The following is a 72,089-nucleotide window of genomic DNA, read 5'->3' on the forward strand; positions in this document are numbered from 1 at the left end:
CCAGTAATCATCTCTTCGAACCTAACAATTGAGTAGAAGAATGGGTTGGTGGATGTACTAAAGAGACACAAGAGAGCAATTTCTTGGAAGATTACTGACATAAGAGGGATAAATCCATCTGTTTGCACTCATAAAATTCTAATGAAGGACGATCACAGACCCAAAGCCTTGCCACAACGAAGACTTAATCCAAATATGAAAGAGGTGGTCCGGGCAGAAATCATCAAGCTTCTCGATGCGGGCATTATCTACCCGATATCAGACAGTGAGTGGGTTAGCCCTGTACAAGTGGTCCAAAGAAAGGGGGAATGACCGTAATTACCAATTAGAAAAATGAGTTAATCCCAACTCGTACAACAACTGGGTGGAGAGTATGCATTGACTATAGAAAATTGAATGCCGGAGCGATTAGCTGGGCATGCCTACTATTGTTTTTTGTATGGGTTCTCTGGTTATTTCCAAATTCCCATCGCCCTCGAAGATCAGGAGAAGACTACATTCACTTGTCCGTATGGCACATTTGCTTATCGCCGCATGCCTTTCGGGCTATGTAACGCCCCGGCCACCTTTCAGAGATGCATGACGGCCATTTTTGAAGACATGGTAGAAAATTTTATGGATATGTTTATGGACGATTTTTCCGTCTTTGGTGATTCATTCGATGTGTGCCTCAAGAACATTGAGCGGGTCCTCATTCGATGTGAGGAGACCAATCTTGTGCTAAGTTGGGAGAAATGTCATTTCATGGTCCAAGAGGGGATAGTCTTGGGGCACAAAATTTCAAAAGATGGAATTGAGGTTGACAAGGCAAAGATTTCCACCATCGAAAAATTGCCACCTCCAAATTCTGTGAGGGCCATAAGAAGTTTTTTGGGACATACCGGGTTCTATAGAAGATTCATCAAGGATTTTTCTAAAATTTCTAGACCCCTAACAAGGTTATTGGAAAAGGATGTCCCATTCGAGTTCGATAATGACTGCATGACATCCTTCATGGCACTCAAGGAGAAACTAATTCAAGCGCCGATTATGGTAGCTCCAGATTGGGACTCCCCATTCGAATTGATGTGTGATGCAAGTGACTTTACAGTTGGGGCAGTGCTTGGTCAGCGGAGGGACAAACATTTCCACCCCATTTACTACGCAAGTAAGACTCTAACGGGAGCCCAAGCGAATTACACTATGACTGAAAAGGAGCTACTTGCTGTGGTATTTGCCTTTGATAAGTTCCGGTCATATTTGGTTCTTTCTAAAGTGGTGGTGTACACCGATCATTCAGCTTTGAAGTACTTGCTTCACAAATCAGATGCCAAACCACGTTTGATTAGGTGGGTCTTGCTGCTTCAAGAATTTCACCTGGAGATTAAGGATAAGCGGGGAGCAGAGAATCTTGTAGCTGATCATTTATCCCATTTGGAGGGCTCTAGCACAGAAACTATGAGAGACAAGGACATTAATGACTCATTCCCTGAAGAACACTTGACAAGATCCCCTTGCGTATATCCTGCAAGTGCACGGGTTTGTCGAAGTAATAATCCAGGGTGAGCGGAGTCGAATCCACAGGAAGTAGGGAGTAAAGACACTTAATTCGATTCTTAGATATGTGGAGTATCAACAATAATAAGTGTGATAATGATTCAATTCTCAACAATTAAAAGCAACAAGTAAGAGAGCAAAAGTAAAGAGGAGGCAAGGCAATCGATAATGCTTTACCTAGGATAATCGCTTCAAGTGCAAGAACAGTCTATTATGCTTCGTAATCAATGCAATGATGAGTCGTGGAAATCCTTACATACATAGTCGCAAACCTAAGGTCAACTATGCCTAACTCTATTCATGTCCCGGAGGAGAGATTAAATAACCTCTCAACCTCGCACTCGAATAAAGTTGCAATGAGTTCTAGGGATTCCAAGTGATAAATCACTTCCTAATTATAGGCCTAACCCTTTGGTCCAGGCGGAAGGTCCCTAGCCACAATTAAGCCCTAGATACTAAGATTCCCTCAACGCTTCACTCCATTGCACGCGCAACTAGGCCCCAGAGGAGGTTCATCACTTAGACCATTAACTCTATTATAGCCTCAAAGAACTCAAGGAATGGAGGTAGAATCTATCATGTCGGAGGGGAAAGAGGACGCTCCTGTAGCTCTCGACTCACCCTCTCAACCCTCTCCAACCTAGCTTTGTCTAACGCTCGTGGTGTGTCACTCACTCACAAGGTTACCAACAAGAACTCTCAACCCTAGTGTCAGTCTAGGGGAAATGTTCATACAATCAAGCATTCAAGGTTGGAAATCATAATAAACATCAATTTATTGAAAGCATAATAAAGAAGTTCAATGAAATGAATACATCCTAGGGTTCACAATCACTCAAGCACTACATCTGGTCAGATCCATACCTATTCAGGGTTTGTTCCGATCAGGTAGCTCGAAGATGTGTTTCTAGGGTTGAGGGTCTAAGCATCTTGAGGCATTGCCACTCGGGACCCACTGGTGGCCATTATGATGTGAATAGAACAATGAAGAAAATTCTTGATGCAGGTTTCTATTGGCCATTGGTGTTCCATGACACCCAGAAATTCATTCAAGCTTGTGATAGATGTCAGCGGGTCAGTAACATATCTCGCCGGGACGAGATGCCCCAAATTTGGAACCAAGCCTCTGAAGTTTTTGATGTGTGGGGGATTGATTTTATGGGACCTTTTCCGAACTCCCATGGATACAAGTTCATACTTGTGGCAGTTGATTATGTATCTAAATGGGTGGAGGCTCAAGCATTGCAAACAAATGATGCAAGGGTGGTGGTGAAATTTTTGAAGAAATTATTCTCCAGGTTTGGCGCACCACGGGCTATCATTAGTGACGGAGGCACTCATTTCTGTAATGCCCAATTCGCAAAGATATTGAAGCGCTATGGAGTGTCCCATAAAATGGCAACAGTATACCACCCACAAACTAGCGGGCAAGTAGAAGTGTCTAACAGGGACTTAAAGCAAATCCTGGAGAAGACTGTATCTCAGAACCAAAGAGATTGGGCAGAACATCTCGATGACGCTCTCTGGGCATACATAACAGCCAACAAGACTCCTATTGGGATCACTCCATATAGACTAGTCTATGGAAAATCTTGTCATTTACCAGTTGAGCTCGAGCATAAAGCATATTGGGCTATTAAGTTTCTGAATCTTGATCCTACTCTTGCAGGGTGTAAGAGGAAGCTCCAACTATGAACTTGATGAGCGGCGCTCCACGGCCTATGAGAGTTCAAAGCTATATAAAGAAAAAAAGTCAAGGAGTACCATGACAGATGCATCAAGCACCCTAAGCAGTTTCACAAAGGAGATCAAGTCCTACTGTTCAACTCCATGCTGAAATTATTTTTGGGGAAGCTAAGATCACGTTGGTAAGGTCCATACACGGTTACTCAAGTCTTTCCACATGGAGCGGTTGAGGTAACCCACCCGGAAAATGACACTTTTAAGGTCTATGGGCAACGATTAAAATTTTACTTTAATAACAATGCTACAAAGGAAACCGGGGGTGGCATCAAACTCTCTGAACCCCCATCAGGTAAGGAATGAGGTACGTCAGGCTTGTGATGTTAAACAAGCGCTTCTTGGGAGGCAACCCTAGCGTTCGGGGGTGTGCTTGCATTTTTCATATTTTAGTTCCTAGTTCATTTCAAATTTTCGTATTTCTTAGTCTTGTTTGTTTTTGAATAAGTTCATGCTCATGCACTTGGCACTTTGCTCTCATCGTTTAAATTGTGGTATGTTTATGCAACTTCTTGAGAAACTCATATTTAGGTGTTAATTCATGCACTTGATCATCGTTTTATTCAATTCACTCATTTTTGGAGGAGTCTTTGAGCTTGCTATATCATTTTTTCATCATTTGGTGGCAGATTTTTGAAATTTTAATTGATTCTAATGGGTATACGACCTTACTGGACCGTATGGTGGCCGTCTAAGACGACACAGAGGCTCTGTGCCGTCACAGACGGCCCCCCATACGGCCCCGTAGGGGCCCATCTGTTACGGGATGCCCTCTCGGCTGAGAGAGCCATTTGACCCATACGGCCCCCATACTGGGCCGTATGGGGGCCGTATGGGGTCGGGTCCCCCCTTTTAATCCCTCTCTCTCTCCTTCTTCCATTCTCTTCTTTTCTCTCTTTCTCCACCGATTTTATCTCTTCATTCTCACTCAATTCTTGACCAAATCTCTTCATTTTTCTTCATAAATCCTCTCTTCATCCATTTGAGACGTCGATCTAGTGGTTTTCCTCAAGTTTAAAGCTTGTTTTCTCAAGATTTCATCGGTATACTTTTTCTATCCCTAGTTTTATTTTTCTCATTTCTTGGGCATTCTTGGAGATTTTTTGTGAGATTTATTTAGCATTTTGCTTGGTTTGAATGATGTGATTGTCATGGATGGATTTGCCTTCAATTTTATGTAAAAAATTTCGATGCTTTGAATATAGGGGAAACTCTTGCCGTATGAATAGTGACCATACGGCCCCTATACGGCCGTATGACCTTAAAACTTTGATTTTTCTTGAGTTTCCTCTATCTCTAGCATTTTCTTTTACTTTTCCTTGTACCCCTATGAGCTTGAACAACGTTATCTTCATTGTAGGGATGCCTAACACAAAACGGCTCGCCTCCAAGCCCCCAAGGACCACCGGGCCCTCCTCTACACCCGATGAGCCCGTCTTTAAGCTATCCCATCATCGAGAGAGATATGATCGGCTGAAAACCAAACCATTTTGAACATTGTGCTACCTTGAGTGGGGACTTGTGGAGAATCTTGGGATTGCAAGTCAAGTAAGGGAATGGCTATGAATAAATTGTTGGGACAAGCTTTTTGCCATAAATGAGCCAACCTTTCGTCAACTAACCTTGGAGGTTTTGAGTACATTTGAGGCACAACAAGAAGGAGATTCTGTGTGGAACAGGAAAATTCTCACCATTCGTTTTCAAGCTTTTGGAAGGAAGCGTACTATGCACCACTTGGATTTTGCAAAGTACTTGGGGATCTATGATGATGAGTTTATCAACTCCATGCCCGGTAAACGTCTTAAGCTTGATTTCCCAAGTGGAGTAGGTCGAAGAAACTATTGGGTGACTTTGGCGGGTGATGATCAAACATGAAAGGCTTCACGTATGATTGACCCGGCACACAGATTCATTCATGCTTTGATTGCTCTATCTATTTGGGGCCGGACCGATAGCAACGGGGTTATCACTCAAGCTGATATTTATATGATGTATGGCATCTTCGAGCGATGCCCTACTCACCATGGCCACCTTGTCGCCGATGCATTACTTCACCAGGGCCCGTATTCACGATTGGGAGCTATATTTATTGGGCCCTATGTGACTAGATTGATCCGTGGCATGGGTTTACTTGAGCAGACGCGAGGCATGGCCGTTGTAGGAGGTACAGTACCCCTCGGACCAACCCACATACGGGCAATCAGCTTGGTGATCACGCATGGCCGGCCCACACGCCACCAGGCCACTGGTGAGTCTAGTCAGCAACAGACTGAGCACACAGGGTTAGACCCTGAGTGCGCACCTGCTCCTACCCCCGGTGCTACATCTTTACCTGACTTCGACATGAGACTGAGGGGGATTGAGGGCGAGGTTCAGGCTGTGCGTGAGGAGCAGTGTGAGATTCATGGTCAGCTTTACCAGATCATTGAGGGACAGTGCCGGCTCAAGGCAGATCTTCACTGTTTCATCACCTCCTACTGTGGTTCATCCCCGCACACTGTAGCTACCTCTTCTACCGCTATGCCACCACCACCACCATCAGATTGTGATGAGTAGCAACTTGTTGGAGTTTGGACAAATATTGTTTACTTTTGCTTGCTTTGTTTTGTATTTTGTTAAGTTGGCATGGTTCTACCCTACCGACTTGTGTTGTCGAACTGTAGTTTATTTTCATCTTTGTCTTTTTGTTGACTACTCTCAAGTTTTCCCCTTGTGCTTGTATTTTTAAATCTTTGTGGAATGATGATGTCCCCTTTTTGCCTCGCAGGGCATTAAGGGAATTTGGTGAGCTTTCCTGGTTTTAATGTAGGTCGGACGGGACATGTATTACTCACCACACACTTTCTCACGTCCTACCTCACGACGAGCACAAGTTGAACCAGGGAGTTCATTTTCATCCTCCTTTATTATTTGCATTGCTTCATCTTGCATGTTTTTCATGATTAGTGTACATTGAGGGCAATGTACAACACTAAGTGTGGGGGTGGGTGTATTTCATGTATTAGGACTATTTACTACATGCTAGTGTTACCTATGATGGCTTTGTTCATTCTTATAAGATTCTTTTAGCTTGGATTAATGATTGATGTGAGTTATTTGTTTATATGCTTTATTGAATCCTGTTTTACCCTTAGTATTGTCTTGTCCACTGAATTTTTTTATCGATGCCCTAGGAATAGCCAATGTGACTACTCTAACTCTCTTGGATGCATAACACACTACTTTGAGTACTTGGCCTTAGAACACTAAGTTCTATCCTTCAATGTTATCTTAAGAACTTCTAAATCTTTTTGAGCTAATCCTAGTTTTGGGGCATGTAGACTACTCTGAAGATGTGATCTAGGGTGAATGTGAAAAAAAAAAAAAATTAGTCTTTGTCAGTATTCCTCTGCTGTTGAAGCATGAATGCGTCTATATAGACTGTAATCGAGTAGTTGGGTGGCTCTTGTGCCTAATCAGCATGTGCACCCTCCAGAAAGATTTCAAAATGATGTTGATGCAGTCTACGTTAGTCAGACTCGAAAAAAAAACAAAAAGAAATGAATGATTGACACGTCCGAATATGCGTGTATGTACCGCAAGTGCACGGGTGTCGAAGTAATAATTACCCAGGTGAGTGGGTAGTCGAATCCACAGGGAACGAAAGTATTAGTATTAACCAATTCTTAATTATCTAGTCAAAATCAATGGATATGATGAAATGAACTAATTGCAAGAGAATTAATAAGCAAGCAAGCGAGCAAGAAAACGAGTAAAGGAGATCTCAATCAATAAAGAAGAGGTATCCGGGCAATGCTCCCCCTAGGATCTAACATGAAGCTCAAGATTTACTAAATGCTTCTAAACCCAGTCTAATGAGTCGAGGTAATCCAAGAACAACCGGTTCTTGCCTCCAAGCCACCGGTACTAGTCCCCTACAAGGTCCCGGCGGAGAAATCACTCAGTCTCAACACCTCACACCCCATATGACCACAATACGCTCAAGGGACACCTAAGAGTGAAACCGATTCCTAAGGATAGATCCAACCCTAATTCCCGATGAAGGATCTCTAACCCCCTACAAGGTCCCAGTGGAGAAATCTCTCAATCTCACGCCTAACACCAAATATGGTTGCATAGAGTTTAGGGAATACGGAGATAGGAAACACTCAATCGGAAGGGAGAGGCGACACTCCACTATCTCATGACTCACCCTCTCAACCCTCTTTAACCTTGACATTCTAACTCTAATGGAGACCTCTCTCACATCAAAGTAACAAATCATGCAAATCCAATCAACCTCGAGGATTAATTGAACAAGCAAGCAATAGGAATACAAGGTTAAAACTCAAATCAACTCGAATTAATAGAAACATAAAGCAAATCATTACGAAAACATAAATCCTAGGGTTCACATGCCCAAATACCTACAATGGTTTAGCCCTCCATGGAGCAAGTTACAAAACAATGATTATTACAATGAAAAGCAATGAAAGCCATGAAGTAAAACCCCCTTAAATTCGTGATGATGGCCTTGATGGGTCGCCCAACGTCTTCAAGAATCCTTCTCCGAAGCTAGGTCGCCGAAGGCTCCCTCTTTGCTATGACGGAGAGAAGATCGATCAAAGTTGGTGATGGACGCCCACCAATATCGCCAAAGACCTCCTACAAAACCCTAGCCGCCTTGCCTTCAAAGTGCTCGCGAAAACCCTCGCCAAAGTCTCCTCTAAAATAGGGCAAACGGCCTATTTAAAGCCCAAAATCGCGCCTGTCACGTGCCCTCACGCGCCTGTGTGGATTTTCCACGCGCCGCGTGGGCTGCAGAAATTTCCACGCGGGTGCGTGAACAGTAACTTTACTACAGTACTGCTACAGCAAGATTACTACAGTACTTTTTGCAAACCGAGATCCAAATACTCTTCTCTTGAGGCCACATGTCTGGGCACACGTCCATGTGGTAGGCTATAAAATTTTTCTTCATCGACGTATCTTTGAGAGGTCTTGCAATCTTCACAAAAAAGGAACATGAAAATGTGGCTGCCTTTGTGCCCTTCCAACTAGTGAATTGACTTGAATCTTCTTGGAAGTCGGCACACATCTCCACGTTTATGAACTCCTCTCGTATCTTGGTCCTTGAATTGAACAAGAACTCCCAACATTGTGTCTTTATAGCCTATCTTTGCTTCCTTTTTACACTTCAAGGCATTCACAACCTATATGCATAAAAGAACACCAAATACACAATATGAGACATAAACCACAGTAAAAATGATGCTCAATGCATGTAAAACATATATAAAAATATGTCTACTCAAGCACTTATCAATGATGAAATGAAAATAAAAAACCCTAGTGATCTTTTTGAGTACCTACCAAAGGTTTTGAGATGAAAGTGGATCTAGTTTCGAACTATAGAATTAGAAGGATCTTACTTGGCCATTGAAGTAGTACTTAGTAGTTTAAGACTTAGTATTCTTTGTAAGTGGATTGATTAGCATCTGGAGCTGTACTGATTGAAGTCCTTAGGCTAGACCAGATCATGGCATATGGGATATAAGATTCACTTACACGCCACAGACATATAAGGGGTGAGACAGGATATTTTTATTATGCTTATTGACTATGACTCAACATCTATGTATCATTGTCCATTACTTTTGGAGTCTTATATTTACTTGATGCCAGAGGTAATGCATTTAACCACTTCTCAGTCTCTTTATTTTTCATGAGTTGTTTGCTTGGGGACAAGCAACGCTTAAGTGTGGTGATATTTGATAAGTGTCTAAATATAGATGTTTTCATGTATATATCGTATTCACTTTGCATGTATTTTGTGAGGTTTGATGCCCGTTTTGCGCTTAATCGTCTATTATTTGCTTTGTAGGGCATAAGGAAGCTATAGAGAACAAGAAGATATCATTTGGGCGAAAAGAGAAAAAAACAGGAATTTCATACTACCCCCATACTACCCAGTATGGGGGCCATATGCACTGTAGCAGCAGATTGATTTGAAGTGTCTACCCAGATTTCCATACTACCCAGTATGGGGGCCGTATGCACCCCGTATGGATCGCGAATCTTGGGTTTTTGGGTGCTATATGACCCCCATACGACCCCCATACGACTCGTATGCTTCAGGGGCTATAAATACCAACTTTGTGGGCAGAAAAGAGGACTTTTGGCTGGACCTTTTCTTGGTCGACTTTGGAGACATCACTTGTGATTTTTTGGGCGACCTTGTGGAGGAGAAGAAGGGCAAGGAAGCTAGAAGATCATCCACGCCCAAGGTCCAAGATTCTCAAGGCAAGAAGGAATCATCATTCAAGGGGAGATCTACCACGATTTGAAGGAAGGAGACCCGTGGCTAGAGGAAGCGTCATTTGGAACTCCTTTGGCGGGGAAAGCATCATTCGGCACATTCTTCACCTCCTCCTTAACCATTTCATCTAGGGAGTGTCATTTATGCTTTTGTTTCATGTTTTGCTTGGTTGTATTGCTTGTTGTGGGATGATGACACACTAGACCCCCAAGGCCACCGGGTGTTGGTGAACCTTGGGGGGTTTTATCATGTATGTTGGATGATAACTTGTTAATTCCATACTTGGGTAATTTTGAGATTTAATCCATTGTGTTCATGCTAAGTGCTACACTAAGGAGAAATCCGTAGCTCTTTTATGAGTGATGCATGTAGATGTGACTTGCTCTCATGTATTAGATCATGAATGGATTAGAAGGGGATACTTGTATCATCACGCCGAGAAATTGGGTGTTTGGTAGCCCTCCATGTAGGTTTAATCCGAAGAAGAGTAGGTTTATTCCTAAGTGAGATTTTCTCGTACTTAATGCAATAGTAGGAATGTAGATTTGGAAGAAATTCCTATCTATGTTTGTATGGGATTAGGGTTCAATCGCCGAGAAATTGGGGTTGTTCTAATCTTGGAATCTCATGGTCCATTTTTACCCTTGCATCTTTAGATCATCATCCATGTTGCATGATAACCCCTCAAGGGGATCCACATCCATAGGCCTTTGCATTATATTGAATTTCTTGCTTGCTCATTGCTTGTGCTCTCTAATTTGATCATAACCTTGTTTTAGTTTTAATTGCTTTTAGTAGAGTAAAAATCCATCATTTGAGATATTAGGCTTGATAATAGCTCGAGAAGGGGTAATAGGAGATCCTTAGCCCCGTGGAATATGATCCTCGTGTCTTTACACGAGGTATTACTTGGTGATCCCGTACACTTGCGGGGAAGCAATCACGCACGGGGTCGTCAAGTAATAAACCACTCGCGCACGCGCGAATGGGTCGTATTCCCAAGGGGCCTGAGAAGCTACTGACACGCGTCCGAATATGTGTGTAAACCGCAAGTGCACGGGTGTCGAAGTAATAATTACCCCGGTGAGTGGGTAGTCGAATCCACAGGGAACAGGGCTACTAGTACTAACTTCTTCTCTGCTTTCTAACCTAATGATAAATGGAAAGGTGTGGTGATCTAATGTGCGAAGAAATGAATACCGGAGACAAATATGCAAGGGTAAAATGGATGGAGATCTCAATCAGTAAAAGTGGGGTATTCGGGCAATGCTCCCCCTAGGATTCATGTATTAGGTACCAAATAAGCAAAGTGTTTCTATGATGAGTAAGTTAAGTCGTGGAAATCCAAATATAATCGGATCCGGCCTCCCAATAACCGATACTAGTCCCCTACGAGGTCCCGGTGGAGAAATCGCTCAATCTCAACACCTCACACCACATATAACTGCAAAGCACTCTAGGGATTCCAAGAGTTATATCCGATTCCTAAAGATTGATCTAACCCTAATTCCCGGTGAAGGATCCTAACCCCCTACAAGGTCCCGGTAGAGAAATCTCTCAATCTCATGCCTCACACCAAATATGGTTGCATAGAGCTTAAGGAACAGAGATAGAATACACTCAATCGGAAGGGAGAGGGGACACTCCACTATCTCATGACTCACCCTCTCAACCCTCTTTAACCTTGAAGTTCTAACTCTAATGGAGACCTCTCTCACATCAAAGTAACAAATCATGCAAATCCAATCAACCACAAGGATTAAGTAAACAAGCAAGCAATGAGAATACAAAATTAAAACTTAATCAAACTTGGATTAAAATGAAACACTAAGCAAATCCACAAAAGATGAGAATCCTAGGGTTCACAAGCCCAAATACCCTCTAGAGTTTTAGCTCTCCATGGAGCAACATACAAAACACACCATCAATGAATGAAAGTACATTAAAACCATAGAAATAAACCCCTCTTATATATGAACTGATGGCCTTGATGGAGAGCTTCGACGTCTTGATAGACCCACTCCAAAGCTAGGTTCACCGGTGGCTTCCTTGATGCTATGACGGAGGAGGAATCGATCAAAGTTGGTGACAAAGCACCTCCAAAGCCGCAAAGACATCCTCTCCAAACCCTAGCCGTATCACCCCTCAAGAGCCGCAAAAAAGATGAGAAAGAATAGGGCAAAACGGCTATTTATAGGCCTTAGATCGCGTCTGTCACGTGCCCTCACGCGCCCGTGTGGATTTTCCACGCGGCCGCGTGGGCTGCAGAAAATTCCACTCAGGCGCGTGGAATTTCTGCACGGGCGCGTGAACAGTAATTTTGCTATAGCAAAATTGCTACAGTACTTTTCACAGAACACGATCCGAACACTCTTCTCTTAAGGCCACATGTCCGGGCACACGTCCATGTGGTAGGCTATAAAACTTTTCTTCATCGACGTATCTTTGAGAGGTCTTGCAATCTTCACAAAGAGAAGAGATATGAAGATGTGGCTGCCTTTGTGCGCTTCCAAATAGTGAATTAACTTGAATCTTCTTGGAAGTTGGCACACATCTCCACGTTTATGAACTGCTCTCATGTCTTGGTCCTTGAATTAAACAAGAACTCCCAACATTGTGTCTTTATAGCCTATCTTTGCTTCCTATTTACTCTTCAAGGCATTCACAACTTATATGCATAAAAGAACACCAAATACACAATATGAGACATAAACCACAGAAAAAATGATGCTCACTGCATGCAAAACATATATAAAAATATGTCTACTCAAGCACTTATCAGCTACCCTACTCACTTCTTACCTGTTGTTTAGCTCACCAATTCCAAGATAAGAGAAAAGAAGAAAAGAAAGCTAAACGAAAAGCGAAATGAAATCTTAAGAAGTACGAAACAAGTAAAATACGGGAGATGCCCAATTTTGGAAAATGGTCACAAATGCGGATTCCCAAGGGGGATACTATAGTGAGTAGGAAATTGAGTAATAAAACACATGGCTAGTTGGACCGAGAAAACCAATGCCTAGGTCAACCCGATGGTCACGGCAATTGAACCCTAACCCGGTGCAAGTGTTGAGCGTGGAATCTCTTTCGCCCAACTTCCCACACGGTTGCAAGGAGAATGTCGGTTTTCACAAGTTAGGGTGGAAACACAAGTAGTTTTCAACCATAGGATTGGAGGGGTACAAATACCAGATGGTCACGGCATATTTATACAATGAACCCTTCCTAGTTTGGTGGAGTCTAGCACTAAGGCAATGGTCATGCTACAAAGTGCTACCAAGAATTTGATACATCACTCAATCAAATATACCAAAACAAGCAAGAACACCAAACAAGGATCACAACAAGCCAAACATGCATAAACTACTCAAACAATCCAAAACATCACAAGTTCACCCCCTAGGTTCACCTACATCCGGTGACCTAGGGGTTTAGTTGTTCATGTTCAACAAGAAAACCAAATAATCCATAAAAACAACTAAAGTAAACATGAGGAACACTCCCTCAAATGATGAAGGTCAAATGACGCAAGAATCCCCGGAGAAAGCCTTCCGAAGATGCCACTCGAAGGGGTGGCTTCCCGTTGTATTCAACCTCCAAGCAATGATGCCCTGGAAGTAGATCCTCCTCGTTCTTGCTCTCCCCGCCGAGAAAATGCTCGGATTTCCTTCCTTTTTGCCCTCCTAAAGCTTGGGTTCAAGTGATGTGGAAGTGTTCTTCAAAGCTTAGCCGGCCTTTTTTCCCCAAAGAAGAAGAAGAATCAAGCAGAAGATGCCCAAAAAATGCCCTTCAAGACCTTATAATTGCCCAGATCCAGACCGGTAAACGGGTCAGTATACCGGCCGTATACAGACCCCTCGGGAATTTCAGTTTTCTGCCGAGAAGCCCATGATGAGCTACAGTGGCTGCTGTAGTGGAAACTGCTACAGTAACATCACTACAGTGCTGTGCTGCAGTAATCCCGCCCCCCGGAAATGCCGTTTTGATGCCGAATTCATCCCCAATCGCGTCGCCGAGCTACCAGGGCTTCTAAAGGGCCTGAAATGCAAAAATACTACAATTTAGACCAAAAAGGCATCAATTCAACAAATAAATATAAAGAATAATACAGAACAAATACATGCAAAATACATACTTTTAGACATCTATCAATAGTTGACCTTAGATTCGGGACTATGTAATTAAGGATTTGTACGACTCACCATTGCATCGATTAGGCAGCATAATAGAGGGTTCTTGCACTTGAAACAATTATCCAAGGCGGAGCATTATGCGAGTACCCCATCTTTATCAATTGCCTTACCTCCTCCTTTACTGGTGCTCTCTTACTTGTTGCTTTTACTTTTGAGAATTGAATCATTGTCACAATTATCACTATTGATCTTTCACATAGCTAAGAAGTCGATTAAGTGTTTTTATTCACTACTCCCTGTGGATTCGATACCCGCTCATTCGGGATTATTACTTTGACAAACCCGTGCACTTACAGGATATACGCAAGGGGACCTTGCCCAGTATTTGGCGCCGTTGCCGGGGAGTAGGCGTTTAGAGATACTTTGCACTTTGTTTTCTTAGCTATTTCACCATACATTTTATTTAATATCTTCTTATTCTATCATTTTTCTGACTTTTCCTTATTTATTTTTTATTGTAGAAAATGATTAACATGTTTGAGTCATTTGACACTATCATGAGAATGGTCAAAAACGTGGAGCAGAAAGTTCAAACAGTTACATTGCACGACATACCGTTTTATTCTCATCATGAGTAGTATACAACTTAATAGCCACTAGAAGAATCAGTTAAAGAGTACATAGCCAGGATTCGAGGGCAAAACTGTGAATTAGATAATGTGATAAAGTAGTTTGAGAGATCCACGTCGGTGTTAATGAATGATCAGTTAGAAGAAAGTGTAGAAAGAATCCTTGCTCAGTTTGATTCTTCCTATCAAGACCAAAGGCAAGAACTCTTTTCAGTGGGAGTTGCTATTATAAAATCAGAACTATGTAGAATGGACACATTGATATCCACTGCAGAGTGTAAAGAAATAGATACCCAGGTGGAAGAAGAGGAGAATAACTGTGAACATGAGGCAAATGATTTCGAGGAGATTGATAGATTGAAAGAGGGCAGCTTGTGCCCATCAATTATTGAACCAGCAGAACTTGAGCTCAAAACTCTTCCAGCACATTTGGAATATGCATTCTTAATAGAGGACTCTAAACTCCCTGTAATTGTTGCTTCAAACTTGTCTGCGGGGCAGAAGGATAAGCTTGTTAGCATGTTGAAAAAGCACAAATCAGCTATTGCATGGAAGATCTCCGACATTAAGGGTATAAACCCATCATTCTGCACTCATAAGATCCTAGTGGAGGATGACTACAAATCTGTGATCCAACCTCAGCGAAGATTGAACCCAAATATGAAGGAGGTTGTCAAAGCGGAGGTAATAAAACTTTTGGATGCAGGAATCATCTACCCCATATCTGACAACAAGTGGATGAGCCCGACCCAAGTTGTTCCAAAAAAAGGAGGAATGACAGTAGTAAAGAATGAAAAGATTGAGTTAATCCCAACTAGGACAGTTACTGGTTGGCGAGTTTGTATTGACTATAGAAGACTGAATGGCGTCACTCGGAAAGATCATTTTCCTTTGCCATTTATTGACCAAATGTTGGAACGACTAGCGAGGCATCATTTCTACTGCTTCCTTCATGCCATGTCAGGATATTTTCAAATCCCAATAGCCCCAGAAGATCAGGAGAAAACCACATTTACTTGCCCTTATGGTACTTTTGCTTATAGAAGAATGCCTTTCGGGTTGTGTAACGGCCCTTCAACATTCCAGCGCTGCATGACGGCCATTTTTGATGTTTTTCTCGAAGATATTATGGAAGTTTTCATGAATGATTTTTCAGTGTTTGGGGACTCTTTCGATGCTTACTTAAATAATTTGGAAATAGTATTAGTGAGATGTGAAGAGACGAATCTCATCCTCAACTGGGAAAAGTGTTACTTTATGGTGCAAGAAGGCATTATCCTTGGACATAAGATTTCCCAGGCAGGTATAGAGGTGGATAAGGCGAAGATTGAGGTAATTGAAAAGCTCCCTCCACCTACGAATGTGAAAGGAATCCGCAGTTTCTTGGGTCATCTAGGTTTTTACAGCAGGTTCATTAAGGACTTTTCGAAGATCTCCCAACCATTGACTAAACTCTTGGAGAAGGATACTCCTTTTGATTTTGGAAACAACTGTCTGAATCCATTTAATGTGCTTAAAGAAAAGTTAGTGCAAGAACCAATCCTGATAACACCGAAGTGGGATGAGCCGTTCGAAGTAATGTTCGATGCTAGTGATTATACAGTAGGAGCAGTCTTGGGTCAGAGGAGAAATAAGCAATTTCAACTGATCAATTATACTAGCAAGACTCTCACAAGTGCACAAGAGCATTACACCACTACTGAAAAGGAATTATTAGTAGTAGTGTTTGCTTTTGATAAATTCAGACCATATCTCATCCTATCTAATGTCACAGTGTTCATAGATCATTCTACACTCCGTTATCTCATGAACAAGGCAGATGCGAAGCCGAGATTGATTCGGTGGATAATGTTGTTGCAAGAATTTGATATGGAAATAAAAGATAAAAAGGGGACAGAGAATGTGGTTATAGATCATCTTTCGAGATTAGAAGATTGTGAGGGGCAAGAACTGGCAAGAAAGGAAATTAATGATTTCTTCCCTGAAGAGCATCTGTATGTGGTACAGAATTCAGAATCAAGAGATACTCCATGGTTCGCAGATTTTGCGAATTATCTGTCAGGAAGGGTATTGAAGCAGGGTTTAAGCTTTCAACAGAAGAAAAAATTTTTCAGTGACCTTAAAAATTATTTCTAGGAAGATCCTTACTTGTTCTATATTTGTACAGATCAGGTGGTGCGAAGGTGTGTTTGTAGGGAGGAAGGATGGAATATCATTGCGCATTATCATTCAGGCCCAGTGGGGGGCATTATGCATCAAGTCGAACTGCAGAGAAGGTTTTAGCCGCTGCGTTCTATTGGCCGACCTTATCCCAAGATGTTCAACAATTCATTTTACGATGTGGTAGTTGTCAACGGGCTGGAAATTTATCACGAAGAGACGAGATGCCTTAAAACCCTATGCAATTTTGCGAGGTGTTTGATGTATGGGGAATTGATTTCATGGGACCATTTACAAAATCCAATGGCAATCAATACATTATGGTAGCGGTTGATTATGTTTCCAAGTGGGTGGAAGCCCAGGCTCTTCCAACTAATGATGCAAGAATGGTGGTAAAGTTTTTGAAGAAGTTATTTACTCGATTTGGAACTCCAAGAATTATCATTAGCGATCGGGGAACCCATTTTTGTAACACACAATTGGCTAAAGTGTTAAAGCGTTATGGAGTTCATCATTGTGTTGCTACTCCTTACCATCCGTAAACAAGTGGGCAAGTGGAGGTTACAAACAGAGAGCTCAAGAGAATCTTAACCAAATCAGTGGAACAAGGGAAACGAGATTGGTCTGAAAGGTTAGATGACACACTTTGGGCTCATAGAACAGCATACAAAACCCCAATAGGGACCACTCCCTATAATTTAGTGTATGGAAAATCTTGCCATTTACCAGTGGAATTAGAGCACAAAGCATATTGGGCAATTAAAGTGATGAATTTTGACTTGCGCAAATCTGGATAGCTATGAATATTACATCTCAACAAGTTAGATGAATGGAGGATGAAGGCATATGAGAACGCAAGGATATATAAGGAAAGAATTCGGAAGTGGCATGATAAGCATATTAAGACTGCGAAGGACTTCAAAGCAGGCAATCAGGTGTTATTATTCAACTCTCGCCTATGTTTATTCCCGGGGAAACTTAAATCAAGGTGGACGGGTCAGTATACGATAACCACAGTTTCACCTCATGGAGCCATTGAAATTAACCATCTGGAGAAGGGCACATTCAAGGTGGCGTGAGTTCCTTTTAAAGGATCGTCATTCCTATTCATCCTGACATTCTCCATTCATCTGAGAGTGCTCTCACATCATTTCCTGACCTTGCATTGCCGATTTGGAAGGATTTGTACTTGATTTTCGGACCCATTCAAGGTTTTCAATCTCAACTCGTCGGTAAGCCCTAGCTTTTTTTTTTTTTGTTTTCTTCACTAATTCTTGATCTTAATCAATGAAACTAGTTAGTAATGCTTCGTCTCTACAATTAGAATAATTATGCATGTTTAGAACAAAGTTAGATGCGATTTAACGGTGTATTTTTGGATCTTCGAGGTGCGGCCGTGTGTCTTTTTCACGCCCTGTGGATCCGCACAGGCGTGCGGAAATTCCACATGGCCATGTAGATTTCTGCGGCATTAACCAATTAGCTTGTTTGATCGATTTTCTTTCAAATTTTGCAGATTATGGCACTTCAGTCAAAGAAGCAAGATGATAAACAGCCGTGTGAGTTGTCTCCTGAGTCCAAGAGTATGACATTTGCTATTCCCGAGCACCAGGAGCATTTTGAGCGTCTGTCGAGACTTTGGTTCGAACATACTCTATTGCTGGACACGAACATATTGAGATATTTATAGTAGGGAGATGAGTTCGCAGATGAGGTCAAAAATCTTGTTTCAGTGAGAGGTTGGAGGTAGTTATTGTCGACTAGGGAGCTAGCCATTCGTGAGCTTACACTTGAGGTCTTATCATTATTCAAGTTCGATAGATCTTATCCGAGATTTGACAATCTTGATGCCATTCAGTTCAGAGCATTTGGACATCACCATAGCATGAGCATTACTCAGTTTTTGGTTCGGCCTAGCTTATATGAGGAGGCATTTATAGACATTCCAAGTTATAAACAGATTACCCTGGAGCATTGGCCCCATAGAGAGCTTACAGAGCATTGTCTGGTCAGGGTCAGTATGAGCCAGGGGTGTCCAAGGCCTTGTACCTTTCCCAACTTGTATACCGATATTTACATGCCATTTTGAGTAGGTCAGTGAATGGCTATAGTGATAGCACTGGTGTCTTGAGCCGACAGGAGCTTCTGTACTTGTATTCGATGGTTCAGTACATACCGATTCATCTAGGGCATATCGTCGCAGAGTACAATCGACATCAGGAGTAGTACACCAGATTGGGAGCGATCTTCTCGGGCCCCCACATTACGAGACTAGTTTCTGGCATAGGTCTCTTGGACGTGATTCGTGGGGTTGAGAAGACGAGTATACCTACTCTCCTGAGCCTGAAGACGATGAGATTGATGGGTATGGTCTGTAGGGTTTGGACGGGAGTTTATGCCTTTGTTCTACCAGCTCTAGAGATAGTTGAGGAGGAGGGTGATGATGCTGAGGCTTCGCAGCCTATTCCTGAGCCTCCGCCGACAAAGATGGAGACCGATGCATCTCTGGTGGTAGAGGACCCACCCCTAGTATGTATGTTTTCACCATCTCGAGCCCATGATCGCTTTGAGAGGCTTGAGAATGTTGTGGGGATGATACAGACAGAGAGCGCTAAGGTCCGAGCAGAGATTGCTGAGGTTCGGGCTGCGCAGGCCACATAGTATACAAAGTTCATGGCACATTTCAACACGTTATAGTAGATTTTAGAGTGAGACGTCGGCTCGTCATTTATCTTACGGACGAGGACTCCTCAGGCCTCTCCAGCATCAGCATCACCACCTCCACCCGCACCTTTTGATCTAGCACATGCAACAACAGAGGAGCCAGAGCGCGGCACTGACACGTGATTTATTTTCTTTCATTTTATTACTTTTTGCATTTCATTTTAGACTTGTATACTCAGAAAGGACTTTCCTTCTGAGTTTATTTTTTTTGTTTTATTGCCTTGAGTTGTATTCATTGCCATATCTTTTATATATACTCGAGCTGTTTTGTTTTTATTGAGCTTTACTGAACCCCCTTGTGTATGCGTGCAGATGGTCTTGTCATCATGGGAATTGAGACTTTGTCATGGGCACGACCAATGGTGCTTCGGCACTTGGCCGTGTGTGCTTCACAATCTGTTGGAACATTACTCCCAAGGATTTAGATCCATCAAATGCAACACTAGGAGTCAGGGGAGTATTGTTTTGATTGCCTCTCACGCATTTGTTCTTGATTGATATATATTTATGAATAAGCTTGCATGTGTACATATAAAAGAGATGTGTGCACTTTGAAACTCTCCCCCACGCTTAAGTTGTACATTGGTGACAATGTACAACTTAAGCGTGGGGAAGAGTTCAAAGGGCACACATCTCTTTTATATTAGTTTTGATTAATATACATGCTCACATGGCCAATGGCGGTTCACCTTAGTTGCAATGATTGTATTCTTGAGTTTAGGAAAATTTTTAACATTGAATGTTCTCATGCTCTAGTTTTTGCTTAAATTTCTAGGAATTTTTGCCTGATTGTCACTTATTCCACTACTCACTCTTTAAACACTTTTGGAAACTCAAGTTTGATATTAAAGGGACTAAGTATAGTTGTTTCTTTTGTTAATTCTAAAAAAGATGAAAAGAAAGAACAAAATAGTTTTATTGTTTAGTCGAGCTTGTTGAGTGGAAAGAGCTACCACCTATAAAGTATGAAGCTACTCTCATAAGCCGGGTACTAGTTATGCCCTAATGAGAGAAAGAGCTATCTCATAGGATGAGTGAAAGCTACCACTCCGGTAGAAAGAGCTACCACCTCCAAAGTTTGAAAGCCACCTTAGCAGCCGCTTTCGAAAGAGCTACCTAAGAGGATGTGTGAAGCTACTACCATCTTTGAAATTTTGTTACTTTTTGTAGGTAAATAAGTCCCTTGTACTTAGAACTTTGAGGAGTATACCTTGGGTTGTTTTGAGTGAGTTCACACACTTACATGATTTCGGGTTTGTTGTCCTTTTTGATTCAAGTTTTTAGCTAGAATATTGATTTGTCGTATTTAGTGTTGAAATCTCCGTAACTTGTAAAATGCTCTCTTTGTATTCTTTAGTGAACCTAAGGCCAAGCACTTCCAATATTTCCTTTATCTATACTTTAATGTTTTAATAATTGCTTGAGGACAAGCAAAACCTTAAGTGTGGAGGAGTTTGATGAGTGCTTGTGTGATAAAAATATGAAGTGTTCTTTCCTTATGATGAGGATTACTTCTAATGGGTTTCAACGCTAATATGTCTGTATTTATGTTACTTTTTTGCAGATAGGGTTGTGAGGCGGAATATTAGAGAAAGAAGCCAATGTGGATCGTAAATGCACCAATTGGAGGAAATCTTAAGAAGGTCGAAACCCAAAGACATAAGTCGGGTTCGAAATGCGGGAATGTGTGCCAACCTCCTCGTATTCAAGTTAGCACAACGATTTACAGGGGCAAAAGGGCAGTCACATTCAGGCATTACTAGCTTGTGCATGTATAGCAAGATCTCCACTAAAATATCATTTATTGAAGAAGCAAAGCGATCTACGACGTAAACATGTGCCCATTTACATTACCTCGATGAAAGCATGGATTCAGGAGTGTTTCGGGCCGGCACTATAGCAGGGCATTGTAGCACACACTACAGCAAAACACTATAGCTGGTAATGTTCACAGCCAGCCGAAGAAGGATGAAAACAGAGAATCCACATAGGCTTGTGGAAATTCCACACGCCCGTGCAAAATATCCACAGTGGCGCCCACATGGGCGTGTGGATTCCCGATTCCAGCCTTATCTAAGGCCGTTTTCAAAATCCTTTTCTCCATCTTTCCGAACTTGAGAGAAGGCTATGGCTAGGGTTTTGATAAGTGCTTGTGCGATATGAATGTGAAGCGTTCATTCCTTATGTTGAGCATTACTTTTCTCAGGTTTTTACATTAATATGTGTGTTTTTATGTTACTTTTATACAGATAGGGTTGTGAGGCCGAGTATGAAGGAAATAGGCCAATGTGGATCATAATGCACCTATTTTGGAGGAGATCTTGCTAAGGTTCAAACGTGAAGACATAGGTCAGGTGTGAGATGCTAGAGTGTGTGCCAACCTCCTCGTATTCGAGTGAGCACATTCATTTGGAGGGGCACAAAGGCAGTCACACTCGAACATTCTGATTTATGCATATAAGAACAAGAGATCCACCAATGTGCACATCATTGAAGAGGCAAGTGATTCACGACGTAAACGTGTGCCCGTTTGCGTTACCCCAATGAAAGTATGGAATTCGGGAGTATTTTCCGGCATAGTACTGTAGTAGGCACTGCAGCAAAATACTGTAGCAAGTATTGTAGCAGCCCGGCCGAGAAACCAGAGAAACAGAGAATCCACACGGGCGTGTGGAAATTATCCACACCCATGTGGAAATTCCACAGGGGTGTGTGACATCATACACGCCCGTGCAGTCGCCCGATTCCAGCCCTATTTAAAGCCGATTTCAACCCCGATTTTGGTATTCTTTTCTCCATCTTTTCCCGAACTTGTGAGAGGACTTCGGCTAGGGTTTCGAGGTGTATTGGCCAAGGTTTTGGAGAATTTCTATGGCTTTGACATCGTGATTCCATTAGGAAGAAGGTTGGTAGGGGAGCTTCGATCGAGGCGTATCCTATACCGGACGAAGGAATCTTTGGACGACGAGTAGAGGACTCTCCACAAGACTATCGACATGACCATTGAGGAGGTTTCTTTATGGATTTAATGCTATTACATTTGATTTCTTTGATTGTATTAAGCTCCATGGAGAGCTAAACCCCTAGTGGGTACTTGGATGATTGTGAACCCTAGGTTGTATTCATTTCATTGAACTTCTTTATTATGCTTTCAATAAATTGATGTTTATTGTGAGTTCCAACCTTGAATGCTTGATTGTATGAACATTTCCCCTAGAGTGACACTAGGGTTGAGAGTTCTTGTTGGTAACCTTGTGAGTGAGTGACACACCACGAGCGTTAGACAAAGCTAGGTTGGAGAGGGTTGAGACGGTGAGTCGAGAGGTACAGGAGCATCCTTTTTCCCCTCCAGTGTGATAGATTCTACCTCCGTTCCTTGAGTTCTTTGCAGCCATAATAGAGTGAGTGGTCTAAGGGATGAACCTCCACTGGGGCCTAGTTGCGCATGCAATGGAGTGAAGCGTTGAGAGGATCTTAGTATCTATGGCTTAATTGTGGCTAGGGACCTTCCACCTGGACCAAAGGGTTAGGTCTATATTTAGGAAGAGATTTATCACTTGGAATCCCTAGAGTTCATTGCAACTCTATGCGAGTGCGAGGTGTTGAGATTGTATAGAGTTAGGCATAGTTGACCTTAGTTTGGGACTATGTATGTAAGGATTACCACGACTCACCATTGCATTGATTAGGAAGCATAATAGAGAGTTCTTGCACTTGAAGCGATTATCCTAGGTGAAGCATTATCCGAGTACCCCATCTTTATCGATTGCCTTACCCTCTTCTTACTTTTGCTCTTTCACTTGTTGATTTTATTGTTGAGAATTGAATCAATTTCACACCTATCACAATTGATCTTCTACATAGCTAAGAATTAAATTAAGTATTTTCACTCCCTACTCCTTATGGATTCGACCCCGCTCACCCGGGATTATTACTTCGACAAGCCCGTGCACTTGCAGGATATAAGCAAGGGGAACTTGTCAGGTTTGGAGAGGTATTGGCTAGGTATTTGGAGAGGTTCTACGGCTCTGACATAGTGATGTCCAAGTGCTCTGAATTGAACTACATCAAGGTCGTCGAATCTGCCATAGGATATGTCGAACTTGAATGGCGACAAAACCTCCAGTGTAAGCTCTCGGATGGTTGGCTCTCTAATCGACAATAACTGCCTCTAGCCACCCACTGAAACGAGATCCTCGACCTTATCAGCGAAGTCATCCCCCTTCTGCAAATCTCTCAATATACTCTTCTCCAAGAACTGAGTCTGTCTGAACCGAAGTCTCGACAAACGCTCAAAATGAGCCTGATGCTCGGGGATAGTGAATGTCATACTCTCAGACTCAGGAGATGACTCTCGCGGTCGCTTATCAGGTTGCTTCTTTGACCTGGGTGCCATAATCTGCAAAATTTAAAAGAAAATTGATCAAACAAGTTAATTAAGCATAGCTGCAGAAATCCACACGGTAGTGCAGAATTTCCGCACGCCCATGTGGATCCACGGGCCGTCAACAAATGTATGACTAGGCCTTAAACTTCACAAATGCACCATTACAATGCTTCTCCTTCATTCTAAATATAAATAACCATTCTATTTGAAGAAACAAATCATTATTGACTAGTTTCATCGATGAAAATCATGAATTTGTGAAGGAAATCAAAGATAGGGATTACCATCGGGTTGAGATGAGAAACCTTTGAAAACGGCCGAAAAACCAAGCAAAATCCTTTTAAATTGGCGAAACAAGGTCGGGAAACAAAATAGGAGTGCTCTCAAACAAATGGAGGATATGAGGGTGAAGAGAAACGATAATCCTTTTAAAATGACTCGCGCCTCTTAGCGTTCTGTACATTCCCACGCCCTTGCGTCTCCACAGGAAAGCTTCACAGGGACAGATGCACACCCCTGTGCGCTCTCAGCAAAGCACTCACTGCCTTTGAACGCAAATATACGGGCGTGTGGGAAATACCCACGCCCATGTGCCCGACCCACAGGGGCAGCTGCACGCCCCTATGGCATCTCTCGATATCCGAGAAAAATTGCTAAGTGTTCTGCACGCCCGTGTGGAAATTCCACATGGGCGTGGACATTCACAGGCCCAACTCACAAGGGCAAGTGCACGCCCCTGTAACTTCTCATGATGTAGAGAGCTCATCTACACAGATTCGCATCGGTATGCATAAATTACCCATGCCCGTGGGATTTTCATAAGGTCGCCGACATGGTCGAGTCTACGCTTCTGTGTGCTTTCAGGTTAATCTTCCAATCTTTGCAGGAATTCACATGCCCGTGCGGAAATTACCCACAGGAGTGCGAGAATCTCATGGTCGTCCACAGGGGCGAGTCCACGCCCCTGTGCCTTCTCTATATGAGCTCACAATGCAAATTCACAGGCGTATGGAAATTCCACACGCCTGTGTGTTTTCTCTGGATGCCTTACAAAATTCTGTAGGCTCTGCTGAAAATTTCTAAACATGTTTACACACTTAGAGCCAGCCCTACTATGCAAATTTTACAAATAAAAAACAAGAGAGATAGCTCAAATGACCCAGCTTTGCCAAATCCACGTGAAAACACACGATGACAATTCAAAATCCACAATAAAATCACAGCACAAGTATATAAAAATCAAGACACCAACAGTCAACACTTTATTCATGCACACATTAAACTACTAAACTACGAAAACAGTAAACACTTGGGTTACTTCCCAAGAAGCGCTTGTTTAGCATCACTTAGCTTGACGTGCCTTGTCTTACCTCACGGGGGCTCATAGATGAAAGTTACCCTTTTACCCATGCCTTGAAAACAGGATGAGCAAAGTCTCTTAAAGTAAGAGGGGGAATTATCAGTCTTGGGACCACCTAGCAATGGTTCATCCAACTTCTTTGGTTCACGCACATCTCCAATAGCCTTGGAGCATTTTCGGTGGTTTTTCCTAGCCCTCTTCATCTCTTGGAGCACAATCTTCAAGATCCCCAGAGTAGATGGTACTTCTTCCGTCGAACCAAGCATCATTACTTCCTCATTATCCTCCTCTTGGTCAAACAGACCCTCATACGGGTCTGGATTAAATATTTCTTGCATGTATTTATCCACAATCTCATCATTAGTGTCTAGAAAATACAAAGTATCATCAAAATCAAGAGAATGTCGCATGACTTCATCAAGGCGGTATGCGAGCTTGTCATCTCCAACTCTCAAAGTTAGTTCTCCGCCGTCTATGTCAATCAAGGCGTTGGAAGTCCTCAAAAACGGCCTCCCAAGTATCAAAGGTACATCCACATCCTTATCGATGTCTAGCACCACAAACTCTACAGGAAATATATACTTACCCACCTTAACAAGCACATCTTCGATGATACCCCTCGGATGTCTCACCTTCGGTCTACCAATTGCAAAGTCATACGAGTAGGCCTCGGCTCGCTGACACGTCCGAATATGCGTGTGTGTACCGCAAGTGCACGGGTGTCGAAGTAATAAATACCCGGTGAGTCGGGTAGTCGAATCCACAGGGAATAGGGCTACTAGTACTAACTTCTTCTCTGCTATCTAGCCTAATGATAATGGGATAGTGTGGTGATCTAATGTGCGAAGAGATGAACACCGGAGACAAATATGCAAGGGTAAAATGGAAGAAGAATCTCAATCGAGTAAAAGTGGGGTATTCGGGCATTGCTCCCCTAGGATTCGGTATTAGGTACAGGATAAGCAAAGTGTTTCTATGATGAGTAAGTTAAGTCGTGGAAATCCAAACATAATCGGGTCTATCTCTAGATCACCGATACTAGTCCCCTACGAGGTCCCGGTGGAGAAATCGCTCAATCTCAACACCTCACACCACATATGACCGCAAAGCACTCTAGGGATTCCAAATTGTGTATCCAATTCCTAAAGATTGATCCAACCCTAATTCCCAGTGAAGGATCCTAACCCCCTACAAGGTCCCGTGGAGAAATCGAGCAATCTCACGCCTCCCACCAAATATGGTTGCATAGAGCTTAGGGAATGGAGATAGAATACACCAATCGGAGGGGAAAGGGGATACTTCACTATCTCATGATTCACCCTCTCAACCCTCTTCAATCTTGAGGTTCTAACCCTAATGGAGATCTCTCTCCCACCAAGGCAACAAATCATGCAAATCCAATCAACCACAAGGATTAATTAAACAAACAAGCAATGAGAATACAAGATTAAAAACTTAATCAAACTCGGATTAAATAGAAACACTAAGCAAACCCACAAAAGATGAGAATCCTAGGGTTCACAAGCCCAAATACCCTCTAGGGTTTTAGCTCTCCATGGAGCAACATACAAAAACACACCATCAATGAATGAAAGTACATTAAAAACCATAGAAATAAACCCCCTTATATATGAACTGATGGCCTTGATGGAGAGCTTCGACGTCTTGAAGGACCCACTCCGAAGCTAGGTTCACCGGTGGCTTCCTTGATGCTATGACGGAGGAGGAATCGATCAAAGTTGGTGACGAGCGCCTCCAAAGCCGCAAAGACCTCCTCTCCAAACCCCTAGCCGTCTCACCCCTCAAGAGCCGCATCAAAAGATCGAGAAAGAATAGGGCAAAAGCGGCTATTTATAGGCCTTAGATCGCGTCTGTCACGTGGCCTCACGCGCCCGTGTGGATTTTCCACGCGCCCGCGTGGGCTGCAGAGACTTTCACGCGGGCGCTGGAATTTCCACGGCGGCGTGAGCGATGAATTTTGCTACGAGTATAGCTACGGTGAAATTGCTACGAGTACTTTTTCGCAAAAACGCGATCCGAACACTCTTCTCTTAAGGCCACATGTCCGGGCACACGTCCATGTGGTAGGCTATAAAACTTTTTCTTCATCGACGTATCTTTGAGAGGTCTTGCAATCTTCACAAAGAGAAAGAATATGAAGATGTGGCTGCCTTTGTGCCCTTCCAAATAGTGAATTGACTTGAATCTTCTTGGAAGTTGGCACACATCTCCACGCTTTATCAACTCGCTCTCGTGTCTTGGTCCTTGAATTGAACAAGAACTCCCAACATTGTGTCTTTATAGCCTATCTTTGCTTTCTTTTTACTCTTCAAGGCATTCACAACCTATATGCATAAAAGAACACCAAATACACAATATGAGACATAAACCACAGTAAAAATGATGCTCAATGCATGTAAAACATATATAAAAATATGTCTACTCAAGCACTTATCACTCGCCCAAGCCTACCTTTTGAAAGAAGGTGTGTGGCATTATGTTGATACTGGCACCTGAGTCTGCAATGCCATTTGTTCATCTAGATTGCCAATATTACACGAAATGATGAAACTTCCTGGGTCTTTCTTTATGTTAGACATGTTCTTTTGCAAAACCGCCGAGAAAGATGCATCTAAAATCACTGAAGCACTCTCCTCTAACTTCCTCTTGTTGGTCAACAAGTCTTTCAAGAATTTTGCATAATTAGGCATTTGAACCAATGCCTTAACAAAAGGAATATTGATGTGAAGTCGTTTGAACAAACTCAGGAACTTCTTGTACTATTCATCCCCTTGGTCATTCTTCAATCTAGAGGGATAAGGGATTCTTGTCTTCAAAGGTGGGGGTGCCACCTCATTCTCTTTGTTTGCTCCCTTCGCTACCTTTATAACCTCGGGTGCGTGTTCATTGGGCTTCTCACTCGGAAGCTTACCCTCAACCTCACAACCACTTCTCAAAGTGATCGCCTTCACATACTCTCTAGGGTTGGTCTCGGTGTTACTCAGCAAGCTTCCTTGTGTCCTTTCCGATAAGGACTTCACAATATGCCCTACTTGATTTTTAAGATTATTCAAAGAGGCGGTGTGGTTGCGAAGTGTAGCCTCAACTGATTGGAACCTTGTATCAGATGATTGCACAAACCAAGTTAAGGCCTTCTCTAAATCATTCATTCGAGTCTCCAAACTTGAAACTCTATTTTCAATGGTTGGGGTGTGCGGTTGTTGTTGGAAACTCGGTTGCCCCATGGCCTTTTGTGGACCTTGGTTGCTCTACGAGAAATTGGGATGACTCTTCCAACCCGGATTGTAGGTATTACTATATGGATTTCCTTAATACCTCATGCCATTACCCAGAAAATCTACATTCTGAACAGAAGATGCATGACACACGTAGGAATATGCGTGTAAACCACAAGTGCATGGGTGTCGAAGTAATAATTACCCCGGTGAGTGGGTAGTCGAATCCACAGGGAACGGAAGTATTAGTATTAACCAATTCTTAGTTATCTAGTCAAAATCAATGGATATGATGAAATGAGCTAATTGCAAGAGAATTAATAAGCAAGCAAACGAGCAAGAAAACAAGTAAAGGAGATCTCAATCAATAAAGATGAGGTACCCGGGCAATGCTCCCCCTATGATCTAATATGAAGCTCACGATTCACTAAATGCTTCTAAACCGAGTCTAATGAGTCGAGGTAATCCAAGAACAACCGGCCCTTGCTTCCAAGCTACCGATACTAGTCCCCTACAAGGTCCCGGCGGAGAAATCACTCAATCTCAATACCTCACATCCCATATGACCGCAATATGCTCTAGGGACACCTAAGAGTGAAACCGATTCCAAAGGATAGATCCAACCCTAAATCCTAGCGAAGGATCTCTAACCCCTACAAAGTCCCGGTGGAGAAATCTCTCAATCTCACGCCTCACACCAAATATGGTTGCATAGAGTTTAGGGAATACGGAGATAGGAAACACTCAATCGGAAGGGAGAAGGGGCACTCCACTATCTCATGACTCACCCTCTCAACCCTCTTTAACCTTGACGTTCTAACTCTAATGGAGACCTCTCTCACATCAAAGTAACAAATCATACAAATCCAATCAACCACATGGATTAATTAAACAAGCAAGCAATGGAAATACAAGGTTAAAACTCAAATCAACTCGAACTAATAGAAACATAATGCAAATCATTACAAAAACATAAATCCTTGGGTTCAAATGCCCAAATACCTACTAAGGTGTAGCCCTCCATGGAGCAAGTTAAAAAACAATGATTATTACAATGAAAAGCAATAAAAACCATGAAGTAAACCCCCTTAAATTCGTGATGATGGCCTTGATGGGTCTCCCAACGTCTTGAAGAATCCTTCTCCGAAGCTAGGTCACCGAAGGCTCCCTCTTTTCTATGACAGAGAGAAGATCGATCAAAGTTGGTGATGGACGCCCCCCAATATCGCCAAAGACCTCCTCCAAAACCCTAGCCGCCTTCCCTTCAAAGTGCTCGCGAAAACCCTCGTCAAAATTCTCTCAAAAATAGGGCAAACGGCCTATTTAAAGCCCAAAAGCGCGTCTGTCACGTGCCCTCACACGCCCGTGTGGATTTTCCACGCGCCCGCGTGGGCTGTAGGAATTTCGACGCGGTGCGTGGGCCAAAAGTCCCTTCCATCTAGTGAATTGACTTGAATCTTCTTGGAAGTTGGCACACATCTCCATGTTTATGAACTCCTCTCGTGTCTTGGTCCTTGAATTGAACAAGAACTCCCAACATTGTGTCTTTATAGCCTATCTTTGCTTCCTTTTTAATCTTCAAGGCATTCACAACCTATATGCATAAAAGAACACCAAATACACAATATGAGACATAAACCATCATAAAATTGATGCTCAATGTATGTAAAATATATATAAAAATATGTCTACTCAAGCACTTATCAATGCATCACCAATAGAGATCGGGCAATCGGAGGGAGCATGTCCTCCACAACACCCGGTACAAGTACTCACGGCCGCCACTTTATTTGTAGTTAGGAGATCTAACTTCTTACTCAATGATTCTACTTGAGCCATCAATGAGGTTACTGCGTCTATCTCATGGAGACCGGCCACCTTTTTCTTCTCCCTAGCATTCCATTGGTAGCTGTTTAACCCTATTTCTTCAATTAGTTGACACGCCCCACTGGGGGTCTTTCTAACTAAGGTACCTCCTGCTGCCGCATCTAAGAGTTGTCTTGTACTCGAATTCAGACCGTTGTAAAAGGTTTGAACAATCATCCACTCTAGGAATCCGTGTTACGGCCACTTTTTCTGGAGCTCCTTGAACCTTTCCCACGTCTCAAATAGAGACTTCAATTCCAATTTTACAAATGATGAGATCTCATTCCTAAGCTTTGCAGATTTTCTGGCAGAGAAATAATGGCCAAGAAAAGCTTCTACCATCTCCTCCCATGTGGTAATTGAGGCTCTAGGTAATGAGTGTAGTCACTACTTCGCTTTCCCTTTCAAGGAAAATGGGAAGGCTCTCAACTTGATGGCATCATCCGTCACCCCATTTATCTTAAGCATATCGCAAACCTCGAGAAAGTTTCTATATGACTATTTGGATCCTCATCAGCCAAACCATCAAACTGTGCGGATTGCTGCAACATGTAGATGAATGCCAGCTTCAGCTCAAAGTTCTGAGCTGTAATCTGGGGATGCACAATGCTTGATTGTGTCCCCAATACTGAAGGTCTTTCATAATCGGATAATGTCCGCTGTTGTTCATTCTGTTATGCCATGTTTTTAGATTCTTCTACTTCCAAATCAGCTAGATTAGACTGTTCTTGCATAGGTTCTTTCCCTTTTCTTCTAAGTGTACGTTCGAGCTTGGGATCTCCTTCAATCAGTATAAAGGGGTTCGCTCGGGTCATATCCAGGAGTTGCACCAACAGAAAGAAAACAAAATCAGAATGATGATAGAAAAGAAGATATGAAATAGAATTAATAAATGAATAGCTAAGAAAACAAAGTGCAAAGTATCTCTAAATGCCTACTCCCCAGCAATGGCACCAAAAACTTTACACGTCCGTATATGCGTGTAAACCGCAAGTGCACGGGTGTCGAAGTAATAATCCCAGATAAGTGGGTATCGTATCCACAGAGAGTAGGGAACAAAGACAATTAAGTTGTCTTTTAACTAATGTGGAAGATGAATAGTGATTAGTGTGACAAAATATGAAATAACGAAAATAAAAACAACAAGATAGAGGTCACAAGTAAAGGAGAAGGTATGGCAATTGATAAAGATGGGGTACCCGGATATTGCTCCTCCTAGGACAATCGTTTCAAGTGCAAGAACACTCTATTATACTTCTTAATTGATGCAACAATGAGCCATGGAAATCATTAATTACATGATCCCAGATCTAAGGTCAACCATGCCTAACTCTATACATGTCCCGGAAGAAAGATTGAATAACCTCTCAACCTCGCACTCGCATAGAATTGCAAAGAGCTCTAGGGATTCCAAGTGATAAACCCTATTCCTATGAATAGACCTAACCCTTTGGTCCAGCTGAAAGATCCCTAGCCACAATTTAGCCCTAGGTGCTTAAACCACATCAACGCTTCACTCTGTTGCACTCGCAACTAAGCACCAGAGGAAGGTCATCCCTTAGCCCATTCACTCTACTATGGCCATAAAGAACTCTTGGAACGTGGAGGTAGGATATATCACATCGGAAGGGAAAGGGGATGCTTCACTACCTCTCGACTCACCCTCTCAACCGTCTCTAATCTAGCTTTGTCTAACTCTCATGGTGTGTCACTCACTCACAAGAGCTATAAGGAAGAACTCTCAACCCTAGTATTATTCTAGGAGAGTATTCATACAATCAAGTCTCCAAGTTTCGAACTCACAATAAACATCAATTAATTAAAAACATAATAAAAAGGTTCAACGAAACGAATACATCCTAGAGTTCACAAATACCCAAGTACCAACTAGGGGTTTAGCTCTCCATGGAGCTAGACACAATCAATGAAATCGAATGTACAATCAAAGCATCCATAGAAAACCCCCTCGTTAGTCATGGTGATGGTCTTGTGTAGAATTCTCTACTCGTCGCAAGGGTCCCTTTGTCTGGACTACTGATAAGTGCATGTGCGATATGAATGCGAATCGTTCTTTCCTTATGTTGAGCATTACTTTTCTCTGGGTTTTACACTAATATGTGTGTTTTTATGTTATTTTTATGCAGGTAGGGTTGTGAAACCAATTATGAAAGAAAGAAGCCAATGTAGATCACAATGCACCGATTTTGGAGGAAATCTTGCTAAAGTTCAAATGCGAAGATATAAGTCGGGTGCGAGATGCTAGAGTGTGTGCCAACGTCCACGTATTTAAGTTTGCACAACCATTTGGAGGGGCACAAGGGCAGTCACACTTAAGCACTCCGACTTATGCACATAGAACAAGATTTCCATCAACTTTTCCATCATTGAAGAAGCAAAGCGATCCACGGCATAAACGTATGGCCGTTTATGTTACCTTGATGAAAAGTGGATTCGGGAGTATTTTTGGCAGAGTACTGTTCACAACCGGCCGAAAATGACAGTTTGAGAGAATCCGCACCGGCGTGTGGAAATTACCCACGCCCGTATGGAAATTCCACATGGGCACCCACAGCGGTGTGTGGATTCCTGATTCCAGCACTATTTAAAGCCGATTCAGCCCCCATTTCAGCATTCTTTTCTTCATCTTTTCCCCAACTTGAGAGAGGGTTTGGGCTAGGGTTTTGAGAGGTATTGGCTAGGGTTTTGGAGAGGTTCTACGGCTTCGACATCGTCATTCCTTTTGAAGAAGGTTGGTAGGGGAGCTTCCGTCGGGGCGTATCCTATACCAGACAAGGGAATCCTTGGACGACGAGTAGAGGACTTTCCATAAGACCATCGATACGACTATCGAGGGGATTTCTCTATGGATTCATTGCTTTTACATTCTATTTCTTTGATTGTACTTAGCTCCATGGAGAGCTAAACCCCTAGTGGGTACTTGGGTATTTGTGAGCCCTAGGATGTATTTGTTTCATTGAATCTCTTTATTATGCTTTCAATTAATTGATGTTTGTTTTGAGTTCCAACCTTGAATGCTTGATTGTATGAACATTTCCCCTAGAGTGACACTAGGGTTGACAGTTCCTGTTGGTAACCTTGTGAGTGAGTGACACACCACGAGCGTTAGACAAAGCTACGTTGGAGAGGGTGAGTCGAGAGGTACAAGAGCATCCAATTTCCCCTCCGGCGTGATAGATTCTACCTCCGTTCCTCGAGTTCTTTGCGGCCATAATAGAGTGAATGGTCTAAGGGATGACCCTCCACTAGGGCTTAGTTGCGTGTGCAACGGAGTGAAGCATTAAGGTGATCTTAGTATCTAGGGCTTAATAGAGGGTTAGGGACCAAAGGGTTAGGTCTATAACTAGGAATAGATTTATCACTTGGAATCCCTAGAGCTCATTGCAACTCTATTCGAGTCCGAGGTTGAGAGGTTATCTAATCTCTCCTCCGGGACATGTATAGAATTAGGCATAGTTGACCTTAGATTTGAGACTATGTATTTAAGGATTTCCACGACTCACCATTGCATTGATTAGGAAGCATAATAGAGGGTTCTTGCACTTGAAACAATTGTCCTAGGTGGAGCATTATCCGAGTACCTCATCTATATCGATTGCGTTACGTCCTCCTTTACTTGTGCTCTCTTACTTGTTGTTTTTACTTTTTAGAATTGAATCATTGTCACACTTATCACTACTGATCTTTCACAGAGCTAAGAAGCAGATTAAGTGTTTTTATTCCCTACTCCCTGTAGATTCGATACCTGCTTATCCGAGATTATTACTTTGACAGACCCGTGCACTTGTGGGATATACGCAAGGGGAACTTGTCACCTACGATACACCTCGCAGGATCGGTGCCGACGAAAGCTCTCCGACTAACCTTCTTCCAAACAGCACGCGATGTCAGAGCCGTAGAACCTCTCCAAAGCCCTAGCCAACACCTCCAAAAACCCTAGCCGCCGCACTCTCTCCAATTGGGGAAAAGATGGAGAAAATAATGATGAAATCGGGTCTGAAATCTACTTTTAAAGGGCTGGAATCGGGAATCCACATGCCCATATGGGCGTCCCTGTGGATTTTTCACACGGGTGTGTGGATTCTCTGTTTTGCTGTTTTCTCGGCCGGCTGTAATCAGTTCTACTACAGTATTTTTGCTACAGTGTTTTTTACAGTACCCTGGTACAGTACCAGCATGAAATACTTTCGAATCCATACTTTCATCGAAGTAACGCAAACGGCACACATTTACGCCGTCGATCGCCTTGCTTTTTTAATAATGGACATGTTGGTAGAGATCTTGTTCTATATGCAAAAGTCAAAATGCTTGAATGTGACTGCCCTTGTGCCCCTCTAAATAGTTGTGCTAACTCGAGTACGAGGAGGTTGGCACACATTATTGCATCTGGAACCCGACCTATGTCTTCGCATTTGAACCTTAGCAAGATTTCCTCCAAATTAGTGTATTATAACTCACGTTGGCTTCTTTATTTCATAATCTACCTCACAACTCTACCTGAATGAAAGTAATATAAATACACCCATATTAGCATTAAAACCCAAGAAATGTAAAGCTCAACAAAAAGAAAGAACGCTTCGCATTCTTATCGCGCAAGCATTTCTCGTGGAGCGCCTCCTTTCTCCCCCAGTGTGATTTGTCCTACCTCCAATTCCTAGAGTTCTTTTCGGTTACAATAGAGTGAAGAACTAAAGGATAAACTGCACTAGGGCTTAGTTGTGCGAGCAACAGAGTGAAGCGTTGAAGTGTCTTTAGTATCTAGGGTTTAATTGTGACTTGGGGTCTTTCTCCTTTACCAGAGGGTTAGATATACACATAGGGATAGGGTTTGTCACTTGGATTCTCTAGAACTCCATGCAACTTTGCACAGTGTGAGGTGTTGAGACAGAGCGATTTCTCCACCGGGACATAGTGTAGAGTTAGTCACGGTTGTCCTTGAGTATGGGACCGTGTACTTTAGGATTTCCATAACCGATTAAGCATTAGTTAGGAAGCATATTAGTAGGTCTTTCACATGAAACATTAGTCCTTGGGGGAGCATTGTCGGAGTACCCCACTTCTACTGATTGGCTTTCCTCTCACTTACTTGGGCCTTTCGTTCTTGTTTTTTGTTTTTGCTTACATTACACTTTATCAAAACAATCATTATTCATCTTCGCTTTGTTAAGTAGCAATTTTTGTATTATTTTTCCCTACTCCCTATGGATACGATATCTCACTCACTTATCATTTATTACTTCGACAAGCCTTTACACTTGCGGGTCACACGCAAGGGGTGTTGTCAGTGCGCACTAGGCTTGACGAGGGGACCTTTAAAGAGGACAAGGCTACTCCACAAGATCATCAACATGACTACTAAGGGAGTTTTCCTATGGATTACTTGTTTTTACTTTCAATTTTATTATTGATTGTATCTTGCTTCATAAAGAGGTAAACCCCTGGAGGGTATTTGGATTTGTGAACCCTGGATGAATTTTTTATTAACCTTTTATTATGTTTTCCTTAATTGATGTTTTAATTGAGATCTAATTCTTAATGCTTGTTATATGATTTCTCCCTTAGAGTGGCAATAGGGTTGAGAGTTCACATTAGTAATCCTTGTGAGTGATGACACACCATGAGGGCTAGACAAAGCTAGATTGTAGAGGGTCGAGTGGGTGAGTCGAGAGGTAGCGGAGTGTCCCTTTTCGCCTCATGTGTGATTTATCTTACCTCTATTTCATAGAGTTCTTTGCGGTCACAATACAGTGAAGTACTAAGAGAGAAGCTCCACTAGGGCTTAGTTGTGTGAGCAACAGAGTGAAGCGTTGAAGTAATCCTTAGTATTTGGGGCTTAATTGTGACTAGGGGCCTTTCGCTTGGACCAAAGGGTTATGTCTACATATATGAATAGGGTTTATCACTTGGAATCCCTAGAGCGTCTTACAACTTTGCACAGTGTGAGGTGTTGAGACTAATCAATTTCCCCACTGAGGTATAGTGTAGAGTTAGTCACGATTGACCTTAGGTTTAGGACCATGTGTCTTAGGATGTCCACAACTCATTGAGCATTAGTTATGAAGCATAATAGTTGGTTTTGAACTTGAAGCGATAATCCTAGGCGGAACAATACCAGAGTACCCTACTTCAAATTGATTGTCTTTCCACTCACTTATTTGTGCCTTTTTATCTTATTTCTTTTATTATTGTCTACATTACATCTTATCAACACAATCATTCTTTCATCTTCGCTTGGTTAAGTAGAAATCTTGGTATTTTTATTCCCTACTCCCTGTGGATACGATACCCACTCACCTGGGATTTATTACTTTGGCAAACCCGTGCACTTACGTGTCACACGCAAGGGGTGTATTAGTTTCTAAAATGGTTTAATGAGAGAGTAGTGCAACAATTGTTAATTGGGCAAAAAATCCTAGAAATTCAAGTAAAAACTAGAAAATTAGAACATTCAATGCTAAAAATTCCCCTAAACTTAAGAATATAATCATTGCAACTAAGGTGAACCCCCATTGGCTACGTGAGCATGTATTTTCAGTCAAAACATGTGTAATGAACATGTGTAATGTGAACTGCCCCCAAACTTAAGATGTACATTGCCCTCAATATACACATGCAAGAACAATAGGATATAAATCAATTAAAAGTAGATGTGGAAGTGGGCAATTAAACCAATACTCCACTCAATACCGAATGGTAAATTTGATGGAGCTATATTCATTGAGAGTTGAGACCTAATGGGTTATGGAGTACACACGGCTATAAGATCGTGTCCATAACTAGTACTCAAATTCCATACTCACAAGACCATCTTCATGTATACGCAAAGGGGATTCAGTGAAGCTCAACAAAAACAAAAACAACTCAAGTATATAAAGATAAGGTAATGAAATACAGCTCAAGACAAAAATAAACGATAAACTCCAAAGGAAGATCCTTTCTGAGTGATGCAAGTACAAAATAAGATACGGAAATGAAATCCAAAAATATAAAGACAAAAAGAAAGTTGCATCAAGCATCGATATCCTCAGTGGGGTCCGTTCTGCTGTTGCTGGTGCTGGTGAAGGCGTGGGTGCTGGTGGATCTTTCGTTGCCTAAACTTGTTGATGCATGATCCGCAAGCGCAAAGAGTCGTCAAGTAATACCTCTCGAGCGAGCACGAGAGGGTCGTATTCCCTGGGCCCAAGGATCTATCCTTACTTCCTCTTCACATATTATCTAGCCTAAAGATTCAAAGGGGTTCTCTAATCTATTAATTAAAATGAAAGAACTAGAAGTGGAGTCTAAAACAAGGCAAGGGTATAAAATCAGGGGAATGAAATGGTCATGGATGCAGATTCCCTAGGGGCTACTGAAATGTAAAGGATGCTAAGAATGTCATGCAATTGAAGGTTTGGACCTAGAGATTTCCTAAATTAGATTAACCCGGTGGTCACGGCAATTGACCCCTAATAAGGTATAAGTATTGATACAGAATTTCTTCTGATCAAATCCTCATATGATTGCATTAACAAGGGAGAAATCTCTAATTAGAGCCGGAACACAACTTGATCTAGCCCTAATGTTGGAGGGGTACAAAATACCTGATGGTCATGGCGTATTCATATATGAATCCCTTCCAAACTTTGTGTGTCTAGTACAAGGACGATGGTCATGCTACCAAGTACAACCTAGGAGTTGTTTTACAGAGTTCTCATGTAAGAAACACATCAAATGCACCAAGAATTAATCACAAACACACAACAATTGCAATAGACAAAATTAGATCATCCAAATACACAAGTTCACCCCAAGGTTCACGGGCATCCAGTAACCTTGGGGTCTACTCGTCCATGCACACAAATACAAATAATAGGTCCATGAAAACAACTAAAAATGGCATAAGAAAACTCCCTCAAACAATAGAAGTGAGATGAGAAGCCAAGTTAGGTGGAAAGCTTTCATGGACGCCGCGATCGGGCGGCTTCCCTCGTCGTCTACAAGCTCCCAAAGAAGAGATCGATGAAGATCTAGCTAAACCAAGCTTTTCCCTTTGATTCCCCTTCTCCAAAACGTGTGATCTTGCCTCCTCTGAACTGGTGGAAGTCGGCTCCAAGAACTCCCAAAAAAGCTTTCTCCAAAAACGTCTTCCTTTTGCCCTAGAAATTCAGTCCAATATATACCCCGTCAGGTCCATACGGGCTCCATGCAGGCGTATGGAGCCCGTGAAGCTCACTGCCATTTTGCCTAGAAAAGGGTGTTGGTGCTACAGTACTCAGCTACAGTATTCCTGGTACGGTACCAAGAGTTGTGAAATTCCAGCAAACCTCACTGGCATCCATACAGGCGCATGGACCCCCTGAAGCTCACAGCTGAATGCCAGCTATAGTGCCAATACCCCAAAAATGCCGTTTTTGGTGTCGAATTCGTCCAATTTGTATTTTTGAGCTTTGTTGGGCCCATTTAAGATCTGTAACACTGAAATAACCAATTTAAACTTAAACGGGCTTCAATTCATTAAGATATACACACATAATACAAGAGTAATACATATAAAATGCGTACATTTAGGTGTTTATCAAACATCCCCACACCTAAGCGTTTGCTTGTCCCCAAGAAAACACACATGAAAGAATAGGGGCAAGAATATAAATGGCTAAATATACAACCTCCAGCTCAAACATTGAAGAACCCCATAGGCACGGATGAGATGAAATCAAGAAAATGAGTTGCGCTATAACCAACTGAGTAGAGATAGTCATTATTCCTCTAGAGTGTTTTCCTCGTGAGTGTGTGTATACTTCATCCCTTACTCTCCCTATTCACGCCACATTTAATGACTACCATTGTTAGAAATATTAAAGACACCTTTAATGGTAAGTCAAGTGTCCTTTGGTTCACACTCAATACTTTAGCTTCTAAGTGAATGCATGACAGAGTCCAGGATAATAAGCACTTTTTTTTTCGAGTCCGCCTAACGTAGATTGCATAAAATATCTTATAATCTTTCAGAGAGATGCACATACTGATTAGGCACAAGAGCCACCCAACTTACTCGATTACAATCTACATAGACGCATTCATGCTAAATTAGCAGAGGAATACTGACATAGACTCATTTTCTCATTTTTCAATTTTTTTTTAAGATAACAAATATATACATGTCTCCTGAGCACCTTCGTGCAAAACATCACTCAGGGATAAAGCAAAATGAACAAAAGAACCAAAAGCTTTTAAAAGACCATTGAGGGAAAAATTTACCACTCTAACACTTTAAATCAAAGTAGTGGGTTAGCTGGGGCAAACAAGGTAGAAATTCTGTGTCAAAGTTGTGAAGAAAGCACTAGAGAGAAAACATGACTTCCTTAAAGCACAAATAACACTACAACTCATTACTATCATTAATTCAAGCCAAGAGGTTCTTAACAATAAATCATAGCTATCACTGGTAAAGTAAGCACGCAAATAATCCACCCCCATACCAAGAATTGCACATTGCCCTCAATGGACATTAATCAGCAGAACATGGTGTAGAATTCATAATAATTAAATGAAGCATCAAAGGGAAGGGTAAAGAGACTGCCCCATTTGGTTGATGAAGAGCGGCAGTTTCCTATACCACACAAACAGCAGATCAAACCAAGATTTCCATGAATACATTCATAGGCCATATCCATCACATCATAAAACTAAGAAAAAATTGAATGCACAAAATTTTCAATGTGGAAAATGAAAAATTCAGCATTTGCTACAGTAGTATGAAAACTTTTTACAAGAGTTTCTCCTAGATTTGGAGCTTCCCAAAATTTATAAATGAAGGAAAAACTCTAAGAATTAAGCACACACCACATCACAACAACCATATATGCCATTCACACTTGAAGAGCAAGAGAAAAACACAACAAAAACGAAGTTTTTACAAAACCTTGAATTAGGGATTGAAAGCTTGGAGTGAAAAGATTTAGCAAAAAAGATTGTAAAACTACAATTAAATCCTAAGATTGAGTTTGCAAGATGAAGGAAAGGAGATTAGAGAAGAAAAAGCCAAGAAAAATGGTGGAGAAATGAGGTAGAGTTAAAGAGAAACGAGAGAAAACAAAGAGGAGAAGATGGAGGTTGGAGTAGAGACTGAAAGGGGAAGAACACCCCTTTAATGGGCTGCCCAGCCCATGCGGGTGCCAAGCGGGCACATGGTGCCCACATGGGCTGGAAAATACAGCTTGAAAGCCTCACGGGCTCCATGTGGGCGCATGTCGCCCGTGAGGGTTTCAGGCCGCGCACGCCGCGCGAGGCCGGGAGGCTCCCGGGTGGTCTTGCTGGCGCATGGCGCCCTTGAGACCCTCAGCCCAATGCGCTATGGTCCTCATGAGGGGTCTCTCATTCCCGCATTAACAACCGCAAGGCTCTGGAACATACCACAAGTATCCATACGGGCCGTATACAGTCCGTATGGACCTGGGAAATCAAAAAATTGGCATGGTTCCTCTTGCAAACTCAATAAAATATGAATGACAACCTCTTAAATGCCAAAATAACAATGAAACTCAAATAAACAATACTAATTCAAGGCCAAAGATAAGCGAGCAAGCCTAAGCATGAGTTGAGCACAAAACAAAAATACGAGAAACTCGCAAACATAAGCATTAAACCACAACAAAGAAACTAAGCAACTAAAAGAAATACGAAGATTTAAAGACGATGAATATAAAGGCTTGGGTTGCCCCCCAAGAAGCGCTTCTTTAACGTCATCAGCTTGATGTACCTTCATTCTTACCTCATGGTGGATCAAATGGGGGGGACTTACCTCCAAGTTCAAGAAAAGTGCTCCAATATGGGAAACTCATCTAGAGGCATGAAAATACATGGAATTTACCCTTCCCCTCGAAGAATAGTCGATCGATTTCCCATGGTGGTGATAGTGTGCAATTCATCCCCAATTTCTGTTTCTTGTCCCTCATATGCCAAATTTTCCTCGTGGTTGATTTCTTTTTATTGTTCGGCCACAGAAATGTCCCCACATACCCGACATGCTTTAGTTGTGTGGGAGGTGGGTTGTTCTCCTTGCACTCATCGCTATCCATTCCTTCCAAGAATTCATCCAAGGAGTTAATCGCCAAGACCTCCTACACACAATCAGTAATATTCATATCAGTTTCATCAGTAAAATAGAGGGGATCATCGTGGTCCAAGATGTGTTTCATAGCCGCGGGGAGTGTAAGAATGACTTCCTCATCCCCCACTCTCAATGTCATTCTTTCCCCCATTACATCAATGAGGGCTCAGAAGGTGTTAAGAAATGGTCGCCCGAGGATTAATGGGACTTCAACATCATCATCCACATAAATAATCACAAAATCCACTAGGATAATGAGCTTGTCACCTTGACACGCGTCCGAATATGCGTGTAAACCGCAAGTGCACTGGTGTCGAAGTAATAATTACCCCGGTGAGTGGGTAGTCGAATCTACAGGGAACAGGGCTACTAGTACTAACTTCTTCTCTGCTTTCTAACCTAATGATAAATGGAAAGGTGTGGTGATCTAATGTGCGAAGAAATGAATACCGGAGACAAATATGCAAGGGTAAAATGGATGGAGATCTCAATCAGTAAAAGTGGGGTATTAGGGCAATGCTCCCCCTAGGATTCAGGCATTAGGTACCAAATAAGCAAAGTGTTTCTATGATGAGCAAGTTAAGTCATGGAAATCCAAATATAATCGGATCCGGCCTCCCGATCACCGGTTCTAGTCCCCTACGAGGTCCCGGTGGAGAAATCGCTCAATCTCAACACCTCACACCACATATGACTGCAAAGCACTCTAGGGATTCCAAGAGTTGTATCCGATTCCTAAAGATTGATCCAACCCTAATTCCCGACGAAGGATCCTAACCCCCTACAAGGTCCCGGCGGAGAAATCTCTCAATCTCACGCCTCACACCAAATATGGTTGCATAGAGCTTAAGGAACGGAGATAGAATACACTCAATTGGAAGGGAGAGGGGACACTCCACTATCTCATGACTCACCCTCTCAACCCTCTTTAACCTTGAAGTTCTAACTCTAATGGAGACCTCTCTCACATCAAAGTAACAAATCATGCAAATCAAATCAACCACAACGGATTAATTAAACAAGCAAGAAATGAGAATACAAGATTAAAACTTAATCAAACTTGGATTAAATAGAAACACTAAGCAAATCCACAAAAGATGAGAATCCTAGGGTTCACAAGCCAAAATACCCTCTAGAGTTTTAGCTCTCCATGGAGCAACATACAAAACACACCATCAATGAATGAAAGTACATTAAAACCAAAGAAATAAACCCCCTTATATATGAACTGATGGCCTTGATGGAGAGCTTCGACGTCTTGAAAGACCCACTCCGAAGCTAGGTTCACCAGTGGCTTCCTTGATGCTATGACGGAGGAGAATCAATCAAAGTTGGTGACGAAGCGCCTCCAAAGCCGCAAAGACCTCCTCTCCAAACCCTAACCGTCTCACCCCTCAAGAGCCGCACAAAAGATGAGAAAGAATAGGGCAAAATGGTTATTTATAGGCCTTAGATCGCGTCTGTCACGTGCCCTCACGAGCCCGTGTGGATTTTCAACGCGGCCGCCTGAACAGTAATTTTGCTGCAGTACTGCTGCAGTGAAATTGCTACAGTACTTTCCACAAAACGCGATCCGAACACCCTTCTCTTAAGGCCACATGTCCGGGCATACATCCATGTGGTAGGTTATAAAACTTTTCTTCATCGACGTATCTTTGAGAGGTCTTGAAATCTTCACAAAGGGAAGGAATATGAAGATGTGGCTACCTTTGTGCCCTTCCAAATAGTGAATTGACTTGAATCTTCTTAGAAGTTGGCACACATCTCCACGTTTATGAACTGCTCTCATGTCTCGATCCTTGAATTGAACAAGAACTCCCAACATTGTGTCTTTATAGCCTATCTTTGCTTCCTTTTTACTTTTCAAGGCATTCACAACCTATATGCATAAAAGAACACCAAACACACAATATGAGGCATAAACCACAGTAAAAATGATGCTCAATGCATGTAAAACATATATAAAAATATGTCTACTCAAGCACTTATCACAACTCTAACTACCACATCCTCAACAACACCGCAGGGTTTCTTTATAGACCGGTCTGCACGTTGTATTGTCATCCTTGTTAGCCACATGTCTTCCAATCCCAGCTTTAAAAACAGCTTCTAGGGCATAACATTGATTATGGCCCCAGAATCTGCCAAGGCCTTTTCTTGCATACCTTCCCCAATCACACATGGAATAATGAAACACTCGGGGTCAGTCAACTTCTTAGGGAGCTTCCTCTGAATCATCGTAGAGTAGTTTCGTGGTAATGCAACTGTTTCTAATTCCTCCAATTTTCTCTTGTTAGTCAGCAGGTCTTTCATAAACTTTGCACACTTGGGCATTTGAGTAAATGCTTCAACAAGAAGGATATTTATGTGTAACTGCTTGAATACATTAAGGAATTTCTTGAATTGAGCCTCCTCTATATCTTGCTTCAACCTTGGAGGATAGGGGATGGGCGGCTTGTACTCGGGTACCCTTGGTGTTGGTAGTTGAAGGGTTTCTTCATTTTGCTTTAACTTTCTTCCTTCAACTTCACTCTCAGATGAATTAGGGTCTTCCTGTACGGCTACACAATCATGTTTAGTGCTTGAGCCCTCCTCGGCCCGTGCTTCAACCTGTTTTCCACTCCTGAGAGTGACGGCTTTCAAATGCTCCCTCGGATTATTTTTAGTGTTACGAGGTAAGCTACCAAGTGAGCGCTCTGAATTTGCCCTAACAAGCTGCCCCACCTGGTTTTCCAATGATTGAATGGAGGCCTGAACATTCCTTAAAGTAGTGTTCACTTCAGCAAATTGATTGTTGATGTTCACAAATTTTGCCTCGGTACTGATCATAAACCTCGCTAACACATCTTCAGTGGTGAACTTCTTTCGGGCTGCTGACATGGTCCCCTTGCGTACATCCCGCAAGTGCACGGGTTTGTCGATGTAATAATCCTGGATGAGCGGGTATCGAATCCACAGGGAGTAGGGAATAAAAACACTTAATCTGCTTCTTAGCTATGCAAAAGACCAGTAGTGATAAGTGTGACAATGATTCAATTCTCAAAATTAAAACCAACAAGTAAGAGAGCACAAGTAAAGAAGGAGGTAAGGGAATCGATAAAGATGGGGTACTCGAATAATGCTCCGCCTAGGACAATTGTTTCAAGTGCAAGAACCCTCTATTATGCTTCCTAATCAATGCAATGGTGAGTTGTGGAAATCCTTAAATACATAGTCCCAAATCTAAGGTCAACTATGCCTAACTCTATACATGTCCCGGAGGAGAGATTAGATAACCTCTCAACCTCCCACTCGAATAGAGTTGCACTGAGCTCTACGTATTCCAAGTGATAAATCTCTTCCTAATTACAGACCTAACACTTTAGTCCAGGCGGAAGGTCCCTAACCACAATTAAGCCCTAGATACTAAGATCACCTCAATGCTTCACTCCGTTGTACTCGCAACTAAGCCCCAACGGAGGGTCATCCCTTAAACCATTCACTCTATTATGGCTGCAAAGAACTCAAGGAATAGAGGTAGAATCTATCTCGTCGGAGGGGAAAGGGGACGCTCCTGTACCTCTCGACTCACCCTCTCAACCCTCTCCAACCTAGCTTTGTCTAACACTCATCGTGTGTCACTCACTCACTCACAAGAACTTATCGACGCTGCTTGTTAAATGATTTCTCCCTTAGAGTGGCACTATGGTTGAGAGTTCACAGGGGCAGGTGTACGCCCCTGGTTGCTCTCGGGAAAAACTCTCACTGACTTTGAACGCTCTCTCACGGGCGTGCGGAAAATACCCATGCCCATGCACCCCATCCACAAGGGCAGCCGCACGCCCCTATGGCTTCTCTGGACATCCGAGAAAAATCGCTAAGTGTTCCACACGCCCGTGGACATTCACATGCCCAACTCACAAGGGCACCCACACGCCCCTGTGTCTTCTCAGGATGAAGAGGGCTCCTCTGCAGAGTTTCACACGGGCGTGCAGAAATTACCCACGCCCGTGCAGAAATTACCCACGCCCGTGCACCTGTCACAAGGTCGCCCACAGGGGCGAGTTCACACCCCTGTGTGCTCTCGGGATAATCGGCCAAACTCTGCAAGAAATCACACGCCCGTGTGGAAATTACCCACGGGCGTGCGATATTCGCATGGTCGTTCACAGGGGCAGCCGCATGCCCCTGTGCCTTCTCTGGATGAGCTCGCAATACAAATCCACGGCCGTGCGGAAATTTCACATGCCCGTGTGTCTTCACTGGATGCCTTAGAAAAATCTGCAGGCTCTGTAGAAAGTTTGTGAACATGTTTACACACTCAGAGCCTGCCCTAGTATGCAAGTTTTACCTGCGAAAAACAAAGAATGAAGCTCAAATGACATAACTTCGCCAATTCCACATGAAAACACACGATGAATATTCAAAGCCCACAAGAAAATCTCAGCACAAGCATCTAAAAATCAAGACACCAACACTTAACAAATTATTCATGCAAACAAACTAAACTAGAAGATAAGAAAATAGTAAACACTTGGGTTGCCTCCCAAGAAGAGCTTGTTTAACATTACTAAGCTTGACGTACCTTGTCTTACCTCACGGGGGTTCATAGATGAAGGTTGCCCTCTTACCCATGACTTGAAAGCATGATGTGCAAAGTGTCTTGAGGATAAAGGCTGAATTATTGGGCTTCGGACCACCTAACAATGGTTCATTCAACTTCTTCTGTTCACGTACATCTCCAATAGCCTTGGAGTATTTCCGGTGGCATCTCCTAGCCCTCTTTATTTTCCGGAGCACCTTCTTCAAGAACCCCGGGGTAGATGGTACTTCTTCCGTCGATCCAAGCATCATTACTTCTTCATAATCCTCTTCTTGGTCGAACAAACCCTCGTATGGGTCCAGATTGAACATTTTCTGCATGTATTCATCAACAATCTCATTAGTAGTGTCTAGAAAGTATAAAGTATCATCAAAATCAAGAGAATGCCGCATGGCTTTAGCAAGGCAGTATGTGAGCTTACCATCTCCAACCCTCAAAGTTAGCTCTCCGCCGTCCATGTCAATCAATGCCTTGGAAGTCGGCAAGAACGGTCTCCTAAGTATCAAAGGTACATCCGCATCCTCATCGACGTTTAGCACTACAAAGGCAACCAGAAAAATGTACTTATCCACATTGACAAGGACGTCTTCAATGATGCCTCTCGGATGTCGTACTGTTCCGTCCGCTAGTTACAAAGTCATCCGAGTAGGACTAGGCTCACCCAAGCCTAGCTTTTGAAAGAAGGTGTATGGCATAACGTTCATAGTGGCCCCTGAGTCCACCAATGCCATTTCCTCACCTAGATTGCCAATATTACACGGAATGATCAATCTTCCCGAGTCTTTCATCTTGTTCGGCACGTTCTTTTGCAATACTACCGAGCATGAAGCATCTAAAATCACTGAAGCACTTTCCTCCAACTTCCTCTTGTTAGTCAACAAGTCTTTCAAGAACTTTGCATACTTAGGCATTTGGGCCAATGCCTCAACAAAAGGAATATTGATGTGTAGTTGCTTGAACAAACTCAGGAACTTCTTATACTGTTCATCCCCTTGGTCATTTTCAATTGAGAGGGATAAGGGATTCTTGGCTTAAAAGGTGGGGGTGCCACTTCTTTCTCTTTCCTTGTTCCCTCTTCTACCTCTATAACCTCGGGTGTGTGTTCTTTTGGCTTCTCACTCAGAAGCCTACCTTCAACCTCACGACCACTTCTCAAAGTGATCACCTTCACCTGCTCTCTAGGGTTGGTCTTTGTATTGCTCGGCAAGCTTCCATGTGGCCTTTCAGAGAGAGACTTCGTAATTTGCCCCACCTGATATTCAAGGTTATGCAAAGAGGCGGTGTGGTTGTGAAGTGTAGCCTGGACTGATTCAAACCTTGTGTCTGCAGATTGCACAAATCTAGTCAAGTGCTTCTCTAAGTCATTCATTCGGGTTTCCAAACCTGAGGCTATTTTCCACCTGAGGGGCTTGTTGTTGTTGTTGAAAACCCGGTGGCCCCATGGCCTTTTGTGGACCTGATAAGTGCTTGTGCGATATGAATGCGAAGAGTTCATTCCTTATGTTGAGCATTACTTTTCTCAGGTTTTTACACTAATATGTGTGTTTTTATGTTACTGATTGCTTCCCCGCAAGTGTATGGTATCGCCAAGTAATACCTCGCGTGAAGACACGAGGATCGTATTCCACGGCGCTAAGGATCTCCTATTACTCCTTCTCGAGCTATTATCTAGCCTAAGATCTCAAATGATGGATTTTTACTCTACTAAAGCAATTAAAACTAAAATGAGATTATGACCAAATTAGAGAGAACAAGCAATGGGCAAGCAAGAAATACAAAATAATGCAAAGGCCTATGGATATGGATCCCCTTGAGGGGTTATCATGCAACATGGATGATGATTTAAAGATGCAATGGTAAAATGGACCATGAGATTCCAAGTTTAGAACAACCCCAATTTCTCGGTGATTGAACCCTAGTCCCATACGAACATAGATAGGAATTTCTCCCAAATCTACATCCCTACGATTGCATTAAGTATGAGAAAATCTCGCTTAGGAATGAACCTACTCTTCTTCGGATTAAACCTACATGGAGGGCTACCAAACACCCAATTTCTCGGCATGATGATACAAGTATCCCCTTCTAATCCATTCATGATCTAATACATGCGAGCAAGTCACATCTACATGCATCACTCATAAAAGAGCTACGGATTTCTCCTTAATGTAGCACTTAGCATGAAAACAATGGATTAGATCTCAAAAATTACCCAAGCAAAAGAATTAACAAGTAATCATCCAAAATACATGATAAACCCCCCAAGGGTCACCAACACCCGGTGGCCTTGGGGGTCAAGTGTGTCATCATCCTACAACAAGTAACATAATCAAGTAAAACACACAAGAAAAGCATGAGTGACACTCCCTAGATGAAATGGTGTAGGAGGAGGTAGAATGTATGCCGAATGATGCTTCCCTCGCCAAAGGAATGCCGAATGACGCTTCCTTTGGCCGCGGGTCTCCTTCCTTCAAAGCGTGGTAGACTCCCCTTTGAATGATGTTGCTTCTTGCCTTGAGAGTCTTGGACCTTGGGCTTAGATTATCTTCTAGCTTCCTTGCCCTTCTTCTCCTCCCCAAGGTCGCTCAAAAACCTCTCAAGTGTCTCACCAAAATCGGCCAAGAAAAGGTCTAGAAAAAGCCTAGCTGAAAAAAGTCAACAATATCTGCCCTAAAGTTGGTATTTATACCGCCCCGAGGCATACGGGTCGTATGGGGGTCGTATGAGGGTTGTATGGCAAAAACCCTAGATTCGCGATCCATACGGGGTGCATACGGCCCCCATACTGGGTAGTATGGAAATCTGGGCAGACACTCCAAAATAATCCGCTGCTACAGTGCATACGGCCCCCATACTGGGTAGTATGAAATTCCTGTTTTCTTCTCTTTTTGCCCAAATGATATCTTCTTGTTCTCCATGGCTTCCTTATGCCCTACAAAGCAAATAGAAGACGATTAAGCATAAAACGGGCATCAAACCTCACAAAATACATGCAAAGTGAATACGATAATTATATGAAAACACCTACATTTAGACACTTATCAGTTACTCTCATGCAAGTAGGGTTGTGAGGCCAAGTATGAAGGAAAGAAGCCAATGTGGATCGTAATGCACCGATTTTGGAGGACATCTTGCTAAGGTTCAAACGCGAAGACATAGGTCGGGTGTGAGATGGTAGAGTGTGTGCCAACTTCCTCGTATTCTAGTTGGCGCATCCATTTGGAGGGGCACAAGGACAGTCACACTCGAGCATTCTGACTTATGCACATAAAACAAGAGCTCCACCAACTTGTCTATCATTGAAGAAGCAAGTGATCCACAATGTGAACGTGTGCCCGTTTACATTACCCGGATGAAAGTATGGATTCGGGAAGCTATTCAGGACAGACACTGCAGCGGAGCACTGTAGCAACACGGTAGAAAGTACTATAGCAGCATTGTTCACAGCCGGCAGAGAAAATAGTAGTTCAAAGGATCCACGCCCATGTAGTCGCCCGATTCAAGCCCTATTTAAAGCTGAATCAACCCCGATTTTAGTATTCTTTTCTCCATCTTTTCCCCAACTTGAGAGAGGGCTTCGGCTAGGGTTTCGAGCGGTATTGGCCAAGGTTTTGGAGTGGTTCTACGGCTCCGACATCGTTATTCCTTAGGAAGAAGGTTGGTAGGGGACCTTCCATCGAGGCGTATCCTATACCGGATGAGGGAATCCTTGGACGACGAGTAGAGGACTTTCCACAAGACCATCGACATGACTATCGAGGGGGTTTCTTTATTGATTCATTTCTTTTACATTCTATTTCTTTGATTGTACTTAGCTCCATGGAGAGCTAAACCCCTAGTGGGTACTCGTGTTTTGTGAACCCTAGGATGTATTTGTTTCTTTGAACCTCTTTATTATTCTTTCAATAAATTGATGTTCATTGTGAGTTCCAACCTTGAATGCTTGATTGTATGAACATTTCCCCTAGAGTGACACTAGAGTTGAGAGTTCTTGTTGGTAACCTTATTAGTGAGTGACAAACCACGAGCGTTAGACGAAGCTAGGTTGGAGAGGGTTGAGAGGGTGAGTCGAGAGGTACAGGAGCGTCCCCTTTCCCCTCCAGCGTGATAGATTCTACCTCCGTTCCTTGAATTCTTTGCGGTCATAATAGAGTGAATGGTCTAAGGGATGAACTTCCACTGGGGCTTAGTTACCCGTGCAACGGAGTGAAGCGTTGAGGTGATCTTAGTATCTAGGGCTCAATTGTGGTTAGGGACCTTCCACCTGGACCAAAGGGTTAGGTCTATAATAAGGAAGAGATTTATCACTTGGAATCCGTAGAGCTCATTGCAACTCTATGCGAGTGCAAGGTGTTGATGTTGTTCGATTTCTCCTCCGGGATATGTATTGAGTTAGGCATAGTTGACCTTAGATTTGGGACTATGTAATAAAGGATTTCCGCGACTCACCATTGCATTTATTAGGAAGCATAATAGAGGGTTCTTACACTTGAAACAATTATCCTAGGCGGAGCATTATCCGGGTACCCCATCTTTATCGATTGCCTTACCTTCTTTACTATTGCTCTCTTACTTGTTGGTTTTACTGTTGAGAATTGAATCATTGTCACACTCATTATCATTGATCTTTTACATAGCTAAGAATCGAATTAAATATTTTTATTCCCTACTGATAAGTGCTTGAGTAGACATATTTTTATATATGTTTTACATGCATTGAGCATCATTTTTAATGTGGTTTATGTCTCATATTGTGTATTTGGTGTTCTTTTATGCATATAGGTTGTGAATGCCTTGAAAAGTAAAAAGGAAGCAAAGATAGGCTATAAAGACACAATGTTGGGAGTTCTTGTTCAATTCAAGGATCAAGACACGAGAGCAGTTCATAAACGTGGAGATGTGTGCCAACTTCCAAGAAGATTCAAGTCAATTCACCATTTGGAAGGGCACAAAGACAGCCACATCTTCATATTCCTTCTCTTTGTTAAGATTGCAAGATCTCTCAAAGTTACGTCGATGAAGAAAAGTTTTATAGCCTATGACATGGACGTGTGCCCGGACATGTGGCCTTAAGAGAAGAGTGTTCGGATCGCGTTTTGTGAAAAGTACTGTAGCAATTTCACTGTTGCAGTGTTGTAGCAGAATTACTGTTCACGCGGCCGCGTGGAAATTCCGCGCGCCCGCGTGGAAATTCTTGCAGCCCACGCGGGCGCGTGGAAAATCCATACGGGCGCGTGAGGGCACGTGACAGACGCGATCTAAGGCCTATAAATAGCCGTTTTGCCCTATTCTTTCTCATCTTTTGTGCGGCTCTTGAGGTGTGAGACGGCTACGGTTTGGAGAGGAGGTCTTTGCGGCTTTGGAGGCGCTTCGTCACCAACTTTGATCGATTCCTCCTCCATCATAGCATCAAGGAAGCCACCGGTGAACCTAGCTTCGGAGTGGGTCCTTCAAGGCGTCGAAGCTCTCCATCAAGGCCATCGGTTCATATATAAGGGGTTTATTTCTATGGTTTTTAATGTACTTTCATTCATTGATGGTGTGTTTTGTATGTTGCTCCATGGAGGGCTAAAAACCCTAGAGGGTATTTGGGCTTGTGAACCCTAGGATTCTCATCTTTTGTGGATTTGCTTTGTGTTTCTATTTAATCCGAGTTTAATTAAGTTTTAATCTTGTATTCTCATTGCTTGCTTGTTTAATTAATCCTTGTGGTTGATTGGATTTGCATGATTTGTTGCCTTGGTGGGAGAGAGATCTCCATTAGGGTTAGAACCTCAAGATTGAAGAGGGTTGAGAGGGTAAATCATGAGATAGTGAAGTATCCCCTTTCCCTCCGATTGGTGTATTCTATCTCCATTCCCTAAGCTCTATGCAACCATATTTGGTGTGAGGCGTGAGATTGCTCGATTTCTCCGCCCGGGACCTTGTAGGGGGTTAGGATCCTTCACCGGGAATTAGGGTTGGATCAATCTTTAGGAATTGGATACACAATTTGGAATCCCTAGAGTGCTTTTGCGGTCATATGTGGTGTGAGGTGTTGAGATTGAGCGATTTCTCCACCGGGACCTCGTAGGGGACTAGTATCGGTGATCTAGAGATAGACCCGATTATGTTTGGATTTCCACGACTTAACTTACTCATCATAGAAACACTTTTGCTTATCCGGTACCTAATACCGAATCCTAGGGGAGCAATGCCCGAATGCCTCACTTTTTACTTGATTGAGATTCTTCTTCCATTTTACCCTTGCATATTCGTCTCCGGTGTTCATCTCTTCGCACATTAGATCACCACACTATCCCATTATCATTAGGCTAGATAGCAGAGAAGAAGTTAGTACTAGTAGCCCTGTTCCCTGTGGATTCGACTACCCGACTCACCGGGTAATTATTACTTCGACACCCGTACACTTGCGGTTTACGCACGCATATTCGGGCGTGTCACCTACTCCCTGTGGATTCAATACCCGCTCACCCGGGATTATTACTTCGATAAACCCGTGCACTTGCGGGATATTGATAAGTGCTTGTGCGATATGAATGCAAAGTGTTCATTCCTTATGTTGAGCATTACTTTTCTCAGGTTTACATTAATATGTGTGTTTTTATGTCACTTTTATGCAGGTATGGTTGTGAGGCTGGGTATGAAGGAAATAGGCCAATGTGGATCATAATGCACCTATTTTGGAGGAAATCTTGCTAAGGTTCAAACGTGAAGACATAGGACAGGTGTGAGATGCTAGAGTGTGTGCCAACCTCCTCGCATTCGAGTGATCACATCCATTTGGAGAGGCACAAAGGCAGTCACACTCGAGCATTCTGTCTTATTCATATAAGAACAAGAGCTCCACCAACATATATATCATTGAAGAAGCAAGTGATTCATGACGTGAACGTGTGCCCGTTTGCGTTACCCCGATGAAAGTATGGAATTAGGATGTTATTCAGGTCGAAGACTGTAGCAGAGCAATGTAGCAATACTGTAGCAAGTAATGTAGCAGCACTGTTCACAGCCGGCCGAGAAATCAGAGAAACAGAGAATCCACATGGGCGTGTGGAAATTATCCACGCCCTTGTGGAAATTCCGCACGGGCGCGTGTAGCGTCCACGCCGGTGGAGTTCCCCGATTCCATCCCTATTTAAAGCCGATTCAGTCCCAATTTTGGTATTCTTTTCTCCATCTTTTCCCCAACTTGAGAGAGGGCTTCGGCTAGGGTTTTGAGGGGTATTGGCCAAGGTTTTGGAGAGGTTCTATGGCTCCGACATCGTCATTCCTGAGGAAGAACGTTGGTAGGGAAACTTCCGTCGAGGCGTATCCTATACCGGATGAGGGAATTCTTGGACGACGAGTAGAAGACTCTCCGCAAGAACATCGACACGACCATCGAGGGGGTTTCTTTATGGATTTATTGCTTTTATATTCAATGTCTTTGATTGTACTTAGCTCCATGGAGAGCTAAACCCCTAGTGGGTACTCGGATGATTGTGAACCCTAGGATGTATTCGTTTCATTGAACTTCTTTATTATACTTTCAATAAATTGATGTTTATTGTGAGTTCCAACCTTGAATGCTTGATTGTATGAACATTTCCCCTAGAGTGACACTAGGGTTGAGAGTTCTTGTTACCTTGTGAGTGAGTGACACACCACGAGCGTTAGACATAGCTAGGTTGGAGAGGGTAGAGAGGGTGAGTCGAGAGGTACAGGAGCGTCCCCTTTCCCCTCCGACGTGATAGATTCTACTTCCGTTCCTTGAGTTCTTTGCGGCCATAATAGAGTGAATGGTCTAAGTGATGTACCTCCGCTGGGGCCTAGTTGCGCGTGCAATGGAGTGAAGCATTGAGGGGATCTTAGTATCTAGGGCTTAATTGTGGCTAGGGACCTTCCGCCTGGACCAAAGGGTTAGGTCTATAATTAGGAAGCGATTTATCACTTGGAATCCCTAGAGCTCATTGCAACTTTATTCGAGTGGGAGGTTGAGAGGTTATTTAATCTCTCCTCCGGGACATGAATAGAGTTAGGCATAGTTGACCTTAGATTTGGGACTATGTATGTAAGGATTTCCACGACTCACCATTGCATTGATTAGGAAGCATAATAGAGAGTTATTGCACTTGAAGCAATTATCCTAGGTGAAGCATCAACCGAGTACCCCATCTTTATCGATTGCCTTACCTTCTCCTTACTTTTGCTCTTTTACTTGTTGCTTTTAATTGTTGAGAATTGAATCATTGTTACACTTATCATTGTTGATATTCCACATAGCTAAGAATCGAATTAAGTGTCTATAGTCCCTACTCTCTGTGGATTCGATACCCGCTCACCCAGGATTATTACTTGGACAAACCCGCCCACTTGCGGGATATACGCAAGGGGACCTTGTCAAGTTTTTGGCGCCATTGCCGGGGAGCTAGGTGTTTAGAGATACTTTGCACTTTGTTTTCTTAGCTATTTCACCACACATTCTAATTCATATCTTCTTATTATATGATCGTTATGATTTTCTTTTTCTTTATTTTTTGGTGCAGCTCCAGGTTATGACCCGAGGGAATCCATCAATATTGATTGAAGGAGACCCTGAGCTTGAACATACACTTAGAAGAAAAAGGAAAGAACCTGTGCAAGAACAGTATAATCCAGCTGATTTGGAAGTAGAAGGATCTGAAAACATGGCAGAACAAAATGAGCAACAACGAACACTACCCGATTATGCCAGACCTTAAGTGTTAGGGACACAATCGAGCTAAAGCCGGCATTCATCCATATGCTACAACAGTCCGCACAATGCAACGATTTGGCCGATGAGGATCCAAACAGTCACATAGAGAGCTTCCTTGAGGTGTGCGACATGTTGAAGAGAAATTGAGAACCTTCCCATTTTCCTTAAAGGGGAAAGCAAAGTAGTGGCTACACTCATTACCTAGAGCATCAATCACTACATGGGAGGAGATGGTAGAAGCTTTTCCAGCCCGTTATTTCCCTCCAGGAAAATCAGCAAAGCTTAGGAATGAGATCTCATCCTTTGTGCAGTTGGAATTGGAGTCTCTATTTGAGACATGGGAAAGGTTCAAGAAACTCCTGCGAAAGTGTCCGCAACACGGATTCCCGGAGTGGATGATTGTTCAAACCTTCTACAATGGTTTGAACCCGAGTACAAGGCAACTCTTAGATGCGGCGGCAGGAGGTACCTTAGGTAGCAAGACCCCCGATGAGGCTCATCAATTGATTAAGGAAATGGAGTTAAATAGCTACCAGTCGAACGCTAGGGAGAAGAAAAAGGTGGCCGGTCTCCATGAAATTGATGCGGTAACTTCATTGGCGGCCCAAATGGAGAGTTTGAGTAAGAAGCTAGATCTTATAGCTTCGAATAGAGTTGCGGGCGTGACCTATTGCACCGGTTGTGGTGAAGGACATGCTCCCTTCGATTGCCCAATCGTCATTGGTGATGTTTCTTCAATTGAGAAGGTTGACTTTGTAGGTAATGGAATGAGACCTCAAGGGAATCCATACAGCAACACCTACAATTCAGGTTGGAAGAATCATCCCAACTTTTCATGGAGTAATCAAGGACCACAGAAGACCATGGGGTCACCGGGTTTCCAACAACAACAACAAGCCCCTCAAGTGGAAAACAGAATTTCAGGCTTGGAAACCTGAATGACAGATTTGGAAAAAAAGCACTTGCCTAGATTTGTTCAATCGGCAAATACAAGGTTTGAATCAGTCGAGGCTACACTTCGCGATCACACTTCCTCCTTGCACAACCTTGAAAATCAGGTGGGGCAAATTGCGAAGTCTCTCTCCGAAAGGCCACATGGAAGTTTACCAAGCAACATGGAAACCAACCCTAGAAAACATGTGAAGGCGATCACTTTGAGAAGTGGTCGTGAGGTTGAAGGGGACTTCTGAGTGAGAAGCCGAAAGAACATACACCCGAGGTTGTAGAGGTTGAGGAGGGAGCAAACAAAGAAAAAGAGGTGACAACCCCACCTTTTAAGGCAAGAATCCCTTATCCCTCTAGTTTGAAGAATGACCAAGGGGATGAACAGTATAAGAAGTTCCTGAGTTTATTCAAGCAACTCCACATCAACATTCCTTTTGTTGAGGCATTGGCTCAAATGCCTAAGTATGCGAAGTTCCTAAAAGACCTATTGACCAACAAGAGGAAATTGGAGGAGAGTGCTTCAGTGGTGCTTGATGCTTCATGCTCGGCAGTGTTGCAAAAGAACATGCCAAACAAAAAGAAAGACCCAGGAAGCTTCACCATTCTGTGTAACATCGGCAACTTAAGTGAGGAAATGGCATTGGCAGATTCAGGGGCTAGCATCAACGTCATGCCATATACTTTCTTCCAAAATCTAGGCTTGGGTGAGCCTAGGCCTACTCGGATAACTTTACAATTGGCAGATCGAACGGTGCAACATCTGAGAGGCATCATTGGAAAAATCCTTTCTGAGTGAACACGTCTAAAAATAAGAAAATAGAATAAAGTAAAATGCACGAAAGTAAAAGAAAAGTCAAGCGTCGGAGTCGCTGTCGGGCTCCTGTGCTGCTGTTGCTGCTGAAGTGGAAGCACATGGTGGGTCCACCAGTGCTGGAGTCGAGGATGGAGATCCTAGCGGAACTGACGGGGCCTGAAGGGTCCTCGGCTGTAGGACAAATGATGAGGCAACGTCTCGCTCTAGGATCTGCTGTAATATGTCAAAATGTGCCATGGAATCTGTATATTGAGTGGCCTGCGTAGCCCGAATCTCGGTAACCTCAGATCAGACCACTCCTATAGCATTCTCGAGCCTCTCAAAGCGATCATTGGCTCGAGATGGTGAAAACAATTCACTGGGGGTGGTTCCTCGGCTGCGGGAGGTGCCTCGGTCTCCATCGATGCTGGCTGAGGCTCGAGGGCGGGTTGAGATGCTCCGGCTTCATCACCCTCATCCTCAGCTATCTCTGGGGCAGGTAGGACTAAAGCAAAGACCCCTGTCCGAACCCTGCAGACCATGCCCATCAACTGCATAGTCTCTAAACTCAGGGGAGCGGGTACACTCGAATATACTCTATCAAGCTCAAACGAGGATAGCACCTCTAGTAAAAACTCTCAGATGGCTGGCTCTCTAATCATTAGCAACTGCCGCCAATCACCTTCGGAAACTAGATCCTCGATCTCATCGGCAAACTCATCTCCCTGCTGAAGCTCCCGCAGTATAGTCGTGTCCAAAAATCGAGTCTGTCCAAAACGGAGTCTCGACAAACGCTCATAACGGCCCTGATGTTCAGGAATCGCAAATCGCACGCCCTCAGGCTCAGGGGATGACTCAAGTGGCCTCTTATCAGCTTGCTTCTTTGACCTAGGTGCCATGATCTGCAAAATTTAAACGAAAATGATCAAACAAGTTGATAAAACAATGCTGCAGAAATTCACACGGTCGTGTGGAATTTCCGCACGCCCGTGTAGATCCACGGGCCAAGAGAACCGCACGGCCATGCATCAACAATCCAAAAATACAACTTAATAATACTTCTAACTTCGTTCTAAACATAAATCATCATTCCAATTGAAGAAACGAAGCATTATTAACCAGATTAATCGATAGAATCTATGAATTGATGAAAAAGATGATGAAAAGTGATTTACCGACGAGGAGGAGTGGGAAAATGAAGAGCCGGTCGGAAAACTTCGCTAAAATCCTACCAAACTGACGCTATGGAGTTGGAGAGTACTATGAGAGTGTTTTCAAGTAAAGAGGAGTTGTGAAAAGGGAGAGGAATCATCCTCTTTTAAATAGAACTCGCGACTTTTGGCATTCTGTGCATCCACACGGGCGTGCGGAAATTACACACGCCCATGCACTAGACCCACAAGGGCGGCCGCACGCCCTTGTGGCTTCCCTGGACATCCGAGAAAAATATAAAGTCTTATACACGCCCGTGCGGAAATTCCCCATGGGCATGGACATTTACATGCTCAACTCACAGGGTCAGCCGCACGCCCCTGTGTTTTCTCGGGAAGGAGGAAACACCCTGCAGAGATTCGCACGGGCGTGCAGAAATTACCCACGCCCGTGTGTGGTTCACAAGGTCGCCCACGGGGGCGAGTCCACGCCCCTGTGTGCTCTCGGGAAAATCTGCCCAACTCTGCAGGAGTTTACACGCCCGTGCAGAAATTACCCACTGGCGTGCACCAGTTGCATGGTCGTTCACAGGGGCAGCCGCACGCCCCTGTGCCTTCTCTGGATGAGCTCGCAGTATACACCTACTGTCGCATGGAAATTCTACATGCCCATGTGTTTTCTCTGGACGACTTACAAAAACCTGCAGGCTCTACAGAACTATTCTGAACATGTTTACACACTCAGAGCCTGCTATATTATGCAAAATTTACCAGACAAAAACACAAAATAGAACTCAAACGACCAAACTTCGCCAACTCTCAACAAAACACACAATGAGTTCTTTTAAAAACCCACAACAAAATCGCAGCACAAGCACTTAAAAATTGAAACACCAACACTTAACAGTTTATTCACGTAACAATCTAAACTAAAGTAAGAAAACAGTAAATAGTAAACACTTGAAACACCAACACTTAACTAAGCTTGACGTATCTTTTTTACCTCACGGGGGTTCATAAATGAAGGTTGCCCTCTTACCTATGGCTTGAAAGCATGATGAGCAAAGTCTCTTGAGGACAGCGGGTGTACTCTCGGGCTTCGGACCACCTAGCAATGGTTCATCCAACTTCCTTGGTGCATGTACGTCTCCAACAATCTTGGTGCGTTTTCATTGGCGTCTCAGAGCCCTCTTCATTTTTCGGAGCACCGTCTTCAAGATCCCCGGGGTAGATGTTTCTTCTCCAGTCGAACCAAGCATCATTACTGCTTCATTACCCTCTTCTTGGTCGAACAAACCTTCATATGGATCCGGGTTGAACATTTATTGCACATATTCATCAACAAACTCATCAGTAGTGTCTAGAAAGTATAAAGTGTCATCGAAATCAAGAGAATGCCGCATGGCTTCAGCAAGGCGGTAGGTGAGCTTGTCATCTCCGACTCTCAATGTGAGCTCTCCGTCGTCCATGTCAATCAATGCTTTGGAAGTACGCAACAACGGTCTCCCAGGTATCAAGGGTACATCCGCATCCTCATCAACATCTAGCACTATAAAGTCAACCGGAAAAATGTACTTGTCCACCTTGACAAGCACGTCTTCAATGATGCCTCTCGGATGTCGTACCATTCGGTCCGCCAATTGTAAAGTCATTCGAGTAGGCCTAGGCTCTCCTAAGCCTAACTTTTGGAAGAAAGTATATGGCATGACATTGATACTTGCCCTTGATTCCGCCAATGCCATTTCCTCACCTAAGTTGCCTATGTTACACGGAATGATGAAGCTTCCCGGGTCTTTCTTCTTGTTCGGCATGTTCTTTTGCAACACCGCCGAGCATGAAGCATCTAGCACCACTGAAGCACTCTCCTCCAATTTCCTCTGGTTGGTCAATAGGTCTTTCAGGAACTTCGCGTACTTAGGCATTTGAGCCAATGCCTCTACAAAAGGAATATTGATGTGGAGTTGCTTGAACAGACTCAGGAACTTCTTATACTGTCCATCCCCTTAGTCATTCTTCAATCTAGAGGGATAAGGGATTCTTGGCTTGAATGGTGGGGGTGCCATCTCTTTCTCTTTCTTTACTCCCTCCTCAACCTCTACATCCTCGGGTGTGTGTTCTTTCAGCTTTTCACTCGGAAGCCTCCCTTGAACCTCACGACCACTTCTCAAAGTGATCACCTTCACATGTTCTCTAGGATTGGTTTCCGTGTTGCTTGGTAAACTTCCATGTGGCCTTTCAGAGAGAGACTTCGCAATTTTCCCCACCTGATTTTCAAGGTTGTGCAAGGAGGCGGTGTGATTGCGAAGTGTAGCCTCGACTGATTCAAACCTTGTATTTACCGATTAAACAAATCTAGCCAAGTGCTTCTCCAATCTGTCATTCGGGTTTCCAAGCCTGAAATTCTATTTTCCACTTAAGGGGCTAGTTGCTGTTGTTGGAAACCCGGTGGCCCCATGGTCTTCTGTGGTCCTTGATTACTCCATGAAAAATTGGGATGATTCTTCCAACCTGAATTGTAGGTGTTGCTGTATGGATTCCCTTGAGGTCTCATGCCATTACCTACAAAGTCAACGTTCTCAACTAATGAAACATCACCAATGACGATTGGGCAATCGGAGGGAGCATGTCCACCACTACAACTGGTGCAATTAGTCACGCCCGCCAGTCTTTTTGAAGTTAGAAGATCTAACTTTTTACTCAAATTTTCCACTTGAGCCGCTAATGAAGTTACCGGATCAATTTCATGGAGATCGGGCACCTTTTTCTTCTCTCTAGCGTTCCACTGGTAGCTATTTAACCCTATTTCCTCAATCAATTGGCGAGCCTCATCGGGGGTCTTGCTACCTAAGGTACCTCCTGCCGCCGCATCCAAGAGTTGCCTTGTACTCGGGTTCAAACCTTTGTAGAAGGTTTGAACAATCATCCACTCCGGGAATCCGTGTTGCAGACACTTTCGCAGGAATTATTTGAACCTTTCCCATGTCTCAAATAGAGACTCCAATTCCAACTGCGCAAAGGATGAGATATCATTCCTAAGCTTTGCTGATTTTCCGAGAAGGAAATAACGGGCTAGAAAAGCTTCTACGATCTCCTCCCATGTAGTGATTGATGCTCTAGGTAATGAGTGTAGCCACTGCTTTGCTCTCCCCTTTAAGAAAAATGGGAAGGTTCTCAATTTGATGGCATCATCCGTCACACCATTTATCTTCAGCATGTCGCACACCTCGAGGAAGCTCTCTATATGACTGTTTGGATCCTCATCGGCCAAACCGTTGAATTGTGCGGACTGCTGCAACATATGCATGAATGCCGGCTTTAGCTCGAAGTTCTGAGCTGTAATTGGGGGATGCATGACAAGGTCCCCTTGCGTATATCCTGCAAGTGCACGGGTTTGTCGAAGTATTAATCCCGGGTGAGCGGGATCGAATCCACAGAGAGTAGGGAGTGAAAATACTTAATTTGGTTCTTCGCTATGTGGAAAATCAATAGTGATTAGTGTGAAATTGATTCAATTCTCAACAATAAAACAACAAGTGAGAGAGCAAGAATAAAGAAGATGGCAAGGCAATCGATAAAGATGGGGTACTTGGATGATGCTTCACCTAGGATAATCGTTTCAAGTGCAAGAACTCTCTATTATACTTCCTAATCAATGCCATGGTGAGTGGTGGAAATCCTTACATACATAATCCCAAATCTAAGGTCAACTATGCCTAACTCTATACATGTCCCGGAGGAGAAATCTAACAATCTCAACACCTAGCACTCTCATAGAGTTGCAATGAGCTCTAGGGATTCCAAGTGATAAATCTCTTCCTAAAAGTAGACCTAACCCTTTGGTCCTGGCGGAAGGTCCCTAGCCACAATTAAGCCCTAGATACTAAGATCCTCTCAATGCTTCACTCCATTACACGCGCAACTAGGCCCCAGCGGAGGTTCATCCCTTAGATCACTCACTTTATTATGGTCGCAAAGAACTCGAGGAACGGAGGTAGAATCTATCACGCCGGAGGGGAAAGGGGACGCTCCTGTACCTCTCGACTCACCCTCTCAACCCTCTCCAACCTAGCTTTGTCTAACGCTCGTGGTGTGTCACTCACTCACAAGGTTACCAACAAGAACTCTCAACCCTAGTGTCACTCATATTAATGTGCTTACTGGAATACGAGGAGGTTGGCACACACTCTAGCATCTCACACCTGACCTATGTCTTCACGTTTGAACCTTAGCAAGATTTCCTCCAAAATAGGTGTATTATGATCCAAATTGGCCTATTTCCTTCATACTCAGCGTCACAACCCTACCTGCATAAAAGTAACATAAAAACACACATATTAATGTAAAAACCTGAGAAAAGTAATGCTCAACATAAGGAATGAATGCTTCGCATTCATATCGCACAAGCACTTATCAAACTCCCCCACACTTAAGCTTTTGCCTGTCCTCAAGCAAACATTAAAACATTCTGTGCATTAATGAAGAAAATATTGAAAGTGCTTGGCCTTAGGTCCACCAAAGTATACAAAGATAGCATTCTACAAGTAAGGAAAATTTTAACACTAAATACGAAAAATCAATGCTCTAGCTAAAAACTTGAATCAAAAAGGATAACAAACCCAAATTTCGTGTAAGTGTGTGAACTCACTCAAAAAACCCCAAGTTATACTCCTCAAAGTTCTAAGTTCAAGGGACTTATTTATCTACACAAGTGATAAAATTTTTAAAAGATGGTAGTAGCTTCACGCATCCTCTAAGGTAGCCATTTCCAAAGCGGCCGCTAAGGTGGTTTTCACACTTTCGAGGTGGTAGCTCTTTCTACCCGGGTGGTAGCTTTCACTCATCCTATGAGATAGCTCTTTCTCTCATTAGGGCATAACTAGTATCCGACTTGTGAGAGTAGCTTCATACTTCATAGGTGGTAGCTCTTTCCACCCAACAAATATAAATAAGCAAAAAACTATTTTATTCCTTCTTTTCATTTTTCCATTTTTTTTTTTCAAAAGAAGTAAACCTAACTAGTCCCTTTAACATCAAACATGAGTTTCCAATAGAGTTCAAAGAGTGAGTAGTGCACTGTGTAAATCGGGCAAAAATTCCTAAAAATTCAAGCAAGAACTAGAGCATGAAAAACATTCAATGTTAACAATTCTCTTAGACTTAAGAATACAAACATTGCAACTAAGGTGAACCGCCATTGACTATGTGAGCATATATCAATCAATAACAATAGAAAAGATGTGTGCATTATGAAACTCCCCCCCACACTTAAGTTGTACATTGTCCTCAATGTACACATGCAAGCTCACTCAAAATATATCATTCAAAAATAGATGTGGGAGAAGCAATCAAAACAATACTCCCCTGACTCCTAGTGTTGCGTTTGATGAAGCTAATTAATTGGGAGTAGTGTTCCAACGGGTTGTGAAGCTCGCACTGCCAAGTGCCAAAGCACCTTGGCCCTGCCCATGACTAAGTCTTAATTTCCAAGAAGACAAGACCATCTGCACGCATACACGAGGGGGTTTAGTGAAGCTCAAGAAAAACAAAAATAACTCAAGTGTATAAAAGATAAAGCAATGAATACAACTCAATAATGCAAAATAACATAAACTCAGAAGGAAAATCCTTTCTGAGTGGACAAGTCTAAAAACAAGAAAATAAGATAAAGTAAAATGCATGAAAGTAAAAGAAAGGTCTAGTTTTGAAGTCCCTCTCGGGCTCCACTGCTGCTGTTGCCGAAGTGGAAGCAAATAGTGGGTCCTCTGGTGCTGGGGTCGAGAATGGAGATGCTGGAGGCACTAATGATCCGGGTCTCAGCAGATCTCAAAGGAAATCGAATCGGGCCATAAGATCTGTGTACTGAGCCGACTACAAAGCCCGAAGCTCCTCTATCTCAGTTCGAATCTCTCTAACATCGGTCTCCAGCCTCTCGATACGATCATAGGCTTGAATACCCGGTACTACAAAAGATGGAGGAATCTGCTGGACACCCTCCGTAGTATCTCCTTCGCTTCTGGTGGTCTCAGCGGTAGCTGTAGTGAGAATATAAACCCCTGGCCCAAACCTCTGTACCAACCCCATCATCCTGATCGTATCGAACGTAAGAGCGGTGGGCACAACTGTCCTCTCAGCACCACGTAGAGCGTCGCCCAAACCCATTCCTAGAATGAGTCTGGTGATATAAAGGCCCGCAAATAGTAGACCCACTCTCGTCGAACGACCCTGGTGCTGCAAAACATCTGCTAGAATGCAACCTAAGTGAGGTGGTACACTGCGAGCCATGTAGTATAAGAAAAGCAGATCCAGTCTGGTCAAAGCGGCTGTGTTATCTGCTCGACCTGTCACGGACCTGCTAATCACTGCGTGTACATATCTGTAATTGAATCGGGACAAACTAGAAGCCTTCGATAAACACGGTTCGTACTCCACACGCCCACCCAAAATCATGTATGCATGATATGGAGTGACTGACACTAGAAAATCTACTGGTAGTCGGCCATACTCCATGGTACCTGTATAAGCGACATCGTACAGGCCTGTCCTAATCAAAAACTCAGTGACGCTCATGGAGAATAGATGTCCGAATGCCCGAAACTCAAAGGACGCTAAAACCTCTAGCGTAAGTGTGCGGTAAGCTGGTTCACTAATTGTCAGCAGCCTCCTCCAGCTTCCCACTGCCAGCATCTCATCAATCTCATTAATTACCTCATCACCCTGCTGAATATGTTGAAGCACTTGTACATCTGCAAAGTAAGTCTGACCAAACCCGAGTGCTGAAAGTCTCTCGAAGCGAGCCTGATGCTCGGGGTTCGAGAATTCCATATGTATCAGCTCGGGTGAAGTAAGTCTGAGGCACTTAACTTCGTTCTTCTTCGCTCGAGGTGCCATAGCTGGAGTGCAAAAGACGAAAACAGTAAAAAATCTCAGAAGCAATATACTGCAGAATTCCACACGGGCCTATGGATATTACCCACGCCCGTGTGGCTCTGCAGAGCGTGAAACTCCCGCACAGGTGCACAACAAATCTTAACAATTCAATTGTAAAACCACTTCTAAATGCTTACTACACATCCATCATGCATGAAAACTCGCATTTAAAAGTATTCAATCCATGAAAAACCATAATTGGCGAAGAAAAGAGGATGAAAGGATTACCAAAGAGATGAATATGAAAACGTCTGAAATTCGGTAAGATTAGCGAAGAAAATTCCTACAAATAGCGACGAAGGGTGGGAAAGATAATCGGGAACCTCTTTCCGGCGACTAGAGATGAAGAATAAGACGGATCACAAGGTTTTTAAGGAGAAAATCACGTCTCTTAGAATTCTGTGTATCTCCACGAGCGTGTGGAAATTACCCACGCCCGTGCGCCTTACTTCGAGAGCGCCACAGGGACGTATACACGTCCCTGTGCTTTCTCGGGAAAACGCTCCTTTGACTTTGACTGATCTCACACTGGCGTGCGGAAAATACCCACGCCCGTGCGCCAGACCCACAGGGGCAGACGCACGCCCCTGTGGCTTCCCTGGTCATCTGAGAAAAATATCAAGTCGCACACACGCCCGTGAGGAAATTCCCATGGGCATGAGCATTCACATGCCTCAACTCACAGTGGCGGCCGCACGACCCTGTGTTTTCTCGGGATGGAGAGAGCAACCTGCAGAGTTTCGCACGGGCGTGCAGAAATTACCCACGCCCGTGCGTGGGTCACAAGGTCACCCACAGGGGCGTGTCCACGCCCCTGTGTGTTCTCGGTAAAATCTTCCCAACTCTGCAGGAAGACACACGCCAGTGTGGAAATTAGCCACGGGCGTGCGCCAGTCGCATGGTCGTCCACAGGGGAAGCCACACGCCCCTGTGCCCTCTCTGGAAGAGTTCATAGTACACATCCACGGGCGTGCGGAAATTCCCCACGCCCGTGTGTTTTCTCTGGATGACTTAGAAAAACCTGCAGGCTCTGCAGAAATATTCTAAACATGTTGACACACTCAGAGCCTGCCCTATTGTGCAAGATATACCAGATAAAAACACAAAATTGAACTCAAACGACCAAACTTCGCCAATTATCAACAAAACATACAATGAATTCTTTTAAACCCCACAATAAAATCGCAGCACAAGCACTCAAAAATTGAATCACCAACACTCAACAGTTTATTCATGCAAACAAACTAAACTAAAAGGTACAAAAACAGTAAACACTTGGGTTACCACCAAAGAAGCGCTTGTTTAACGTCACCAAGCTTGACGTATGTTTCTTACCTCACGGGGGTTCATGAATGAAGGTTGCCCTCTTACCCATAACTTGAAAGCATGATGAGAAAAGTCTCTTAAGGGTAGAGGGTGTACTATCGGGCTTCGGACCACCTAACATTGGTTCGTCCAACTTTCTTGGCTCATGTACATCTTCATCAGTCTTGGGGCATTTTCGGTGGTGTCTTCGAGCCCTCTTCATTTTTCGGAGCACCTTCTTCAAGATTCCCGGGGTAGATGTTTCCTCTCCATTCGAACCAAGCATCATTACTTCTTCATTGCTTTCCTCTTGGTCGAACAAACCTTCATACAGATCCGGGTTGAACATTTCCTGTATATATTCATCAACAATCTCATCAGTAGTGTCTAGAAAATACAAAGTGTCATCAAAATCGAGAGAATGCCGCATGTCTTCAGCAAGGCGGTAAGTGAGCTTATCATCTCCGACTCTCAATGTGAGCTCTCCGCCGTCCATGTTAATTAATGCTTTGGAAGTCCGCAAGAACGGTCTCCCAAGTATCAAGGGTACATCTGCATCCTCATCGACATCTAGCACTACAAAGTCAACCGGAAAAATGTACTTGTCCACCTTGACAAGCACGTCTTCAATGATGCCTCTCGGATGTCGTATCATTCGGTCAGCCAATTGTAAAGTCATCCGAGTAGGCCTAGGCTCACCCAAGCCTAGCTTTTGGAAGAAAGTGTATGGCATGACGTTAATACTTGCCCCTGAATCCACCAATGCCATTTCCTCACCTAAGTTGCCAATGTTACACGGAATAATGAAGCTTCCCGGGTCTTTCTTCTTGTTCGGCATGTTCTTTTGTGACACCGCCGAGCATGAAGCATCAAGCACGACTGAAGCACTCTCTTCCAATTTCCTCTTGTTGGTTAATAGGTCTTTCATGAACTTCGCATACTTAGGCATTTGAGCCAATGCCTCAACAAAAGGGATGTTGATGTGGAGTAGCTTGAACAACCTCAGGAACTTCTTATACTGTTCATCCCCTTGGTCATTCTTCAATCTAGAGGGATAAGGGATTGTTGGCTTGAAAGGTTGGGGTGCCACCTCTTTCTCTTTGTTTGCTCCCTTCTCAACCTCTACGACCTCGGGTGCGTGTTCTTTCGGCTTCTCACTTGGAAGCCTCCCTTCAACCTCAAGACCACTTCTCAAAGCAATTGCCTTCACATGTTCTCTCGGGTTGGTTTCCGTGTTACTTGGTAAACTTCCATGTGGCCTTTCGGAAAGAGATTTCGCAATTTGCCCCACTTGATTTTCAAGATTGTGCAAGGAGGCAGTGTGATTGCGAAGTGTAGCCTCGACAGATTCCAACCTTGTATTTGCCGATTAAATAAATCTAGCCAATTGCTTCTCCAAATCCGTCATTCGGGTTTCAAAGCCTGACATTCTGTTTTCCACTTGAGGGGCTAGTTGCTGTTGTTGGAAACCCGATGACCCCATGGTCTTCTGTGGTCCTTGATTACTCCATGAAAAGTTGGAATGATTCTTCCAACCTGAATTATAGGTGTTGCTGTATGGATTCCCTTGAGGTCTCATTCCATTACCTACAAAGTCAACATTCTCAACTGAAGAAACATCACCTATGATGATTGGGCAATCGGAAGAAGCATGTCCTCCACCACAACCGGTACAATTTGTCATGGTCGCAACTCTATTCGAAGCTATAAGATCTAGCTTCTTACTCAAACTCTCCACTTGGGCCGCCAATGAAGTTAACGCATCAATTTCATGGAGACCGGCCACCTTTTTGTTTTCCCTAGCATTCCACTGGTAGCTATTTAAGCCCATTTCCTCAATCAATTGAGGAGCTGATAAGTGCTTGAATAGACATATTTTTATATATGTTTTACATGCATTGAGCATCATTTTTAATGTGGTTTATGTCTCATATTGTGTATTTGGTGTTCTTTTATGCATATAGGTTGTGAATGCCTTGAAAAGTAAAAAGGAAGCAAAGATAGGCTATAAAGACACAATGTTGGGAGTTCTTGTTCAATTCAAGGATCAAGACACGAGAGCAGTTCATAAACGTGGAGATGTGTGCCAACTTCCAAGAAGATTCAAGTCAATTCACCATTTGGAAGGGCACAAAGACAGCCACATCTTCATATTCCTTCTCTTTGTTAAGATTGCAAGACCTCTCAAAGTTACGTCGATGAAGAAAAGTTTTATAGCCTACGACATGGACGTGTGCCCGGACATGTGGCCTTAAGAGAAGAGTGTTCGGATCGCGTTTTGTGAAAAGCACTGTAGGAATTTTACTGTAACAGTACTGTAGCAAAATTCCCGCAGCCCACGCGGCCGCGTGGAAAATCCACACGAGCGCGTGAGGGCACGTGACAGACGTGATCTAAGGCCTATAAATAGCCGTTTTGCCCTATTCTTTCTCATCTTTTGTGCGGCTCTTGAGGGGCGAGACGGCTAGGGTTTGGAGAGGAGGTCTTTGCGGCTTTGGAGGCGCTTCATCACCAACTTGGATCGATTCCTCCTCCATCATATCATCAAGGAAGCCACCGGTGAACCTAGCTTCGGAGTGGGTCCTTCAAGACGTCGAAGCTCTCCATCAAGGCCATCAGTTCATATATAAGGGGGTTTATTTCTATGGTTTTAATGTACTTTCATTCATTGATGGTGTGTTTTGTATGTTGCTCCATGGAGAGCTAGAACCCTAGAGGCTATTTGGGCTTGTGAACCCTAGGATTCTCATCTTTTGTGGATTTGCTTAGTGTTTCTATTTAATCCGAGTTTGATTAAGTTTTAATCTTGTATTCTCATTGCTTGCTTGTTTAATTAATCTTTGTGGTTGATTGGATTTACATGATTTGTTACTTTGATGTGAGAGAGGTCTCCATTAGACTTAGAACTTCAAGGTTAAAGAGGGTTGAGAGGTTGAGTCATGAGATAGTGGAGTGTCCCCTCTCCCTTCCGATTGAGTGTATTCTATCTCCGTTCCTTAAGCTCTATGCAACCATATTTGGTGTGAGGTGTGAGATTGAGAGATTTCTCCACCGGGACCTTGTAGGGGGTTAGGATCCTTCGCCGGGAATTACGGTTGGATCAATCTTTAGGAATCGGGTACAACTCTTGGAATCCCTAGAGTGCTTTGCAGTCATATGTGGTGTGAGGTGTTGAGATTGAGCGATTTCTCCACCGGGACCTCGTAGGGGACTAGTATCGGTGATCGGGAGGCCAGATCCAATTATATTTGGATTTCCCCACTTTTACTGATTGAGATCTCCATCCATTTTACCCTTGCATATTTGTCTCCGGTATTCATTTCTTCGCACATTAGATCACCACACCTTTCCATTTATCATTAGGTTAGAAAGCGGAGAAGAAGTTAGTACTAGTAGCCCTGTTCCCTGTGGATTCGACTACCCACTCACCGGGGTAATTATTACTTCGACACTCGTGCACTTGCGTTTTACGCGCATATTCGGATGCGTGTCAGGAGCCTCGTCGGGGGTCTTGCTACCTAAGGTACCTCCTGCCGCCGCATCCAAGAGTTGCCTTGTACTCGGGTTCAAACCATTGTAGAAGGTTTGAACAATCATCCACTCCGGGAATCCGTGTTGCGGACACTTGCGCAGGAGTTCCTTGAACCTTTCCCATGTCTCAAATAGAGACTCCAATTCAACTGCATAAAGGATGAGATCTCATTCCTAAGCTTTTCTGATTTTCCGTGAGAGAAATAACGAGCTAGAAAAGCTTCTACCATCTCCTCCCATGTAGTGATTGATGCCTTAGGTAATGAGTGTAGCCACTGCTTTGCTTTCCCCTTTAAGGAAAATGGGAAGGATCTCAATTTGATGGCATCATCCATCACACCATTTATCTTCAGCATGTCACACACCTCGAGGAAGATCTCTATGTGACTGTTTGGATCCTCATCGGCCAAACCGTTGAATTGTGCGGACTGCTACAGCATATGGATGAATGCCGGCTTTAGCTCAAAATTCTGAGCTGTGATTGGGGGAGGCACAATACTCGATTGTGTCCCCAACACTGAAGGTCTGGCATAATCGGATAGTGTCCGTTGTTGCTCATTTTGTTCTGCCATGTTGTCATATCCTTCTTGACACGTCCGAATATGCGTGCGTGAATCGCAAGTGTACGAGTGTCGAAGTAATAATTACCCGGTGAGTCGGGTAGTCGAATCCACAAGGAACGGAAGTACTAGTAATAACCACTTCTCAATTATCTAGTCGGAATCAATTAAGATAATGGAGTGAACTAATTGCAAGCAAAGCAAACAAGTATGCAAGAAATAAAGTAGAAGAGTCTCAATCACTAAGGATGAGGTATTCGGGCAATGATCCCCCTAAGATCTTCTTTAACGCTCAAGATTCACAAAATTCTCATAGAATCGAGTCTAATGAGTCGAGGTAGTCCAACGATAGCCAATTCTTGTCTCCAAGCAAAAGGCACTAGTCCCCTACGAGGTCCCGGTGGAGAAATCGAGCAATCTCAACACTTCACACCCCATATGACCGCAATATGCTCTAAGGAAACCTAAGAGTGAAACCGATTCCTAAATGTAGATCCAACCCTAATTCCCGCGAAGGATCCTAACCCCCTACAAGGTCCCGGCGGAGAAATCGAGCAATCTCACGCCTCACACGAATATGGTTGCAAAGAGAATATGGAATACGGAGATAGGAAACACTCAATCGAAAGGGAAAGGGGACATTCCCTCCATCTCAAGGCTCACCCTCTCAACCCTCTTTAATCTTGGAACTCCAACTCTAATGGAAACTTCACACATTAAAGTATTAAATCATGCAATGTAATCAACCACAAGGATTAACAACACTAGCAAGCAATTAAATCACAAGATTAAAACTCAAGACAACTCGGATTAACTAGAAACATTAAGAGAATCAATCCAAAAATATAAATCTTAGGGTTCACATGCCCAAATACCTACTAGGGTTTAGCCCTCCATGGGCCTAGTTACAAAACAATAATCAATACAATGAAAAGCAATAAAACCCATAGAGAAAACCCCCTCGAATTCGTGCGGATTGGCCTTGATTGGTAGTTCTACGTCTTGAAGGATTCCTCTCCGAAGCTAGGTTGCCAATGGCTCCCCAAAATGCTATGACGTCGAAGGAATCTATCAAAGTTGGTGAAGAACTCCCTATCAATTGGCGAAGACCTTCTCCTCAAACCCTAGCCGTCTCTCTCTCAATGTCTATGCTCAAAGCTCCGCAAAAAGTCCCTTTAGAATCGGCCAAAAGGTGTATTTATAGCCTCAAAACGCGTCTGTCACGTGCCCCCACGCGCCCGCGTGGGCTGCAGGAATTCCCACGCGGCCGCGCGGAATTTCCGCGCGGGCGCGTGAACAGTAATTCTGCTACAGTGATTCGGTTACAGTGATTCGGCTACAGTGATTCCGCTACAGTAATTCCGCTACAGTATTCCTGCTGCACAACGATGAACATTCTCCTCTTAAGGCCACACGATCGGGCACACGATCATATGGTAGGCTATCCGGCTTTTCCTTCATCAATGCGTCTTGAAAGGTCTTGAAATCTTTACAAGGAGGAGGGATGTGGAGACATGGCTGCCTTTGTGCCCTTCCATTAATAACTTGGCTTGCAAAAACTATGGAAGTTGGCACACATCTCCTCATACATGAACCCCTCTTGTATCTTCCAACTTGATTTGTACAAGAACTCCCAATATTATGCCATAATAGCCTATCTTCGCTCCCTTTTGAAATCCCAATGCCTTCACAACCTACATGCATAAAAGAACACCCAATACACGAAATGAGACATAAACCATATAAAATATGATGCTCAATGTATGTAAAACAAGCATAAAAACATGTTCACTCAAGCACTTATCAAACTCCCCCACACTTAAGCCTTTGCTTGCCCTCAAGCAAAATTAAACATTAAACTCATGGGAATAAAAGAGAAGTGATTGGCTTTAGGTTCACCAAGAAGGTACAAGAATGAAATTCTAAAGTTATGGAGAAAATAAAACACTAGACAAAAATAATCAATGCTCTAGCAAACAATCCAATCAAAAATGAATATGATAAAATCCGAATGCGTGTGTGTGTGAAAAAAACTCAACTCATGTCAACACTATGTCCACTACCAAGTTCTTATTAAAAGCGGGACTTATTTATGAACAAAAAAAGAATAGGTAGTAGCTTCACACAATCCTCTAAGGTAGCCCCTTTCCCAAGATGCCTCCCGGGTGGCTTTCACACTTTTTGAGGTGGTAGCTCTTTTCTACCAAGGGTGGTAGCTTTCACACATCCCATGAGATAGCTCTTTCTCTCATTAGGGCATAACAAGTATCCGACTTGTGAGAGTAGCTACATACATCATGGGTGGTAGCTCTTTCCACACCCTATGTACAAACAACAAACAATTTCCAAATTTTATTTTTTTATATATAAATAAAACTAGCATACTAAAGTCCCAAACAT

At 43.1% G+C, this 72,089-nt stretch overlaps 1 protein-coding gene and 4 non-coding genes across 5 annotated transcripts; 3 read left to right on the forward strand and 2 right to left on the reverse strand.

Annotated features, from left to right (window-relative positions):
• Positions 1–19,246: 19,246 nt before the first annotated feature.
• LOC120277763 lies at positions 19,247–44,056 on the reverse strand. Its single transcript, XM_039284605.1, has 3 exons — positions 43,562–44,056; positions 41,086–41,186; positions 19,247–19,295 (listed from the first exon to the last, which is right to left on the reverse strand). Exons 1-3 carry the CDS (start codon positions 44,054–44,056, stop codon positions 19,247–19,249), a joined length of 645 nt encoding a protein of 214 aa, XP_039140539.1.
• Positions 30,257–30,363, forward strand: LOC120278336. Its single transcript, XR_005541672.1, has one exon. It is a non-coding gene; the product is annotated as a small nucleolar RNA R71 (small nucleolar RNA).
• Positions 44,057–54,755: 10,699 nt separating the features above from the next.
• Positions 54,756–54,862, reverse strand: LOC120278271. Its single transcript, XR_005541610.1, has one exon. It is a non-coding gene; the product is annotated as a small nucleolar RNA R71 (small nucleolar RNA).
• Positions 54,863–60,299: 5,437 nt separating this feature from the next.
• Positions 60,300–60,406, forward strand: LOC120278323. The gene has a single exon (XR_005541659.1). It is a non-coding gene; the product is annotated as a small nucleolar RNA R71 (small nucleolar RNA).
• An 8,799-nt stretch (positions 60,407–69,205) lies between these two features.
• Positions 69,206–69,311, forward strand: LOC120278380. Its single transcript, XR_005541711.1, has one exon. It is a non-coding gene; the product is annotated as a small nucleolar RNA R71 (small nucleolar RNA).
• The last annotated feature ends 2,778 nt before the right edge of the window (positions 69,312–72,089 follow it).

Source organism: Dioscorea cayenensis, chromosome 15 (genome assembly GCF_009730915.1).
Source record: "Dioscorea cayenensis subsp. rotundata cultivar TDr96_F1 chromosome 15, TDr96_F1_v2_PseudoChromosome.rev07_lg8_w22 25.fasta, whole genome shotgun sequence".
Taxonomy (NCBI): domain Eukaryota; kingdom Viridiplantae; phylum Streptophyta; class Magnoliopsida; order Dioscoreales; family Dioscoreaceae; genus Dioscorea; species Dioscorea cayenensis.

Excerpts from the sequence above, each read along its gene's own strand:
- LOC120277763 (XM_039284605.1), bottom strand. The coding sequence starts at position 44,056 with ATGTCAGCAGCCCGAAAGAAGTTCACCACTGAAGATGTGTTAGCGAGG. Across the intron at positions 41,187-43,561 it reads AATTCAAGAAATTCCTTAAT|GAGGTCTTGGCGATTAACTC; the intron begins GTATTCAAGCAG and ends GATTGTGTGTAG. Across the intron at positions 19,296-41,085 it reads ACACAACTAAAGCATGTCGG|ATCAAAAGGTGCGGGTGGAG; the intron begins GTATGTGGGGAC and ends TGCATGTGCTAG.